General features: G+C 34.9%; 1 protein-coding gene across 4 annotated transcripts; it reads left to right on the forward strand.

Moving 5' to 3' along the window:
• The first annotated feature begins 18,619 nt into the window (after positions 1-18,619).
• On the forward strand, positions 18,620-33,527 carry LOC107877795. 4 transcript variants are annotated; one of them, XR_007046737.1, is made up of 16 exons: positions 18,620-19,036; positions 19,769-19,866; positions 20,985-21,067; positions 21,182-21,308; positions 25,824-25,887; positions 27,469-27,566; positions 27,656-27,740; positions 27,996-28,119; positions 28,540-28,593; positions 28,752-28,853; positions 29,076-29,140; positions 29,360-29,441; positions 30,188-30,267; positions 30,343-30,427; positions 31,113-31,196; positions 33,193-33,453. XR_007046737.1 is itself a non-coding variant. In XM_016724520.2 (15 exons), exons 1-14 carry the CDS (start codon positions 18,816-18,818, stop codon positions 30,398-30,400), a joined length of 1,341 nt encoding a protein of 446 aa, XP_016580006.1. In that variant the 5' UTR covers positions 18,620-18,815; the 3' UTR covers positions 30,401-30,427; positions 31,113-31,409. The 4 variants fall into 4 exon arrangements, 2 of the variants coding, with proteins under 2 accessions (XP_016580006.1, XP_016580007.1); XR_007046738.1 differs by lacking the exon at positions 28,540-28,593 and having other exon boundaries at positions 33,193-33,527; XM_016724520.2 differs by lacking the exon at positions 33,193-33,453 and having other exon boundaries at positions 31,113-31,409.
• Positions 33,528-72,089: the final 38,562 nt, after the last annotated feature.

The following is a 72,089-nucleotide window of genomic DNA, read 5'->3' on the forward strand; positions in this document are numbered from 1 at the left end:
TTTATGTAGTATTAGCTAGGAAGAAACCATGATGCTTTTGTAGTGATGAGCTTGGATATCACGTTGACACCTATGTGGCTAAATACATTATGGAAATTATGACTTCTTGATTAGATTTTGAGTATGTTGTTTTCATGATGAGAAAAAAAAGTATCCTTGGGATAACTTTAGATGTAAGAGAGACCTTGTTGAGTTTTGAACTACCTAAGAGCAGGTTAAAAATAAAGATGAAGATTTCTAAAGGGAAATTGAATATGGGATCCTGAAATTTAGACGGACGTGAGCATTTTAGGTGTTGTACCTTGTACCTCTGAGTAGGCTTGGATAGGGTAAGAATATGTTAGAATCTGACTTTAGTACTTTGTGTGTGCCCGTGTGAGAATTGTAGTTTGTAAAAAATAAAGTGTAATATTCAGGGGAAAAAGATAGGTTCAAAAGATGTTGCTAAGATCTAATGCTACCAGTATTGGAGGTGAAAATACCTGTATTCCTATGTCTAATGCACCATTATTTCATGTTATGTAACTTCAGACCAAATGGGACTTAAGTCCTAATCTTCGTCATGTCATTCATGCTCTATAAGCCCTATTTAGATAACTAAGATATCCCTATATCTCATACTTAAATTCATATCTTGTGTTGTTATGTTCATTTCCCATGAAACATATGTTCTATGACATATCTATGTTAAGTCTAATGCATTCCATGACTCGTGCCTCTATGTTTCTTCCATGGCTTGTTACGAAGGTCCACATGTTAGGAAAGTTCATGTCATTAAGAAATAGTTCAAGAAATACTAAGACTATTCTAGTATTCCCATGTAAGGTACCCCTTCTAACCCTAACCATCATTCGAGGACTAAATATGAATTACCTTTCCAGTTGCCTTCACTTATATTTGAATTTTATTGTTACTTCTAATCTCTTGTTGTACTACCCTCCTGAAATTATTTTGCATACCAATACATTTCACATATTGATCATCTTTGGCGCTACATCATTTCATGATGTAGGTTTTGGATCTCAAGTCCGCGGTCAAGCGCATCATTAGGATTATCATATTCTGCTGTTGGTGAGCCTTTTTTCTACCTGGAAAAAATTTAGCTATGATAATTTCTCTATGTTTCTTTCAGTGTCAGGATATGTCGGGGCCTTTTTCCGATAGTTATAGTTGTCATTAGATGCTTCACAGACTAATTTAGTTGTCGACAGATCTTGTAATTTTTAGTCATATTTGTCATGACTATTGTATCTTCAGATGTTAAGTGATATTAATGAACATTGCTGAAAGACTTTATCCTTTAAGAAATCTTACTCTATTCAGGTTTCTCTCTATTCGTTATGTTAGTTGTATACTCATATGACGTGCCAAAATGATCACTCGTACTAGAAATAGTATCGGGTGCATGTCACGTCTAGGGCCTCGGCTCGGGGCGTGACAGATACTCAAAAGAATTATAGTACAATTAAAAAGGAAATTTTGTCTATAGTACTATGTGTTACTAAATTCCAAGATGATTTAATACACAAAGAATTTTTACTAAGAGTAGACTGCAAAGCAGCCAAAGATGTTTTACAAAAGGATGTTAAAAATTTAATTTCTAAATAGATATTTGCCAAATGGCAAGCTTTATTATCAAGTTTTATTTTCAAATAGAATTTATAACGGGAGAAAACAATTTTCTCCCAGATTTTTTGACTAGAAAATTTCTTCAGGAAAAAAAATGAGGAGACCCTAAAAACCAGGATTTAAATGAAGAGATAATTCTAGGTCTACCTTTTATGGTATCAGAGCCAAGTTGCCCGGGAGAGAGTGAATAATAAAAGAAGAAAACTAGTAATTACTACAAAGAAATAATTATTATTATTAAAGGAGTAATTTCTAAAAGTAGATTTTTGGTCCTAGGATAGTGTTTTCTCTCTCATCTGCAAAAATCCTGATGAATACTCCAACCAAAAAAAATAAGCTTTGAACATAGTTCAATATAACTTCACAATATTTGGGTGTGAGGACAAAAGGAATCCATCACTGAATTCTTGCATACCTAAAGGAGGCAACTAAACTTGAAGAAGAACTCGAAAAAGCTTGTTGGAACTAAAATCTTGGATGCTTGATTTATCTTAGAGCTTGCTCTTGACTTGGTTTTTAGGGAATAAAAGAAGAATTGACTTAAGAATCTGATATTTATACTTTTGAAAAGTCAAAACCTCATGGGATAGGGTAAAAGAAAAAGTCAAAAATACACTTTTTAGAAAGTTGTTAAAAACTATCGGAAATATGTTCTACTAGTCTTTAAAAGTCGTGAACTAGTTTCACGAATCATGGCTTGGTCCATCAACTTAGGTAGAAATTTCATGTCCACTGGATTGTTTTCACAGATGTGCCGACGCTTCTGTGGTTCTATTCGTCATTAGCCAGAAATATTTGAAGACCTCGGGATTAGGTTTACATTTTGTTCATGGATTGTGGTCAATTTCATAAATCATATCCATGTTTGTAGAATCCTGCTAAATTTTGAAGGGTTTCCATGAGAAGTTACATAAATCGTGGACCTCATTCTCGACTCGTGAACCCATCCATGGAAACCTGGGAACTCAAGTTCCAAACTTGATTTTTTGTTAAGTGCTGAATTTTCGTAGGCTCAAAATATAGGATGTTACGGTAAAGTTCAAGCCAATTTTTTTTTACTAATTTGACCTAGAAAAGAAAATTTAAAAATATAATGAATTTTAAAAATCAAAAAGAAAATACTTTTTATTTTTGAAAATTTTTATGTGATAGCCGAATCAATTTTATCACACTTTCTTAGTAGGTATTTGGACTTGCGGTTTCATCTTATTATTTTAGATTATGATTTCAAATCAATATTAGGACATGTGATTTGAAATCATAACTCCATAGCCCAAATTTATAGAAATCCATGGTTTAGATTTCTAATTCACGATTTTAACTTTTTAAAACATAATTTGACTCCTAAGTTCATATTTTTGTAAGAAAAAATTCATCATTTTAAATTTTACTAAAAAGTCCTACGCTCAGCGTGAAGAGGTGTCCATATCTTGTGAAGAATTGTATTAAAGAAAAGCTAATTATTATTATTGTTGATTAGTGGATCTTTATAAAATTATGTGTACTTAAAAGTTTGTAATGCAAACATCTATACACACACACATATATATATACATATATATATACACACACACATACACACCCACATATATAGCAAAACAAAAAGCACCCGAAGAAGTCAAGTGACAACATAATAATAAGTCACTTGGAAGTTTTTAGAACAAGAATAATAAATATTATAATAATAGTTTTGGGTTGAAAAATTAAAAGTATTTGAGTTTAAAATTACATTATCCTTTAAAAAAGTAATTAGCTTAAAAATAAAAACCTACTACATAAGTGTTCTCTTACTATTTCATAAACTTACCTCTTCCATACCATAAAATATATTTAAAATCAATTGATTTAAATATTAATGAAAGATGAAAATATAATAATAATAAATTTAAAAAATAGAATAGTTGTTGCAGCAACAATAATAGTATGTAGTAGTATTGGTAGTAATTGATGTCAAACATTTCTCTCAATTCAAATTTATATATTATAAGATAAATATGAATTGTGTTAAAAAAAATACATTAAGTATACACTATTAACATATCTAATAGGGTAAATTTTAAATTGTTAGATGAGATTTGTGGGTAGTTATTAGTTTAAAAATTTTTTAAATAAAATGCATCATATTTTAGTTATTGATGTGGACAATTGATTTAAATATTCAATAAAAAATAAATTACTACTACTAATAATAATATAATAATAAAAATAGTAGGAGGAGGATATTTTCAAAAGCTCAAAGAACGTGTATGTTAATGTCTCATCATGATTTTAATAAGTCATTAACATAATAATTTGTAGAATTTTAAAATTTGAATTGATTCCATATCTAACATAACCAATTTAAAGATAAAGTTATTTGAATCTATCTCTACAATCGGTTTATAGCTATCTATATTAATTAATTTGTAGATTTTTTAAAACCTTTTTAAGCTTATCAATAAACAAAAATTTTATTAAAATATTTTTCTCAATTCAAATATGAATAATAAGATAAATAGGATACGAAAGAATAACCACCTAATCCTTTTATTACAAAATGATATGATTTTGAATTTAAAAAGAAATTTGAGTTGTAATGAAGTTTTAACTTCTTAACCTCTCTTATATCTACTCCCACAATAACATATAATGTTAAGCTTTCTTACACTAGTTTTATTTCCTATATCTTTTTATGTTTTTTTTTTTTTAACTTTTTGTGTTTTAACATTTTTGTTTTTTTGTATGCAGATAAGTGATGTTCTTTTTCTGGAAAGCTTTTCAAAACTGAGAGGTAAATTGCGTACCCCTATCTAAGATGATGGACAAGGGAACTCTATGTAATCTAACCAACTCTCTGATATAGAGCTTAGCATAATCTCAGCTATGTAGCACGTGTGAACTGGCAAGAAATGGGGTATTACATGGCACTTTGCAGGAGTTTTGTATTCCCAGTCACAAAGTCCATATTCACCTTTTACCACTTCTAAGTAGGAATACCAAACTCCTGATAAGTGCCATGTAATACCCTATACTTCTACTAGCTTAAATTTATCCTAAAAGTGTTAAAGGTTTATTTCAAAGATAATTTCACTTTTATAAATGTGGTATTTTTAATATTTTCACTTTATATCATATGGATAATCAAATAAGCTTTCCATCGATACCAAATTCACCCAAATTCGACACCTGGGTGAAGAGTTATAGCCTTTTTAGTAAGACAGTGTATCACCTAAGCCTTCAGCGCATCACGGAGACAACTCAAATGGCAATTGTCAATTTCTAGTATTTCTCCGCGATAGTGGCACATCACGCTAAACTTCCATGTCACAAAAAAGGTGGCAACGCAATAGCTCCGCATCACGCCACCGTGCAATTTCCCATTTGTCACTTTTCAGTAACTTGGCGCGATAGTGGCGCGTCGCCTCAAGGATAAAAATCAGAAAATTTTCTCAAAAATTAAAAATGCATCCAAGGGTTAAAAAGGTCAATTTCCTACCCCTATTTAAACCCAATAACACATGATTTAGCCATTCTTTACCCAATTACAAGTTGTAATCCTTGCATTCTAGAACTATGTAGCCAGCATAGGTTGAGACATCAATACGGTCGATAAGATGGGTAAGCACTGTCAGATAAGGGCCTCACCATTCTCATAAAGGGGACACTATCAGATGAGGGTCAACCACAACTTGTCCTTACCAGTGGCGCAATATTGATACCCTTCCAATTGGGGTTACAGATTAGACCCCAACTCAGCCATAATAGCATATTAAGGGCATGTCGGTTAGATAACTACTTCCCACAGTTTCATGTTACAGAATTAGGACTGTCAGATACAGTCAATCAGTTTTAGTAATAGAACTCAGATGGTTCTTCAAATTTTAGGACTGTCAGATACAGTCAACTCAGATACAAAATGGAACTCAGATAGTTTAATTAGATTTAGAACTATCAGATATAGTCATTCATGCTATCAGTTATCAGAACTTATGTCATTAGTATTCAGCTTTAGGACTATCAGATACAATTAACCAGACCAGTTCTTCATAATCAGAACTGTCAGACACAGTTATTCATGTATCAGTTACATAGTATCAGTCCCTCAGATATTAGTAATTCTATGTTTTTAGTAAACTCAGTAGTCAGAACTCAGTATTCAGTCCTAGCACAATCTCAGTTACAGTTACATATGCATGCATGTATTTTCACGTTCATGTTAGTCAGTCAATTAGCATTGTTCATGCATATGAGCCTATTACATTCAGCCTTCCTCACTTGCATACCATTACATTAAAAGTACTGACGTATTTACACTATGGTGTCTTATACCATAGGTTTAGAAGCACGAGCTCCAGAGAACCAGTAGCATCCCATTTCAGCGATCAGAGTTAGCAGTGAGTCCTCATCCTTTGAGGACATGATGATTTCATTACTATTTAAATTTTAATTTATTTTAATAGTCGGAGTTAGTTGGGGACATGTCCCATCAACTTCTTATTCAGATAGTGTAGAGGCTTTCAGGCTATAGCATGCCAGATAGTTACTTCAGATTTATTTTAGAATTTATTGTACCATTTTCAGACATTTTTTATCAGATGTTTATTCAATTTTGAACTTTATAGCCTTTCAGTACATGTTTTCCATATTTTTACAGTACATCATGCAGTGTTCTAGTACAGATATCAGTCATAGGTTAGTTTGTGGTCCTTCGGGGTTATGAGCACCGTGTAGCATTTTGGGTACTAGATTCGGAGTGTTATAGACTTGGTATCAGAGCCTAAGGTTCAATAGTGTCCTAGAAAGTTTGAAAGTCGTATTTAGTAGAGTCTTGTACATGCGTGTGTTGTGCACCACACTTGTGTGCAGGAGGCTGTGAGATGTTTTAGAAATAGTTTCCCTTCTTTCATGTCTCTGATCATGCTATAGAAAAGTTCTTTAAGAAAATTATGTAGATTCTCATCATGCTTCACGCATGTCAACTTTACCTTACTTTCAAGGTAACATAAGTAGTGAAGCTCAAGTCCTAGAGATAGGGCTTTCTCAGACAGACCCTACAGTCAGTTATGGAATTGCACACAAGCTCAAAAGTATCCCATTAGTTCAGTTATGTTCCAGAGTTGTACAACTCTTATTCATGATCATGAGAACTTATGTTATCAGATCCCTTATCAGAATTCTATGATAGCATATGACCTAGAGTTAGAAGCATGAACTTAAGAGTTTAGCAGTAGTATAATTGGAATAACATGATCCAGGTTGAACAAATTATGTATTCATGGGGATATTTGTACCAAAGTGAATCTGTATGCTTGAACAGTGTGAGTAAGAATTTAAGTTTATTGACTTGACATTAGGCTTAAAGGTGTAGATACGATATTAGTAGTATATGAAGAAAAAAAACAGATAATGTGTTTAGTAAGGCAAACATATGTCGAACAGAGTGTAAGTATGTGATGATGATTACGGTTTAGTTTAGAGTTTAGTAAAGTATTTACAGACTTATGATAATAGCTTCAAGCTAAAGGGGAGATAATAGATCAAGTAACCCATTTCAGGCTCCCAGATTCCAGTAGTAGTGCCAGTATGTATAGAAAGCAGTAAAGGAAGATGATTCCCGACCCATCCTTATCTCAGTGCAGAGTTTTGTACTTCAGCTATCACAAAATCCACTCAGGCCTTGCGTGTCAACTCTATGGTCATGATTCATGCTTATGCATTTTTTCATAAATCATGTACGGTTTTAGTTTCCAGTATAAGGGGTCCCAGTTTACCCTGCAGTACGAATTAGTTCTATGAACACAACTTATTTTTACGCACTTTCCACCTATTGTGTGTGCTTTCAGTTTCTAGCATAAGGAGTTCAGTTCCAGCTCCCTCGGTGTTATGAATCATGTCTCACAAATTTAGAAATTTCAGACTCAGGTCATGCAGCTCGTGACCCACATACTCATGCCATGCTTTACAGTATGCTCAGTCCATATGACTCATGCTCTAATTCTAGTGAGCAGCCAAACTTAGATATGTCATATATATCTTTAGTTCAAACCATTTTGGTGAATTCATGTAATTGATATTCTATTCCCCAGGCTTCAGTTCAAGTGTCAAGTTCAGTCTGTATCCATTCATGCTTCAGGTCCTCCTGATTTAACCTTTCAGTGAGCTCTCTATGTGAAAATAGTGTAGTAATTAGCAGTTTCTTAGAATATAGAGAGTAAATGATTCATGTTAATAAGAGATTATTGCATGCTTGCTTTACACGAAGGTGCAGTTATGATGATAGGCTTGAATGTTGTAGTAGCGTGCAAGTAAATGGCTAGCAAGAGGTTGTATTTATAAGTTAGGGAAATTATAGAGTGTGAGTATACGTTCAGATCCTTGATCTATACCATTCCTCATTATGCATCTATCCAAATTTAGTTACCATCTCAATTACAGTTTCAGTAATCAGCATTCAGTCCCAGAATCAAATACTTCAGCACCAGTCTAAAAGTCAATTATCAAAAATTCAGCCCAGTTTCAGGATAGCTTAACAATGTTATAGTTATTGATTCCTCAGTCAGTAGTACCTCAATACCTCGGTTTACAGAATGTTCCCAATCACATTAGACGCTTAGCCTAGCATTCTTGAGGTAATACAATTTTTATAAATCCATGCCCAGTTACCTCATGTGACTCAGTCAGTCCTTATCTCCTATGCATAACGCTCTGCAGTTGCAGTCCAATTATTCAAGACTAAGTAGAGTTTCATCCAGCAGACTCAGTATTCAGCTATCAGTCCTTCAATTAATTAGATAAGTCAATAGGGTTATGCATTTATGCTTAACACCCACGTGAATCTTTTTAGTAGTCTTAGTTGTAGTACACGAGGCATAGTCATTTCATCTTAAATGGTATTCGTAGGCCTCAACTCATCTTACCGAATCTCAATCAAGTTATGATCTTCTTAATCAGCTATCTTATATAGACAAATTCATACAGTTTGTTTCCATGTCCCCAGCTATGCGCTCTAGCCAAAATCTCATGAAAGGATGTAATCATTCTAAGATGAACCAATAAGATAGGTGCAAGCTCAGCTCAGTTCATGTATCATGCCTCAGTCTTAGATTTCAGATAATTAGATACGACTCAGTTCCTAGGTGCCTTATGCATCACCTCAATTTTCCTCAGTAGCTCAGTCGAGCTAGTATTCCTTAAGGAACCTAGTATCCCAAGGGGGAGATATGCTATAAACCCCCAAACTTTCATGAAAAAAATATCTCATTCGTTCTTCTAAAAAAGAATCTAGTTTAGAGTAGAGGGTACTCATAAGTTGACCCTCAAAGTCCCAACCGCATCTTTGGGCCAAGTATTCAGAGGCTCAGTTCTATTCATGATGTTCAGTTCATATGTCACATATCAGACCAGACTCAGTTATGTTCTTATGTTCCCGTTCATGCATATTTCTAGCATAATCATAGGTTCATCAGTACTTCTCAGTTTACATAACAGTTTTTCTTGAACTTACTCAGTTCTATGTTCAAACTACCATTACAAACTTGGTATTCAGTTCATGCTCAGATCCCCATTATAAATTTGGTACTAAGTACTCTTGCATATTCAGTCATGCATTCATATACCAGTTCAGTTATGTAATCATACATCAGACATGCATTCTCACTGTGAGAAATTCAGTTTATCAGAACATCAGTTATGTATTCATGAGTAAATTATCCAAGCATCAAATATTAATTAATTCAACTTATCAGTCATGTATCAGATATGGATGTTCAGTATGTTATATTCAGCTCTTCAGTCATGACGGTCATGAAATCATGCTTCAGTTGTTAATGCCCAGTATTGATGTCAATTGTATTTTCTCCCATCTCAGTCAGTCTCATTCAAGGATAAATGTTTCCAAGGGGGAGATATTGTAATACCCCGTACTTCTACCTAGCTTAAATTTGTCCCAAAAATATTAAAATCTTGTTTCAAAGATGAATCCACTTTTATAAATGTGGTATTTTAAAGGTTTTTACTTTAAATCATGTGGGGAATCAAATAAGATTTCCATCGATACCAAATTCGCCCAAATCTGACACCTGGGTGAAGAGTTAAAGCCTTTTTAGTGAGACAGTGTATCACCTGAGCCTTCAGCGCGTTGCGGAGACAACTCAAATGGTAATTGTCAATTTCCAGTGTTGCTCCGCGATAGTGGAACATCGCGCCAAACGTCCAGGTCGCAAACAATGTGGCAGCGTGATAGCTCCACGTTGCCCTACCGTATAATTTCCCATTTGTCACTTTTCAGTAACTTGGAGAGATAGTGGTGCGTCGCACTGAGGATGAAAATTGGGAAATTTTCTCAAAAATTAAAGACGCGTCCAAGGGTTAAAAGGTTCAATTTTATACCCTTATTTAAACCCAATAGCACGTGATTTAGCCATTCTTCACCCAAAATATACAAGTTTCTCTCAAGAACAAGCTAGGGTTTCTATTGGGGATTCAAATTCAAGAAGGTTTCACCGCTAATCTTTATGAAATCATGAACTAAGGTATGCGTAGTGTTCATTCATGGACTTCTTTTGTCCATGAAGCCTGAGAATCTCTTTTCGAAGTTTAAGTTTAAGAATTTCTTTATGAATTTCATGTTGGATTTGTTTTGTTTATGTTGAGAATGATCAATTGAATTCGAATCCATGTTGGGTGATCAATTTTCTATAGAATTGATTTGTATAGATGTATATTCATGTGAACCTATAAATAAACCCTAGGATGATAAAATTAGAGTTGAATCATGATGATTAATTGTTCTATGCCTACCATGTGTATGATTAAATGCCTAGATGAAGGAACAATGCCCAACTAGTATGATATCATGAAATCCCCATGTATGTACAAGTTTATGCATATCACATATTTGATGAAGTGCTTCAATATATAAATTATGAATTTTGTTATTGGTCATGTGTTCACGTAAGTCATGCTATGTCAGTTTTTTTCCATCGAGTCCTGGGGGTACTTGTACCCGACAATTTAGCTGTGTGCCTAGAGCCATGTCATGTTTTTACGATACTCTCAGTCAAGCTATGATCTATAAAACTCAGTCAGTCATGTGACTCAAGAAAACCTAGAAATCTCAGTAATCTCAACAGTTCAGTAATCTTCGTGATCTCAATACTCAGTAATCTTAATAACCTCAGTATTTCCAGTCAATCTCAGTAACTTCAGTATTATCAGTCAGTCCTCAAAACTCAGTACATTTCGTCAGTCAACGGAATTCAGTAATTCAACTCATGTTTAGTTCAGTAAATCATATTCAGTGTCCATTCAGATGGGAGTAGAAATTAGCATCGAGTGAACCAAATGATAGGGACACACACTATTAAATGAGGGTGTGATCCTGAGTAGTTATCCTTGTATTCCAGAACTATATAGCCAGCATAGGTTGAGACATCAATACTGTCGATAAAAGTTGATGAGGGGGGTAAGCACTATCAGATAAGGGCCCCATAATTCTCGTAAAGGGGATATTATCAGATGAGGGTCACCCATAGCTTGTCCTTACCAGTGGAGCGGTATTGGAACCCTTCCAATTGGGGTTACAGATTGGACCCCAACTCAGCCATAATGGCATATCAGGGGCATGTCGGTTAGATAACTACTTCCCATAGTTTCATGTTACAAAATCAGGACTATCAGATACAGTCAATCAGTCCTAGTAATAAAACTCAAATAGTTCTCAGATTTCAGGACTGTCAAATATAGTCAACTTAGATACAGAGCGGAACTTAGATAGTTCCATTAGATTTAGGACTGTCAGATACAGTCATTCATGCTATCAATTATATCAGCTATCAGAACTCATGTCATCAGTATTCAGCTACAGCACTATCAGATATAGTCAACCAGACCAGTTCTTCATAATCAGAACTGTCAGACATAGTTATTCATGTATTAGTAACATAGTATCAGTCCCTCAAATATCAGTAGTTCCATGTTATTAGTAAATTCAATAGTCAAAACTCAGTATTCAGTCCTAACGATCTTAGTTACATTTATGTATGCATGCATGTATTATCACGTTCATGTTTGTCCGTCAGTTAGTATTGTTTATGCATATGAACCTATTATATTCAGCCTACCTCACTTGTATACCAGTGTATTCAAAGTATCGACGCATTTGTGCTATGGTGTCTTATACCATAGGTTTAGAAGTACGAGCTCCAGAACACCAGTAACATCACATTTCAGCGATCAGAGTTAACAGTGAGTCATCATCCTTCAAAGATATGATGATTTCATTAATAATTCATATTTTATTTTATTTTAGTAGTCGGAGTTAGGTGGGGACATGTCCCATCAACTCCTTATTCAGACAGTGTAGAGGCTTTCAGACTATAGCATGCCAAACAGTTACTTCAGATTTGTTTTAGTATTTGTTATACCATTTTTAGACATTATTTTATCAGATGTTTATTCAGTTTTGAATTTTATGGCCTTTTAGTATATATTTTCCACATATTTACAGTATATCATGCAGTGTTCAGGTATAGATATCAGTCATGAGTTTGCTTGTCTCCTTCAAGGTCATGAGCACTGTATATTGTTCCATGTACCAAATTCGGGGCGTTACATGCCACCAGGTCTTTGGTGCTCTACCTTAACCTGTTGATAAGTTGCATACTTGGCTAAAAATTTTGCCATATCTCTCTTCATACCACTCCACCAATAGACTTCCCATAAGTTGCGGTACATCTTGGTGTTTCCCAGATGAAAGGAATAACGCGCACCATGTGATTTTACCATATCTGCTACCTTAAATCATCAATATATGACACACTCTATCTACTCTGGTATCTCAACACTCCATCTCCCTCTTGGGAGAAAACCTCTACCTTTTGGTCTTTAACTGAACCATTTAGTTTGACCAAATTTGAATTCCTATCCTGTTTTTCCTTTACTTTAGAAACTAGAGAAGATTCTGAACTACTCTGAACCCAAATATTTCCTTCAACTAAGTCAACCAACCTTACACCCAATCTATATAACTGGTGAACTTGCCGAACTAACTCTCTCTTTTCATTCTTCACATGAGCAAAAATGCCTATAGACAATCTACTAAGGGTGTCTGTCATTACATTGGCCTTTCCCGGATGATACAACACACTGATATTAAAATCCTTCAACAATTCTAACCACCTTTTCTGATGAAGATTTAACTCCCTCCGAGTAAACACATATTGAAAGCTTTTGTGATCCATAAACACATCAACATGTACCCCATAAAGATAGTTCCTCCAGATTTTCAAAGTAAACACAACAACAGTTAACTCAACATCATGGGTAGGGTAGTTCTTTTCATGAGGCTTAAGCTGTCTAGAGGCATAGGATATAACCTTACCTCTCTGCATAAAAACCAAACCCAGATTGATTCTAGAAGCATCACAATCTACAAGGAACACATCTGTACCATCAGGTAGCGCTAAAACTAGGGCTGAAGTGAGTAGAGTCTTCAACTCCTAAAAACTCTTCTCAAAGGAATCTGACCACTGAAACTTAACTTTCTTCTGAGTTAATCTATACATAAGTGATGTAATAGAAAAAACCCACAACAAAACATCTATAATAGCCAGCTAAACCTAAGAAACTTTGGATGTCTGATGGAGAGATAGGTCTAGGCCAGTTTCTTACTGCGTCGGTTTTTTGGGGATCAACTCTAATGCTATCGCTGGAAATAATATGACCGAGGAAAGTGACTGATCTTAGCCAAAATTTACATTTGCTAAATTTGGCGAACAATTGGTGATCCCTAAGAGTTTGCAATACAGTTCTAAGATGGTCTGCATGATCATCCTCACTACGAGAATAGACAAGAATATCATCGATAAAGACTATGACAAACATGTCTAAATACTGCTTGAACACTTAGTTCATCAAATCTATAAAGGCTGCTGGGGCATTTGTCAACCTGAAGGACATGACTAGAAACTCAAAATAACCATAACGGGTTCTAAAAGTTGTCTTTGGAATATTACCTTTCCTTACTCTAAGCTGATGATAGCCGGATCTAAGGTCTAACTTTAAGAAGTAACTTGCACCTTAGAGTTGGTCGAATAAGTCATAAATCCTAGGAAGAGGATATTTGTTTTTGACTGTGACTTTATTCAGTTGACGATAGTCATTGCACATTAGCAAAGAACCATCTTTCTTTCGCACGAAGAGGATGGGAGCGCCCCATGGAGAGATACTAGGCCTTATAAAACCTTTATCTAAGAGGTATTTAAGCTGCTCTTTTAAATTTTTAAGTTCGACTGGAGCCATTCGATATGGAGGAATAGAGATGGGCTGAGTATCTGGAAGAAGGTTAATACCAAATTCTATTTCCCTATTGGGAGGTACCCCTGGCAAATCTTTAAGAAAAATATCAGGAAACTCATTGACTACACGAACTGACTGAACTATTGGAGTCTCAGACTTAGTGTCTTTGACTCGGACTAGATGATAGATGCACCCTTTTGAGATCAACTTTCTAGCTTTAAGATAGGATATGAATGACTATTCAGAGACACTAAATTACTTTCCCACTCAAAGGCTGGATCATCTGGAAACTAAAACTTCACCACTCGGGTGCGATACTATATAGATGCATAATAGGAATGGAGCCAATCCATACCAAGAATAAGGTCAAATTCGACCATATCTAACTCTATTAAATCTGCTAACATAATTTTATAAAGAACTGTGATAGGAAACTTTCTATAGATCTGTTTGGCAACAACTGACTCACCCACTGGGGTAGATCCAAAAAGAGCTTATGGATCTTTTAGGACCTATTTCAAAATTTATTGCAACTAGTGGGGTCACATAAGAGAAATTCTACCCAGGGTCTAACAATACATAAACATCAAGATGAAAGACACGAAGTATACCAGTGACAACATTTGGTGAACTCTCCTACTCCTGATAGGATGGTAAAGCGTAAAACTGATTATGGCGTTGACCTTCATCGGTACTTGATGGTGTGCCTTGAGGAGGGATTAGGCGACCTAGAGGAACTGGTGCGCTAGTAGCCTAAGTTTGGGGACGAGCATCTCTGTTTTCCTGCTTAGCATGAGGACACTCTTTGATTCCATGTCCCAACATACCACAACCATAACAACCTTTCTGCCCCAACAAGGACTCACCAAGATGATTCTTACCACACTTAGCACATGGAGGATAACTGGGTTTTCCACTTACACTATTCTGAGATCTAGACATAGAAGTCTCTGGACAGAGAAGTCTTACCCTACTGATCTTGCCTATATTGGGGGGCGGGAGCACTAGCTGAAGATGGATCTGGCATAGATGAACGATTCTGAAACTATAAATGATTCCCCCCTCCAAACCTAGTCTAGCCATACTCAAACTGACCAATTCTAGCCTTCTTATTTCCCTTCTCTCTTTCCTTTAACTTTTCAGCCTTAATATATTGAGCATGAATCATCAACCTAGCAAAATCTATGTCCCCAATAAGCATGGAAGTCCTACACTTCTTGACTACCAAACTAGATACTCCAGTAACAAACTTACTCATACTCGCCTTAGGGTCAGCCATCGTATCAGGGGCATACTTAGACAACTGGTTGAACTTAAGGCAGTACTCTTTCACTGTCATCAAGCCCTACCTCAGGTTCACAAACTCTTTCACCTTAGCTTCTCATTTCACATGGAAAGAAACTGTCTAGAAATACATCCTGAAATACTTGCCAACACATAGGAGTTGTATTCTCACCTCTACCATTCTTCCACATAACCACCTAATCATACGCCACATCCTTCAGCTTATAAGATACCAACTCTACACTCTCTTTCTCAATAACATGCATAATCTGAGTGATCTTTCTTATCTCCTCTAAGTAAAGCTATAGGTCCTCACCTACTTTGACCCAAAAAAATCTGGCGAATTCATTCTCATGAAGTCTTGAATTTTGGCTGCTGCTAAATCCTTATTCTGCTGAAGTGGGAATGCCGCCTGATGGTTGCCCTGAATATTAGCAGTCAGAACCTAGGCCAACGCCTGAAAGGCAGTTCAAAATTCAGCATGGGATACATTCAGGCGTTAGCTTGATGAGGAGGCATATTCAATGATCACGTAAAAGCACGAGTTAAAAGCAGATAAAGATACTGTAAGTACGATAGATCATGAAAAAAAGAGATGATTTCCTAAAAACCTTAGCGTACGATCTGGGCTGTTTCCCTCTCGAACGTCTAGTAGCCTATGGCTCATAAATATGGTGTGTTTTACACCGATGATTAAGACTCTACATAATGCGGCTTGTCTATATCCCTAGGACTCTTATAACCCGAAGCTCTGATGCCAAGTTTATAATGCTCTAAAAATAGTTCTAAGACGTCACACGGTGCTCAAGACTACGAGTAGCCTCAAGCTAACCCTGTAAGCCATCTACTAAATCTGAAGCTCATAATAAAGAAATATAGATATATAATCAAAGCTAAAATGCAAAATTCGATACTAGCTAATCTGAAAATGTCTTAATATCAACAACAACAACAACAAACCCAGTGTATTCCCACTTAGTGGGGTCTGGGGGGGGTAAGATGTACGCAGTCCATACCTCTACCTGAAAATGTCTTAATATAATATCTAAAAATACTAAACTCAAGAGTATGATCAATCAATACTAGAAATCTGAATCATATTTAGCAGTCTGACAAACCTCTACTACTAATAACTAGAGAGCCACTGGGACAAGCCCCCAGCTGACTCGAACTGGCTGAAAATAGAGTTATCTATACTAATAAGCTGGAAAACTGAATAACTGGTCCCTGAACTATGAGGACTCACAACTATCGAGAAGTAGATGAAGATGCTCAAAATCACTCACGCTGCTGAAACTGAGCAACTAAACCTACATTATGAGACAATGTAGCACATAGACGTATATGTGGATCATTACTTCTGGATTGTACTGAGTATATGAGGGTGAATGCATAAGTAAATCAATAACTCAATAGTACTATAAATTTGTAAAAGAATGCATGCTAAATGTAGATGGCTCACATAAGTTGGAATATCTAAAAACTGAAAATCATGATTCATGAATAGCAAAACGTACTGCATAAATCTAGTGAGTCATAATATTTAGTTTCTAAAAACTGTACTAGTAATCCGTCTTTAAATTATACTGTCTAAGTGTAGAAGGGCTCACTTCTTATCTGTAATCTGAAATCTGAAATCTCATAGCTAATAACTTTTGCAATACAATATCTGAATAAAGTTGTGAGCCTTTACACTTTGTTTCTAAGAGTTTTTCTATTAGGATTATTCTATCTTGATATCTTTAGTTTGTAGTCTATAGGAAGGTTCTTCTAACCGACATACACTATGTGAGCTATCATAGTGTCCAACATCTAGTTTCCTTATGGGAAAACCTCATGTTGGGAAGAGGTGTCATACTCTTGTCAAGGAGTATAACCTAATCTAAGTGATCACATCTGTATCTGTCATCCATATAGAAATAGGAATACTGATAATTTGAACCTACATTGGCTCGTAGTTCTGGGGCATGAGAACATACCCAACTTTGTCCTAAATACTACTCCCTTTAATCTGTATTCTCATTCTATTGGAATTTCACTCTAAAAACTAGTATAATGGCTTATAATGAAAACCAACTGTATATCTGTTATTTTAAACTGTAACTAAAATTGTAAAGTGGATTCCATGTCTAAGCTGAGATCAAAATATTAAATCTTTAGTAAAATCTGAAAATAACTAGTCATAGGATGTTGTCCAATTGAAAATTTTGACGCAATACAAGCAAATCACGTTGAGCTACTGGAATTAGACAAATGGGAACTAGAACTTCTCTGCGATGCAGGCTAATCGCGTGCTCCACTGAAAATTGGACAATTGCGAATTTGTCCTTCTCCGTGACGTAATGCTTATCACCGTGCTCTAATGCTTTCACTAAAATCGCCATAACTTCTCAATCGAGTATCGGATTAAGGCAAAATTGGTATTGTTGGAAACCTGATTTAATTATCTATACATTAGTGGGTCTAGAGCTGGAAAATTCTATACACATCAAGAGTTATATTCTTTTGAAGTTAACCCTTGACACACTAGAAACTAAACTGAGCTAGGAAAAAGTATGGGGTATTACAACAAAAGTTGACACTATCATATTGTGTCTTGATTTATGTGATGCTCAATTAGTCTTGCCTACCCAATGACAAGTGTTGACACTACCACATTGTTTTTAATTTATGAGATGTTCTATAGCTCTTGTCTTATAAGCATGATAAGCATGACTTAACTCAAGGATTTTCAAACAACAAGTTATCCTCCACTAGCAAGACTTGACACTACCATATTGTGCCTTGATTTATGAGTTCTATAATTTTTGTCTTAGAGGCAAAACTTATCCCGAAGAACTTTCTAATAACAATTCATGCTCTTAAATTTGCTTTGATGTCAAAAAAAGAAAATCCCTTTGCAGATTATCTAATTTTTTATTTATTAGCAAAATATAATAGAAGTTGAGAAAAAAACGATCAAACAAAATAGAGAAATAAAAATAAAGATTGCGAAAAAAAGGCAAGAAAAAAAAATAAAGATTAAGAAAAAATGAGAAAAATAAAAAAGAGAGGAAAAAATAAAAATAAAGTTTGAGAAAAATGAGGGGGGAAAAAGAGAAATGATAAAAAATAAAAAAATAAAAAAATAAACATTGAGATAAATGAATTAAAAAAAGAAAATAAATGAAGAAATAGATAATTTTGAGAAAAAAGAAAAAAGAAAAAAAAAGGTTGAGACAAATGAATTAAAACATGAAAATAAAATTAAAGAAAAAATAAAAAAAGTGAAAATAATAAAAATAAAAATTGAATTTGAGAGATAAATGAGTATGAAAAGTTTAAAAATATTTGAGATGTAAAAGATAAAATTGTACTTTGTATTATGCTAAAAAGGGTAGGAAAGCAAATTTTAAAGGTTTTTGTTATTGAGGTAAAAAATTTAATAGTTTTGGTGTGCGCAATTAATAATTTACAAAGTTCAGGGATTTTTAGGTATTATTTTCTGTTTTGGTTGCAAAACTCTCATTTTTGTTGATGGGCCCACCCAAAGCAACTGCATTTCTGGCAGTTGTTTCCCTACGCATATGTAATCAAGAAGATGATAAACTGTTATAGCTGTAAGACGGGGAAAAAGAGTAAAAAGGATGGCTAGTCTGGGCATGTACTGGAATACAGGAATCAAGAAAAGGGCAGTAATCGTTGCTAATGTTGTAAAGGAGAATGAAAAGAGAGTAGAAGTAGCAGAGAAGGTGAGAAAATCCAAAGTAGTTATACTTGGTGGAACTGGAAGAGTTGGTGGTTCTACTGCTATTGCTCTTTCTAAGCTCTGCCCTGACCTTCACATTGTCATTGCTGGCCGAAATAGGTAATAAAGCCTTGTTTTATTTTTTTTTGTTTGGATTAATTGTTGGAAACTCAAAATTTCATTTTTTGGACTTTGTTCACTGTGAAATTTCGGTCTTGTGGATTGATTTCTTATTCTTGGTGTTAGCAAAGTCTCCTATTTGTATTGATAGCTGAAAAGAAAATTAAGTTACTAAATGGTGTTGGATACTTTTAATGGTGTGAGGCTAAAACAGTGTGGGCTTGACTCAAAGCAGAAAATATCAAATCATGTTATGAGTATTTTTGGGTTGTTTTAAGCGAACACTTTTTATTTGAATATGCTTTTGGTCCACATTTCTATATTTATATGTCCTTCAATTTGAGTGCCGTCTTCAGTATCATGCAAGTCATTTTCTGAAAAATGCTTTTGGTTCAGTTTTTTTTTTTTTTTTCTTTTTTTGTCTGGGAAATTGTTGGAAACCCAGAAATCTCATTCTTGGGACTTTGTGACTTGTAGATTAATTATGATTGTCTTGAGTGCTATGGCATTCCCACTCAAGTCAAGAACTTTCCTACAATGCATTGCACAACCTCAAGGCATTAAGCCAATTTTGTGTGTTTCATCCAATCTCACAGTTAAATTGAGGTCCTGGTTTATCTCATTTTCGATATGAGTTTCTGGGTTTCAACGTTTCATTCTAAACTTATTTGTTGTAACTTTGGACCTCTTGAATAAAGAAAAACTATTGCGTATCATATTTATGTATGATAGGGAGAAAGGGACTGCCATGGTGTCAAAGCTAGGAAAGAACTCAGAATTCGCGGAAGTAAATATAGGCGACGGAGAAGCATTAGAAGCCAATTTGCAAGGTCTGCGATATCCTTCCTTTTTTCATACTTTGAACTTGAAAAGCACCTAGTTAATGTATTGATGAGTATGGATCCTCAATTACCAATTATGCTGTAATGTATATGTTATTTTTTAGATCAATTTTCAGTGGGAATAAGCTATAGTTTACTCATTGATCCTTTCTCTGCACTTAATCCCATTCCTGCTGTCACTAAGCAGTTTCAGTAAACTGATATCCTTTGCATAAACTGTTTATTTGAACTTTTAATTGAGGAATCTGTGTTGTATGACTCTAGAAAAAGTGGCGAAAATGCACTGCAGTTATTGTAGCTTTTAGTTGGAAGCCAAATTTCCTGTTTGACGAATATGTTAGAAAATATGATTGTTATATATGACTATTGCACTTACTTTTGGATACTTATAGTTAAATTAAGAAGTTGATATAATACAACTTCCCTGGTGATCAGCATAGACATGGAAAGCAGTTTAATGCATTGCATAATTGACACTGGGCTAACGAAGAAGGTTTCTCATTTCCTTTTCATGCTGTTACCACATAACACAAAATTGCAGCCTGACAGTAACATCCATCGCTATCACTTTACCTAGATCTGATTCTCACAGATTCCCTTTAACTGAGGTAAAATAAAAATTAGCACAAAGCCAAGTGACAATAAAACAAAACTATAGTGATTTTCCATTGTTTGTTTAATGGTTAATATTTTTAGCATTATAATTTGACCCGACACCCCTTCGCGGTGATGTTGTAGGAATATTGTTTACACCTGTTTTTCACACTTTGTGAAGGTAGAACAGGAAATTCTCATGCACAAGTAATTCTATTGGTCATCATAGCCAATAGAAGAAAATGGGGGTTTTATCCCAAACATAAAAGGAAATAAAGGATTCAGAACTGATCCTTTTTTTTCATGTTAATGATGCATCCCACTTCTCTTCCTACTTATGTAATGTCATATTATGTTCTTCATAGTCCAAATATTGGCAGAAATCTGGGAATATAATCCATTATTTATTAAAAAGAAGAAAAGAAACTTCAGTCATACCAGATGTATAGAAGTTACTCATCTTTCTGCTGACGGTCCAGCATAATTTATTGTACTGTCTAACGATTTTGCAGATGCGGACATTGTGGTTTATACTGCCGGGCCATTCCAACAGTCAGAAAACTGCAAAGTACTAGAAGCTGCCATTCGGACCAAGGTGAGAGAAAAGTAATCAGCATAACTTCCAAGTTGTAACTTTCTTAGAAGAATGACTACAGAATTATGAAACTCATTGAAGAGATCATTGATTTTAAGTCGTGTCATTCAACAGACAGCCTATCTTGATATTTGTGATGACACACACTATGCAACACGGGCGAAGTCCTATATGAATAAAGCACTGGAAGCCAATATTCCTGCCATAACTACTGGTGGAATTTACCCAGGAGTGAGCAACGGTACTATAAGGCTATGTTATAATTGTTTGTTCAGTTGACAAAAGAAATGTCTGCTTAAGTTCAGCCTTTTCTGTTCTTTGATATTTTTCATCAAAGCTCTACTGTTATGTCCTTCTTTTCAGACGAATACTGCAATTAGAGTGAGGGTGACACTCAAAAGATTTTTAGCTCTCACCTTTTCATTTCTCATTGAAGAAATTCTAGCTTTAGTTATACTTATCCGAAGAGCTAGCTTTTGTTTCTTTCTGATTTACTTTACTAATGATAAGTAAAAATATTGTAGTTAGGAACAATCAGATAAAACTAACTTTTACTGGATTCTGGAATATGACGTTTAGTATTATGATGTCCTATACTTTTAATATGTAATACTTATATTATTCATAACCACCCCAACAATTATGTGGATTTCTTAATATAATGCTCAAATATGGATGCTGAATGCTTTGAGTTTGAACCAAATGAAGTTATCACGAAAAAGAAGAATATTTCATAAAACACTTATTGATATGGAACAACTTAGGATGGAAGTTCCTTCCAGCCGGGCTTTATACTTTTATGGAAATATTTCTTTAGACCTTATGTTCTGTAAATAAAATGGATGGCAAGTATGTCTGCAATCAAGTCAAACCAACATATAGTTCTAGTGCTATGTCGATTAAATTGAATTTGAACTCGAATGATATTGAGCTCTAGAATAGAGTTCAAGTATCTAGGTATTAGTTAGTTACTTTACGACTGTAGTATCTAGTTTTTGTTTCCTGTATTTTTCTTTTCAGTCATTTTAGGAGGTAGTTACCATGGTGTTAGTACCATGACTTAAAAGTAGGCCATGATCTATATCAGTTGTTCTTTTTAGGATTCTTATGTAACTTCTTCTTCTACAGAATTTTAAACACTTCAGTAGTTTGTCTCTCTGCCATCTTCTTCATTTTAGCTTCATATATTCTGTTGCTTCTTTTTCTGTACAACAAAATAGACAGTGTCTTCATCGCGTTGTCTGTGATTTGTCCATTCAAAACTAACATTTGGTATCAATGCTTTCATCTTAAGGGATCTGTGGTAGAGTTTGAGAAGTCATGGATTCTGAAACGAATTTCTCACCAATTGCTCCACCGGTTTTTGATGGAGAAAACTATCAGGTATGGGCAGTACGAATGGAGACGTACTTGGATGCTTTAGATCTATGGGAAGTTGTGGAAGAGGATTACGATATTCCAGCCCTACCAAATAATCTCTCCATGGCTCGGATTAAAGCACACAAGGAAAAGAAGATAAGGAAATCGAAGGCCAAGGAATGTCTATTTTTTGTTGTATCGTCAACAGTTTTCACACAAATAATGTGTCTGAAAACTGCTAAAGAAGTATGGGATTATCTTAAGGAAAAGTATTCTGGAGATGAGAGGATAAAAGGTATGCAAGTTCTGAACTTAATTAGGGAATTTGAATTGCAAAAAATGAAGGATTCTGATACAGTGAAGGAGTATTCTGATAGACTTCTTAATATTGCAAATAAGGTGAGGTTACTTGGCTCTACACTTGCTGACTCAAGAATTGTTGAGAAGATTCTGGTAACAGTTCCTGAAAGGTATGAAGCAACAATTGCGACCTTAGAAATTACTAAGGATATATCAAAAATTAGTTTGACGGAGATGCTCAATTCCTTGAACTCAAGAGCAAAGAAGATTCATGTGACAGGATGTTACAACAGAAGGGGCTCTCGTCAGTAAGCACCAGGTTAACTAATTTTCGAAGAAAAAAGAGAATCAAGCATTGAGTGAAGGAGATGATTGTTAGTCGAGATGTTACAAAGTCTATGATCCACAAAAACGGAAGATGATTGTTAGTCGAGATGTTCACTTTAGTGAGGAAGAAAAATGGGATTGGAAGAACAACCAAGTTTCAGTCAAAGCTTTAGAGGAGCAGACATCCATTCTATGGCAAAATGAGTTAGGAGATGATCCTTCGGTTAGAGGTACAAGATTACTTTTTGACATCTACCAACAAAGTAATGTGGCAGTTTGTGAGCCTGTAAGGCACGATAAAGCTCTTCAAGATGCAAAATGGAGAAATGCTATGGAGCAGGAGATGCTAATGATCAAGAAAAACAACACTTGGGAGGTAGTTGACAGACCGAAAGACAGACAGGTCATTGGAGTAAAATGGGTGTTTAGAATCAAGCTTAATTCTGATGGTTTTATCAACAAATACAAGGCTAGGCTTGTTGTCAAGGGATATCCCCAAATATTCGGTGTTGATTACTCGGATACCTTTGCTCCAGTAGCCCATTTGGATATCATCAGAATGTTGCTAGCAATAGCAGCACAAAAGGGTTGGAAAGTGTTTTAATTAGATGTCAAATCTTCTTTTTAAATGGTGTATTGCAGAAGAAATCTATGTAGAGCAGCCCGAGGGTTTCATTGAGCAAGGAAAAGAAGAAAAAGTGTGTCGGCTTAGAAAGGCTCTTTATGGCTTAAAACAAGCCCTAAGAGCTTAGTATAGCAGGATTGATGATCACTTGTTGAGTTTGGGATTTGTTCGAAGTCTGTCTGAAGTTACTCTTTATGTCAAACACAAGGGAACTGATCTTCTCATTGTTTCCCTTTATGTGGATGATCTCTTGGCGACAGGAAACAATGTGTGGCTGGTTGAAGAGTTTAAGAAAGAAATAATGCAAGTCTTTGAGATTACAGACCTAGGACTAATGACATACTTTTTGGGAATGGAAATCAAGCAAGGCTGTAATGAAATGTTTATATGCCAAAAGAAGTATGCAAGGGAGATACTTAAGAAATTCCATATGGAAAATTGCAAGGCAATAAGCACACCGATGAATCCAAAGGAGAAGTTGAGCAAAGAGGATGGAACCGATAAAGTTGATGAAGGAAATTTCAGAAGCTTAATTGGATGCTTGATGTATCTCACTGCTACACGACCGGATATTCTATTTGTTGTAAGTCTATTATCTAGGTTTATGCATTGTGCTACTGAAATGCATTTGCAAGCAGCAAAAAGAATTATTAGATACATCAAAGGTACAATCGAATATGGTTTCAAATTCAAGGAGTGTGAGAATTTCAAGTTGTATGGATTCTCAGATAGTGAGATAGTGATTTGGCTGGATCCACAGATGACATGAAAAGTACATCAGGATATTGCTTCAGTCTAGGATCAGGGATTTTCTCTTGGTGTTCCAAGAAGCAAGAAATTGTGGCACAGTCCATAGCAGAGGCTGAATTCACTGCAACAACAGCAAGAGTAAATCAAACCTTATGGCTGAAAAAAATATTTTTTGATTTGCATATGGAACAAAAAGTTAATACGGAGATTCTTGTTGATAATCAAGCTGCAATAGCTATTTCTCATAATTCGGTGTTCCATGGGAAGATTAAGCACTTTAACATCAAACTTTTTTTCTCGAGGGATGTGCAGAAAAAAGGAGAAGTGAGTCTTGTTTATTGCAGATCTGAAGATCAGCTAGCAGATGTATTTACAAAATCCCTTCCAGTCAGCAAGTTCGAGTTCCTAAGGCAACAACTTGGAATCTGCAGCTCCTAATGCAAGGAGGAGTATTAGTTAGTTGCTTTAGGACTGCAGTATCCAGTTTTAGTTTCCTGTATTTTTCTTTTCAGTCATTTTAGGAGGTAGTTACCATGGTGTTAGTACCATGACTTAAAAGTAGGCATGATCTATATCAGTTGTTCTTTTTAGGACTTACGTAACTTCTTTTACAGAATTTTAAACACTTCAGAAGTTTATCTCTCTGCCATCTTCTTCATTTTAGCTTCATATATTCTGCTGCTTCTTTTTCTGTACAACAAAATAGACAGTGTCTTCATCACGTTGTCTGCGATTTGTCCATTTAAAACTAACACTAGGCGTGGCTTTTAAACTAGAATATAAAGAAGTTGTTCGGCTTCAAAGCTCCAGAACTTTGCTCCATTTTTAGATGCATATGTGATGCATACACATATCTAGATTGTGTTGACTACTAGGTGGTTTTATGTTGATATTAAGAACTTGGAACATTACATATGTCAAATTTTAAATTTTTCTAATGTTTGAGTCAAGCTCAATCATTTGACTCTAGGTCTAGGGCTCAAGCATAAATTAGAGTTCGAACAGCTCAAACTTGAGTTCTAATACTTGGTAACCCGAGTTGAGTCGATCCAACAGCCTCGGGTTCTATCTCTGTTAGATCCATTGCATCCATAGAGGAGGTAATTTCCTCTTGGAGATTGCGAAACATGGAAGGTTTATCATCTATTTGTTAAAACTTTGTTTATTACAGTGAGTTCTTTATTACTGCATGGACTTGAGCAAGAAATGCTTCTGTCTCATTGTCATTATTTTTAAATTAATTAATCAAATACTCTACCTGATTACTTTTCTTTGTCAAGCTGGCACTATTGTAGCTTCAATCAATTGCTGCATGGCATTTACAATCTTGTTAGGGTTGTAAATGTTACTACTCTATCAAGTGACTTAAACATTGTTTGTTTACTAATATGACAGTGATGGCAGCAGAGCTCGTTCGCACTGCAAAAGTTGAAAGCAAGGGTGAATTGGAGAGGCTTAGGTGATAACCTCCTGCTTTATTTTCTTTTCTTGTTAATTCATTTTCTCACATTGTCAAGTTTTGTCAGATACCTAAATGAACATTAAATCATTCAAAAGACTACTTTATATTTTCCTAAAAATTCTTTTGAGAGTTTATGTTCTGTGCATTGACTGTGTAAAGAACTTTTACACTAATAGGTTAAGTTGTGCCTCCAAGAAGTATCTCTTGATATCAAGACCTTACATGGTAACTAGTAAAATAATAAGCTGCTTAACTAATTAATTTGCACTTTGTATATAATTAAGAGCTCTTTTTCCCGATAAAGAGCTTCATTAGATGGCACTCTGTAATGACAATGATCAATCAGAATCTTGCCGTTTTTATCCACCCTGTTATATCTAAAAATATCCATCTTGGCAACAATATATTGTTTAATGCTTGCTTCATCAGCGTGCATTATATAAAAGTGTATCTTGGTTTGTTCTCTTTAATCTTCCCCCGCTTCCTAGTCTTTGCTCTCTTGCATTATCCCTCTTCCTAAGAACCAACATGGAAATACTGAGTTTTCCAGCTAAATATGTCAGAGTCTCATCTGCGCTGATAATACCAAATTTAGCAAGTCCTTGTTTAATATATGTTTTTTTTTTAAATCAAAAAGTCCTTGTTGATAGTAACTTATTGTTGTGCCCTTAATTTGTCACTAAGTGATTGTATGTATGACTCAAAATGATGCACCTGCAAAACAATTAATCAGGATATCTTTCATTACGGGAATGCTTCTTTATTTGCTGACTGATTCCTTCTAGGGTTATAGAACTAACTCAACCTATATATGCTAGCTCAAGTGGTTAGGATTAGGTAAGATCATATAAGGAGACTAACTTCGATACACTTAATCGTGTAGAATTCTAATAGGTCATCGAAACATGGAATATCTAATGAGTGACTACTTAATACTCACTGTGTAAACAATATTGGTTGACCTGAGATAGCTTTTGAATATTAGGGCAGGAGCATGATCTAGTTTCATGTTGCTGTCCTCCATAAACTGCAAGCTAACAAAACACTAAATGTGTTTGCTCCTGAGACTTATGGTTTATGTAATGACACCTATTGTCTTGAAAGATGATCAAGTAGTCTGGACTTTGTTTCGCGCTGTAGGGAGTGTTTGGTATTCCAATTTTCCCATGTTCGATTGATCAAAAGTTTGGGAAACATTTTATCTAGGAAAAAAAGTTCCTTAAAAAATGAGAAAAATGATTTCCCTAGTAGTAGTAGGGAAAACAAGTTTCACAAGTGATATTCCGCATTGATTGTGTCCTCCCCACCTTTTAACACACCTCATCTTCACCCCAACCCCATAGTTCCCATTCTCACTACCTCACACCCCCACCTATAGTATTTATCTAGATTATATACAAATGCTTTTAGGATAATTTTTTTTAGTTACCTACTGAACACAAGAAAATAGTGAGAAACCACTTAATTTCCCGTAAACTTTTCCTAGAACCGAACACACCGGTAATGTCAATACAATGTCTTATCTTCTTTTCCTGATAAATCCTTTACAAATCTAACACGTTTAGATATTTGTTTCAGATTCTACTACTACACTGCAGGCACTGGTGGCGCTGGACCTACTATTTTAGCTACTAGTTTTTTGCTTCTTGGAGAGGATGTAGTTGCATATAATAAAGGTCTGATTTTTATATGGACTGGATTTTCCACCCATTTTGACTGTTTGTACTTATTGGGATCTCATTACTGAATTGAAATCATATGCCAGGAGAGAAAATCAAATTGACGCCTTATAGTGGGATGCTTAATATTGACTTTGGATTAGGGATCGGCAAGAAGGATGTTTACCTCCTGTGAGTACTTGCAGCAGTAAATTTGTTATGAACGATCTAGCCTTGAGACCTATTTTCCTTGTGTAATATTCTTTGCATAAGAGAAACCATGAAATCACGAAGCTCCTGCACAAATATAGACTGATATACGATATCACCGTCTTATAATAAGGACGATATACAGATCAGTTTTGCCTTCCCGTACCATCTTCTTCTTAAATGTGTGATCCTTTCATCCCTCAAGTTCTAATCTTTTGAAGGTCTCATAATGTTCAGAAATCTTCCAGAGGTGAAAAGTGTGCATGAGGTCCTTGGAGTACCAACTGTTAGTGCTCGGTTTGGAACAGATCCATTCTTCTGGAACTGGGGAATGATTGCTATGAGAACTCTACTTCCTCAAGTAGGTCTCTCAATTTGATACTTCAGTATCTCCTTTTCTGTTGCTTAAATCCTATATGGTGTGGAATCCTCGTTGTATTTTTTAAAATTTTAAAATAAAAACTCCACATATGTGACATCTACAAACTATAGCTGGCCCCATCCGAATAAAGTCAGTCTACTAACGGATAGTGTAAAAAAGTCTCAACATGATAATTAGTCCTCTTAATACTGGACTTGTATGAGCAGAATGGATACGAAAGTTCTATACAAAAAAAGTCTCAACATGATAATTAGTCCATTGTACATATTAGTTGATTTTTTGTGTGTGTGGTGTGCAAAGATATTGAGAGAGAGAGAATAAAATAGGCTTAGAAAATTCTGATTTATTTGTAGATAAAACATTCATTTTCATTTTCATTTTGCATTTTGATCTTGAAAGGGCAGCCCGATGCACCGCGGGATCCAGGGAAGGGCCAGGCCACAAGAGTCTTTTGTACGCAGCCTTACCTTGCTTTCTGAGGCTTGCACTTTCATCTTTATGTGTCAATAATCAGATATATTTTGTTGAAGTATTGGGGATTCCATGTTCCAACATCCAAAAGAATATGTCACGCTCATAAGATTCATAATCATATAGTACAAATTCTGCAGGAATTTCTGAGGGATAGAAGCAAAGTGCAACAACTAGTTCAACTATTCGATCCAGTTGTTCGAGCTGTTGACGGAACAGCTGGAGAAGCAGTGTCAATGCGAGTGAGATGACTTCTAATTATTTTTAATTTATTTGGTTTTATTTGTTGAATTGTGTGACTACCTCATCTAAAGGCTTAAGTTGTAAGAGAATGTGCACTTCTATTTAATTTCACTATATCTTCAATACGCTTAGACATTATCTCCGCTGAGAAAGCCTAAAATTCTGGAACTTTACTTGTAAACAGTAAGCTCACAAAGTCGTTTTGATCTTCTGTGAAACAGGTAGATTTAGAATGCTCAGATGGACACAACAGAATAGGCATATTTAGTCATAAAGGGCTTTCTAGGTAAGTTGGTTAGCTTTATTGCTTCAGTCAATGTAAAATCTCTTAATTTCTTTTCATTTTTTGATTCTAAATTTTTGCTCAAGTTGAACATTTATGGAATGTTAGTTCCCTCATGACTTTCTTGGGCAAATATAAGCAAACATGTAACGAAAGTCTATAAGCAAACATGTAACGAAAGTCTCTTCACATAAGGTTGTAAGCTATTTATTTCTTTTTTAGATCAGTGGGAATTTCAACAGCTGCATTTGTCCTTGCTATTCTTGAGGGAAGCACAAAACCTGGTGTCTGGTTTCCTGAAGAGGTATGTACAAACCAACTGCCAACATACCTGTGGATTATTATTCATGCCAACTTCACAATATATTAAGGAAAATGGCATTCAGCTTAACTGCTTGATCATATAGAAGAGATCAGCCTGTACCCTCAAACAATGTGAGACACTTAACATACCTGCACACCCAGCACTGATCATACGGAGCGTGAACAGTATAACATGAGGACCCAACATTAGTTAAACCAAGATGGGGATGTTTCAGGGTCTAATAGCATATTAAAAAAATGGACTTGGTGTAACTTAACCAAAAATCTGTTTACGAGGCGAGGATTGCTCAAGATCAGGGACGGATCTACAACGCTAGGTGTGCTGCCGAATTCTGTAGCTTTGGCCTATACCCCATATATGTATTTAGAAAATCACTTAATATATACAAATATTAAATTTTCAATTCAGTTATTAGTCCTTGAGGTTAGTTGTTTACTTGAACTTTTACCTGGTTGGCGAGGGTTCAATTTCTCACTTTGTAATCTCCTTCCTCATTTCCCATTTCCTACCCCCAATTTTCTTATTTTTTAAATTACAAAAAGTGTTTGAAGTCAATGTCCTCGAATCTCAAATCCATAATGTAAATATTGATCTGCCTCTGCCCAAGACAATGTAAGGAGACAACAACACATACGTTCAACCTATGTTATACACCTAACCCAAAAGACCTCGTCTTTTGTTCTTACATTTTTTTCCTTAAAAACATTTTTGGGATTTCCTTGCAGCCCGAAGGAATTGCAGTTGAAGCAAGGGAAGTTCTTCTCCAAAGAGCTTCCCAGGGAACTATAAACTTCATAATTAACAAGTATGTATCTGCTATCATTTTCTCCTTCAATGTGATGACTTATAAATTAAAAATAATACTGCTTTCTTCTTCTAGGGCGCCATGGATGGTAGAAACAAATCCTAAAGAGCTCGGTTTTGGGATATATTCGTAAACTCAGTACAGATATTTGACTGATCAAGTAAGTGTGCCTAGGTTTTGTGCTGGTTTATAATGTGCACCTTTTGCATCTTGTAAGAAACAAAGGTATGAAGAATTTCTTGTACTCCCTCCGTTTAAAAAAGAATGACCTATTTTTTTATTTTAGTCCGTTTAGAAAAGAATGACCCTTTCCTTTTTTGGCAATACTTTAGTTTCAACTTTCCACATGACATGTTTAAGACCACAAAGGACATTTTAGTACATTTGATATAACTTTAGTTTAAGAGAACTCGGAACCAAAATAAGCCACAAAATATAAAAAGTGACCAAAATAGGCCACTTATTTAAAAAATTATCAAAATAGACTAAATGTAATAAATTATTACATTTTTCACTTTTACTTTAATGATCAACTAACGGTCAACGTGGTTTGTAAAATGTAATAAATTATTATGTTTTTCAAAAAAAAAATTAAAATAGTGTGTAGTCACATCTTCTTTATGTCAAATCATGAAAAACGTAATAATTTATTACGTTTTATAAACAGTGTTTGTAAAACATAATAATTTATTACAAACTACAAACAGTGTTTGTCCTACCCACATCACATTTACTTTTTCTATTTTTAAATTTAATCCACCCTACCCCACCCACATAAATTTAACCCCCCAACCCCATAGGTATCATGCTATAGGTATCATGCCTGATCGGATTTATTTTTTCAGGTTCGAGCACGAACTGAAGCTGCCATCCTGAATTTTCTTAAAGCACTAAATTCAAATTCTCCCTCAATTTCCGATCTATCACTGGTTCGAAATTTTACTACTACACTTTTTTGTTAGTCGAATCAATGTGTTGGTATAACTTGAAAATTTAGCCTAATGTGTGCTTGTTATGAAATCAAAAACGGTTGATTAATCCACTGTGTATGAACTTTTAGTAGTTCACAGTGCATTTTTATTTCGGATTAAGAGAAGATCGAAGAAAGATACTGTAATACCAAAGAAAATTTTTCGTTGAAATTTTGTGCGTAAACGTGTTGGGTTTTATCTTCTAGAATGAATTATAAATTTTTCGTGCAGAATGTCTTAGATTATAACCCACAATTGCGTAGAGTATCGAATAAGCTTTCCAACGATATGTGGATCATCCAAAACGGACACCCGAGTGACGAGTTATGAACATTCCGATCGAATCGTGAATAGTAGGGAACAGTAAAACGTGCAGGAAAAAGTACTGAGGCCTGTCATATTTTTGCTCCATTTTTAAACGATCATAACTCCTTGTACATAATGATCTGGGTGATCTACTATATATCAACGGAAAGCTCTGCGAGTCCTCTTTCCAATGAAATTGGTTTCATCCAATTTGTCTATCGGAGCAAAAACGTTATGGTTGATCTACTTCAAACTATCAAAACAGTCCATCAAAGGACAAATTCGAGAATTATTTGATTTTTAGGGGCGTTTTGGTCATTTCCCCTATCCCAAAATCCGTCCAAACTCTATATTAAAGCCTATTAGAAGTATTATATGTTATATTTCATCAAATTCCCTCAAAAAGAAAACCCTAAGCTCCTACATCCAACTTCAAGAACTTCTAAAGTTCACCATTAATTCTGCAAATTTATTCAAGATTCCAAGTTCCTAGTTCAAGAACTCCAAGAACCATTATTCAAAGGCACGATTAACATCTCAAAAATGAGTATCGATCTAAAGTTCATCATTCAAGGTATGTGGGGTTTTTCAACAAGAACTCTCTTTCGTTCTTATGCCTGAAAGTAATTTTCTTTACAAAGACATGATTTTGATTTGATTTTTACGAATTTGAAGCATGAACCCATATCTTATGATGATTATTATGAAATCTTGATGTTTATGATTTTGAAAGATGAATTTACATGTGTGGAGATATAAAGCATGAATCTTGAACGATATTTATCATAATTTTTATATTTGGGTCGTGAATTCGCATTGGAAATTGTGTTTTTTTGAGAAAGTGTGTTATAAGCACGTTGATGTTGAATATTTGAGATATTTTGAATGATTTGACCTTTTGGTCTTAATGTAGTTGTTTTGAACTCGAGTGTGAAAGAAATCCACAATGTGGTTGATTTTGATAGATGAGAAGCATGATGGCTCCCGATGTATATTTATATATTACTGAAATTATTTTGTTGTGGATTGTCTTTGAAATGATCTGAGCTAAGTCCGGGAGAAATCTTTAGCATCGAGTGGGAGGTATAAAGCGACCTTACTTCCCTAGAACTACGTGCCCCCATAGGAGTGAGCCTGAGGCTGATTTATATAGTGATCACTAGTTTGTGTGGATTTGATATCGATAGTCCTACTCCGATGGCAAGGATAGGACGGCTCTCCCCAACTTGGGTTGTACGTTGGACTCCATGTAGCTCACATGATTTATGTCGGTTATAGGATCTCCCTGTGTGTGTGTGTTTTCTTGTGTCTATAGTGAATGGTGAAGTGATTTGAAAGTGGAATTGTGAAAGTTATTCTTTCGAAAGATTTAAATGATATTTACATTATGTGAATTGATATTCTTGATGAATTGAAAGTGATTGACAAATTATATGATGACTCACATGTGTTATTGTACGTATTTCATCCTCTCATGATTATGATGATTTTCTTCGGGCTATGTGAGTCTTTCATACATCCTGCATATTTATTATAAATATTTATGATGATGATGTTTATACAACTGCATACACCCACATATACTCGGTCCCTTTCCATGGTACTGACTCATATCTTCGGATGTGGATTGCATTTTCTCGGAATGTAGGTTCAGGTGCTTAGTTCCAGGTTCGACAGTGATTCTTCGGGCACGCTGTTCTACATCCTCTGTTGTGGTGAGTCCTCATGTTCTGAGGACGTGATGTCTGATGTTGGTTTCACGGAATTGTTTACATTTTATAACTGAGTATGAGTCAGTTGGGGCATGTCTCAATGTCTCGCTGGTTTTATTGATTTTCTTAGAGGCTTGTCAGACTAGTATAGATGTTGGGAGTTGACTAATAAGTCGTATTTTGTTATCTTTCTGAAATTCTTTTATTCTTGGATGATGATTACTCTGTTGATATTTGAGGGTTATTTATGAAAACCCCGTTGATTTGTGTTGAACTGAATGAAAATGGCTCAAAGGGTTAGCTTGGGGATACTCGTAGCCTCAAGCACCGTATGACGCTCCGGGACCCGTTTTTCGGGGTGTTACAGATACCAAACTTGGGAACAAAAGTTTGCAATTTTGAGGAATTTATACAATGAATGTCTATGTTGCCTTAAATTACAAACTAGTTATCAGTATTGAGACGAAATAAGCCTGGACATACACGGATATAGATATTTATTATAGTCGTAGTTGATAATTTATAGTATGTGTGACACAGATCAGTAGAAACTCGAGCAATAGACGGTGATGCGAGGTTGGGGGGTTAAATTTACTTAGGTGGATGGTGTGGATTAAATTTAAAAATAGAAAAAGTAAATATGATGTGATGTGGGTAGGACAAACACTGTTTATAGTTTGTAATAATTTATTACGTTTTACAAACAGTTTGTAAAATGTAATAAATTATTACGTTTTTCATGATTTGACATAAAGAAGATTTGACGACACACTGTTTTTTATTTTTTATTTTTTATGGAAAACGTAATAATTTATTACGTTTTACAAACACTGTTTGTAAAACGTAATAAATTATTGCGTTTTACAAAACACGTTGACTTTTAGTTGACCGTTAAGGTAAAAGTGGAAAACGGAATGATTTATTACATTTAGCCTATTTTGGTAACTTTTTAAATAGGTGGGCCTATTTTGGTCACTTTTTATATTTTGTGGCTTATTTTGGTTCCGAGTTTAGTTCAAGACCACAAGATTCAAAAGTCTTCTTTATTTTCTTAAATTTCGTACCAAATCAAAATAGGTCATTCTTTTTTAAATGGAGAGAGTAATATTTCTCAAAGGATAAAGGGCAGCTTAGTGCACTAAAGCTCCCGCTATGCGCAAGGTCCGAGGAAGGCCCCACCACAAGGGTGTATTGTATGCAGTCTTACCTTGCATTTCTATCAGAGACTATTTCCAAGGCTTGAACCTGTGACCTGGCCACATAGAAACAACTTTACCAATTACTCCAAGACTTTCTTTCAAAGAAATACTTGATATAAATATATAAAGAAACGAAGCTAATTATAGTAACTGGATAGTAAAATCACTATAAATCAGCTATGCTATCCTATAAAATCATATACATATATGTTGTGATTCTATAACACTCCCCCTCAAGTTGGAGCATAGATATTGATCATGGACAACATGCTACATAGATAATCGACTCGAGTTCTAGGTAACGCTTTTGTGAACAAATCAGCTAGTTGCTCTCCTCTTTTCACATAGCCAGTGGAAAAGATATTCCTGAATCTTTTCACGAACAAAATGATAGTCAACCTCAATGTGTTTAGTTATTTCATGATACACTAGATTTGAGGCAATATGAAGAGTAACGTGATTATACACTAGAGTTTTCTGGTGTATGATGCTTTGGCCAATTTCCATTAAAAGGTGATGTATCCACATAATCTCACACGGAGACTATGACATAGCTCTGCATTCGAATCCTATGCTAGATCGAGATACAACACTTTGCTTCTTACTCCTCCATAAGACTAGGTTCCCTCCTACAAGACATAATAACCTGTAGTCAATCCATAGTCAGTATATGCAAAGCACTCAACATGAGTATGACCATGATTGCTATACAATATGCCAAGTCCAGGAGCTCCTTTCAAGTAATATAGAATGTGTTCTAAAGCATCCCAATGTTTGACTGTAAGTGCAGACATGAACTGGCTAACAACACTTATCGCAAAAGCAATATCTGGGGAGCGATATTAAGGTATTTTAGTTTTCCAACTAACCTTCTATATCTATCTTAGATCATCAAAAGGACACCATGTCTTTCACAAGATGCATATTAGGAATCATTAGAGTACTGCAAGGTTTTGCTGCCAACTTTCTAGTGTCTGCAAGTAGGTCAAGAATATACTTTCTTTGAGACAAAAAAAATCGCTTCTTGCTTCTATTTACTTCCACTCCTAAGAAGTATTTCAACTGACCCAAGTCCTTTGTATGAAACCTTGTATGCAGGAAAGAGTTGAGGAAAAAGATTCCTCGAAAATCATTTCTCGTGATGACGATGTCATCAACATATACAACAAGGAGGATAATATCAGTTACTGATTGCCGATGGAAGACGAAGTGATCACATTTATTCATTTTCAGCCCCAAATCCCAAACCATTTCGCTGAACTTGCCAAACCAAGCCCCTGGACTCCATTTCAACCATAAAAGGACTTCTTCAAGTGACACATCTTCCTATATATTTCTCCTGAGCAACAAAACCAGGTTATTGCTCCATATATACTTCCGCCTAAAGATCACCATGAAGAAACACATTTTTGATATCCAACTGATTTAAAGGCTAATTCTCGAAAGTAGCTAGAGAAATGAACAAATGTATAGACGTGAGTTTGGCAAGTCTAAGCATGTCCTTTAGCCACAAGTCTAGCCTTAAGTCTTGCTACAAAACCATCTAGATTAAATTTAACTTTGAAAATACACTTACATCCTACTACTTTCTTTCCCTTCGATAAATCCACCGTATTAGTTTGCTCTAAGGCATATTTCCATCAAGCATTACATTGGACTATCCAGGATTATTTAAAGCTCCTTTAATGTTTTTGGTATAGAGATGGAGTTTAGACAAGAAATCAAAGATCTAGACGTGGAGGATAAGCGATCATAGGAAACAAAATTAGCAATGAAATATATGGACTTGCAATTATGTATACCTTTACGTAGAGAAATAAGAAGGGCAAGATTTTTTGAAGGGTCAGATAGAGGAGGATTTGATGACAATGAAACTAGTGAAAGACATATATTGTTGACATCTTTCTTTCTTGAGTAAACTTGAACAATTGGGTGTCCTACTAACACAGATGAATGAGGAAAGATGAAGGAGGAAGAGGAGACAAAAGAACAACATTATCTAATTTTTCTGTCCAAGCATGAAAAACATGGTAGACTAACCACTCATCTTCCCCCTCTTGACTTGTAGAAATAGGAGGTGAATAAGAGAATGGTGAAGTCTGAAAATACCACATCAGTTGACACCAAATACTTTCCAAGTTCAATAAAATAACATCGATATCCCTTCTGAAGGAGAGAATAACTCAAGAAAACACACTTCAATGCGTTGGGATCCAACTTGGCAACACACGGTCGGACGTCTCGAACATAGCGTATTCTTCCAAATACCTTAGTGTGAGACCCCAATAAATTTCAATTATTTTATTTTTGACCTTCCTGCATGCATAATATCGATTTTTTTTACTTGAATCATGTTTAGGGATGTCAAAAGGGTGTTTGGAGAAAGTTTCAAAATTTTCGAAAGGGGTTTGGGGTCATTTTGGGATCCTGAGGCAGTGAGGGTCCGCGATAAGGCCGTGTCATGGAGGTTAACCTTCGCGATATCATCATAGCACGGAGGATAACCTCTGTGATAACGTCGTGCCACACCAGTGTTTTAGTTTCATTCAGTTTTATTTTTTTCAATTAGGATGAGGGCCTTTTGGTCCCTTTATCTCTTGTATGACCTTTAAACACAAAATAAACCTCTTTTATTCAGTTTTCAATGATCAAAATCATTCATTCTCTCTTAAAACTCAAAACCCAAGAAAGTTCAAGGGTTTCACAGTGCATTTCTCGTCCGAGCTTCAAACTTCAAATTGACTTCAATTTCTTATGTATTTCAGGCATGTTTCTCTTTCCTAAACGTTAATTTTACATTATGACATGAATTGAATGGATTTTCATGCGATTTAATTTTGGGTTTTGAAATTGGGCTAAGAGATTTTGGTTGTTACTGATTGAATTTCTTGTCCCATGTTGTGAATTTATTATTCATGCTTTAAATTGATGCTTTTGGAACTGAATTGGTACATTATTTAAATATTTGAAATAGAGGACATGGGTTTCCCGAAATTGGATGAATTTTGGCTTTGAATTTGCATGAATCTCAATCCAATTTGTAAATTTGATTTTTACTATAGAAAATTGCATGGTTTAACTTTCTTTTGAACCCAATGCATTGCATTAATGGATAAATGGATATAAAAACAGATTTAAATGGCCTTGGTTTGGATTTTCTTTAAAAATCGGTTAGCCAAATATGGAAAAGATTTATATTTTTTTCTTTCAGGAAAAGTAAAAGTAATTATGGTAACTTTTATTTTTTCCTTCTAAGAAAAAATAAAACTTAAATATAGTAAGAAAATCAGGACAAAAATCCTAACAAATCTCCCCTTTTTGGCTTGATTTTCTTCACTTGATTCATTTTCTCTTTATATCACGTGCATGAACTTCGTTCTTGATATATTCTTTATAACTGCTGCTTGCCTTGGTTAAAAATAAAGTTTAAAATATCATGGTTAAATATTGATTTAAAAGTAATATTTTATTTTCATTTTTAAAGATGTAGCAGCAGGCATGTTGAAAATATGGTTGGAAGTTGTCCACATTTAGTTCGACAACAATCTTCATTATCGCCCAAATTGTTGCAGCTTGATTTTGAAATCGTTTTGCACCTGTTTAATCTCGTCTCACCATACCATTGGACCATTGAATCGTAAGCTCTGATACCACTTGTTGGGTTGAAGATCGAGAGGGCGTTATGCGGAAGCTATTAGTTGCAAACTATGAGACGATAAATAAGATGACAACGAAAAACAATACTAAAAATATAATTTTATTACATGATTTGGCCAATTGACCTACATATAAAACCTAATATTAAAAACATAAAACTAATAAGAGAGAAAATCTCTCCCTAAACGAAAATCTTAAAAGACTACATTGTGGATGCTATTGTGTTATGGTATGAGAAGGGAGTCTTCTATTTATAGATGTCCAAAACCTTTCCTCTAATAAAGAGATTAGCCAAATATGAAAAAGAATTATATTTCTTTCTTTCAGGAAAAGTAAAAGTAATTATGGTAACTTTTATTTTTTCCTTCTAAAAAAAAAATAAAACTTAAATATAGTAAGAAAATCAGGGCATAAACCCTAACAACAATACCATCTAACACAGAAGATGACATCCAATTAATTAGAAAACAAGTTGTAGAGACCGCATCACCCAAAATTATTTAGAAACCTTCCTTTGGAATAAAAGGGCCCTACCTGTCTCAAGTAGATATCTATTCTTCCTCTTCGCAATTCTATTTTGAGAGGATGTATCAACACATGAAGACTGATGAAGAATACCCCGTTGTCATGTACTTCCCAAAATAATTCTGACATATATTCTTTAGAATTATCACTTCTCAGAGTATGTACTGAAGCACTGAATTAATTTCTGGCCTCAACAGAGAAAGCAGAAAAGTGAGTAAACACTTTAGATAGAATCTTCATAAAATAAATCCAAGTCATTTAAATGAAATTAGCCTTAAAAGTGACAAAGTACTTATTCGCACAATAGGACATGGTCCCAATCATTGGAATAAACTAATTCAAAAAATGATTCAGCCCCCTTATTAGCCCTTGGACCTACCGAGTTGCGGTGGTTTTTTGCAAATCGACACGACTCACATTCCAAGGAAAAAATATTCTGAAACTAAGGACAAAGCTTTTTCAATAACGGTGATAAAGGATGTCCTAATCGACAATGTGCCCTAAATGAAGACACGACGCCGGAGCAAGCAACAGACTTAGACTCCCACTCATCAAGAATATAAAGATCACCCGACATATGTCCTTTACCAATAACCTGATTTGTCACAAGATAACGAAAATAGACAATAATCAGGAAAGAACGAGATATAGCAATTAAGCTCTCTAATAATTTTACTAACAAAAGTCAGATTAAAGGCCAATTTTTGGCGTACTTAATACATGTGACAGAGTAATAGACTAGGTTGGTTGAACAGTATCATGTCCCACACTATTATAGGTTGATCCATCAACTACAGTAATCGGAGAAGCTATTTTTTTATTGTAGTTTTAATATGAATTACATACGTTGAGACCCCGTTAAAAAATATCATTTAATAAATGAGATGAATATAAACTGATTTCAATATAATTTATTAATCCCTTCGTCCCATTTTATGTGTCGTCATTTGACCGGGCACGGAGTTTAAGAAATAAGGAAAGATTTGGTAATGTTTACCAAATTGTCCTTTATAAAAAAATGTGCTAGTGTTTTTTTTTTTTAATTAAGTAGGACCAATAAGGGTAAAAGTGAAATTGTATCTTTAAATAGTTACTAAATAAAGAAAGATGACATTCTTTTTGGGACGAACTGAAAAGGAAATGATGACACATAAAATGGGACGGAGAGAATATATTATTCCTCATTAGTAGATTTTATATCATTTTCATATACTAAATTTTCTAAAATTTTATATTATTTTCATAATCAGTAGAAAATAAATCATTTATACATAAAATCTTCTCTTTCAATTTCATACATTTAACAATGAGAGGTGTGTATTAATGAAGAAAGAAAATATTTAGGAACAAAAAAAAAAAAGAAAGAAGATGTGTGAATGAATAAAAAGGTAAAGAAAGAAGAGGTGTGAATTAATTGGGAAGATAAATAAATTGCATTTTTTTAAAAAGAAGGAAAACGTTTAGAAATGGTTATGATTTGTTTTTTTGTTTTTTTTTTTTGCAGATTTTACTCCTCTACTGTTATCCACACGGTTAATTTGGTGAAGATAAACACTAATATTTATGAGATATTTTAATTGATATATATCTAATACAAGACTTTAGAAAAATATGTTTAAATAATTTTTTTGAAAACAGCTACAACTTATAATTAAAAATACAATTCAATAATTAAAAAAAAAAGTAGAGTTGCAACTTGCAATAAACAATATGAAAAGTACAGATAATTTTCACTATAATATTTGTAATAATATTTTCTTGATGGTTTTTTTTTGGGCATAACCCATCTTGACTCATGAAAAATAGTAGCCCAAACTCAGCTTATTCATATTTAAAAAAGGAAAAGTTACATAGCATAAATAAAAAGGGTCTTAATTATCTATCATAGTTAATATTAAAAACAATTATTCGACATAGTCAAACGTAAGTTAAATAAATATTATTTAAGTGGGCCCTCAAATACAAACATAATAACTTGTATATCATGCGGTTAATCTCTCTCATCTAATTAGCTTAAATTTTGATTGACATAATTGATTACTTCATTTTATTTTTTTTGATTTAATTTTCAAAATTGGTAATTTTATTTGACTTTTCTCTCTCTTATTAATTTTTCATTTATTTGATTTTTTTTGCTTTTCTTAAATTGTCACAACGCAAAAACTAGGTCGTGATGACACTTATCGCGGTTGATCCTTGATAAGTAAGCCATATATATTTAATAAACGAAAGTCTGAAGAAATAACATAAACCACCCAAAATTTAGTATCATAATGTAAGAGTAATTAAGTACAGATCTGAAACAGGAAAGTACAAAATCTGTGTCTGATCCAAATGAAGACATAAGTAAGATAGAGCTAGATCAGAAAATCCTCTCTAGACACTAGAACAGTCCAATACCTCAAATATCACCAACCAATAGTACGATCTCAAACTTCACGTGTCGCACTCGCGCTAGGATCGGCACCGAAAGGGTAGAGTATGGTCCACTTATACTCAATACGTATAATAGACCGACTAAGCGAAGTAGAAAATAAGATAAGTAAAATATACTATGAACACATCACCAGCAAGCAGAAGAGTCTTATGTACACGAGCGCGCGCACACACATATAAGTATACAAAAATAGTAACAACACAACTATAAAAGAGAAATACACGACAACCAAACACAAGTCAAGAAAACTAAGAAAACAAGCAAGATACGAATGCAAATTAAATGCAATGCAATGTGAATGGAATCATTTCATGATAGCCATTGCATGACTTTCTGTATACAGCTACCCCGAGCTCTGAGCTATTAGGCAGTACTCATGGGATGTTTGCAATCCATGTACTGTATCTCATATCTCAATCTTAAGCTAATTGTGTTAGCAAATGCCTCTGCCAAAGATTTTAAAAATATCATAACCAACCTTGCCGGCAAATGACCTCGGCCATGGGTTTTCAATATATCATAACCAACGTTGCTGGCAAATGACCTCGGCCAAGAAATTTTCAAAAGTGAGTCATTTTCTTTCAAAAACAGTGTTTCTAAGTGGTATTAATATCTCATGAATATATATGTATGAAATGGAATAAGATGTAATGCTCACAATCAACTCAAATGATGATATTAAATCCATCCAACACGGAATATATACAAGTGAGCCCAAAATCAACTCAATATGTACAGAATAAATATGCATGCAAGATAACATTAATATCATATCAACTCCTAACTAGGGTACTTTATCATGGTAAAAACAACTAATGCTCAAATAAGGCCTAAATTGGCAAAATAAATCCCTGCACGAGCATCATTTCTGGAATAAAGGAATTTAGATGCACAAATAAGGCCCATGATGTCAATTAAAGCCCCCACATGGTCAATACACAATATAAGATATCACAAATTAATCATAATAGAATATAAGCCCCCATATGAGTAGATAACAGTAAAACTAATCTCAAAATATAAATCTCATAGTTATTTCCCCAACCAATAGCATGTTTTACTTATTCATTAACTGTTGAGTTCAATATGAAAGAAGTTAAATTATAACCTAACTTAAAATGATGAACTCCCGATCTAAAGTGCTTCAACACGGAGTCTTTCCCTCACTAATGACCTCAAAACTAACTACAATATTCAAATATAGTATCTACAAGTTAAAAGAAAGATAATGATACTCATATTACCTATATTTGGGCCAGATTCAAAATGGATTCAAAATTGAAAGAGATAAAATAAGAATTTTTGTTCTAAAACACATCCCCCAAGGTTATAGGAGTCTATAAAAGAAAATTTACATAAAAAAGGGTTAAAATCGAGGTTCAAAATAAAAAAAATCTTTTTTAAACTATACTGATTAAAATTCTAATTTTTTACTTTGAAATCATGAGTTAAAGGTATTTTTGAAGATAAAATCAATGAGAACAAGGTTTTGGAACTCATTAAAGCTCAAATGATGAAGAAATCCTCAAGAGTCTTCCAAATCCGAAGCCCAAAGGTAAAAAAATAGAGAAACAATGTGAAAATAGACCTTATATAATATTCAATGAACAGTACCTCGTAATCACAGATTCTACCTCACGATCGCAAGGGTCAAAGTTTGATCGGCCAAAGCATTAGCCTTCGCGTTTGCGGTCAAGGCTCTGTGTTTGCAAAGGTTTACAAATTTGGACCTTCGCATTCACAACAACCTTGTCACATTCTCCAAGCAGACTCAACTTGACCTGAACCCCTTAACCCTTCGCGATCACGGTGCCCTCCTCACGATCGTGATGAGGTAAAAGTTCTTTTTTTTGCATTCGTAACTAGAGTATCTGGTTTGCACCACGTATCAATATTTTGCTGATTTTTCAAAGTATTCGAATACTCCAAAATAGACCCTTAGGATTTGTTCGGGACCCGGCGAAAATAAACTATATGTACACTAGGCTAATTTTGATGTTACAAAATCAATGGCAACGTTGGATTTTCAATAAAAGGTTGTTATTAATAAATTAATGACATGACCCAAAATTGAGCCTTGTCGTATGGGCATCTCGAGCCCAACAAGGACCAGAGATCGCCCCGCCAACCTAGCCAAATCATCACATCAATCCAAAAGTATTGGATGAACTCCAAACATATCATAAAGGTAGTAGAAACAAGGCTAATATACATTACTCAGGAGGATCTAATCATTCCATTAATGTAAACATACTGAACCAACATACCTAAGTCCACATTCATTCACAAAGCTCTACAAATATGATGTGTATAATATATCGGGACATGCCCTCGATAATATCCAAAATGAAATATAAAACAAGTCTGTGATATAAGATAGAAAGACCATGAAATGTATGCCATCCGAAGTATGGAAGCTCACCACTTCAAAGTCAACACACAAACTACTTGAACACCTGGTCACTGTACAGGAAGAGAAGATAAAGCTCTGGCTCATGTATCACGTAGGGACACAGTGTCCGGAGATGGTTAGCGGTTGGAGCGCTAGCATAAAACTCAAGGGTAAGGATAAAATAGTTTCATTATTCAAAATCAACTCAAACCATCATAAGCAACCACATTTATATACATAGGCATATATGTAGATATATAAGATACATCGGGTGTCGAGAAAGAAAACATGGCATTAGCATGCATTTCGAAGTATCCAATCACTATACATGGAGTGGAGGACTCTAACCTTCTACTTACGTAGTTTGGGAAGTTTGAACTTTCCGGTTATATCAAGTAAGAGGACTTTAACCTTAAGCCATTTTATGAAGCATGTGGACTTTCCACAAGCCATTTTATTAGGAAAGTAGACTCTAACCACACACCGTCTTATGAATAAGTGGACTCTAACCACAAATCTCTTATAATGCTAGGGGACTCTAACCACTAATCATCTATTGGGCAAGTGGACTCTAACCACAAGCCATCTTTTAGAGAAAGTGGACTCTAACCATAAGCCATCATGTCCATTACTAGTCGATATTGGGACTCTAACCCTTTGTCCATGCATTCACATCCACTTAGTTTAACATTCAAGGACTAAAACCCACTTAGCCAATTCAAGCCTTTAAGGCTACAGTTCAACACCATTCATAACCACAAGGTCTTTATGAACCATTTATCAATCAATCACTTTAATAGGCCAATGCCTTAGTTACAACTACCATTCAAGTCAAATTTTTGTCATCAAGACCATACACACACCGTTCATTCTTAATTAGCATTCATATACCAAACTTTACTTCAAACACCATTCAATATCAAGTTTGAGGACTCAAATCCCATTTAACAAATCAAATTACCAATGTTATCAATTAGCTGATTACATGGCCAACAAGGCCTTTACCAAGTTATTTACCAATCATTCTAACTCATTAAGCCAAACCATTGCCTTAGTTCAAAGTACTATTAACATATGACTAGTTATTTCTCTTAGATATTTTCACAAATACCTTAAGGGCATACCTTTACCTTGACCAAACCCAAGTGAAAACCATCAATATTTACAATACTCATGACCCATTTGATAAACCATAATCAACAAGCACCCACATGTGCATCCCATCACCAAAAATATGTAAAAACACAAGTTTGAACAAGAGTTAATGTAACGCCTTGGGATTACACTCTAGACGCCACACAGTACTTACAATCCCAAGAGACCACAACTAACCCACAAGTTGGGACCTTCTGTGAGCACTGAATAATATACTGATAACGAACATGTACGGAAACACCCAAATCTACCATAAGGTTTCAATACTGAAAACAATATAACTAAAATCCACAAGTCTGAAACATAGGCGAAAATGCTAAAAATTGACTGATAAAACTAACAACTAACTGATTGTCTGAAATTTCTGAAAGCCTCTAAAACTGATTGAATAAGAGTTGATGGGACAGGTCCCAACTAACTTCAACTGACTACTGAACTAAAATACTGAAATAACATAATGAGTCCTCAAAATATGAGGACTCACCACTACTACTGCTGCTGATGCGCTGGGAGATCTAGGTGTGGTCAGGAATCTGAGTGTTTGAACCTATGATATGATACATCATAGCACAATAAACGAGTATGCGGTCAGCACTTTGAATGTACTGGTATGCTAGATGGGGTTAGGCTGATATGCATGGGCTCATGTACATGAATAATAACTGACTGAATGAATAACATGAGATAACTGATACATGGTAGGCATAAAAGTTGTAAAATCTGAGGATGCATGACTAAGCATATAACATGATACTAATATGGCCTGTAAACTGAAGTACTGATACTGAATAACTGATAACTGTATGCTATGGTCAAATAAATCTAAAATTAAACTCTGTACTGAATGTGGGAGCTAGCTATAACCGATATGCCCTAATATACTATCAAGGTCCAACCTATAACCCCAGTTAGAAGGGTGTCAGTACCGTACCATGAGTACTAACAATGGTGGTGTGGATCCACTAATTTGATATCTCGAAGGATGAGGGTGTCATGCCTAGCTGACGGGGTATCCCTCCAAGTCTGTGATGACATCATAGGTCTGGAACGTAGGGACTGCTACTAACATCTCATGCCTACTAACGGCGAGACAAAGGCCTCATACCTACTGACCGAGGAGACGCCATCCCTATATTCACTTAGTGCTAAGTCTTTACTCACAACTGAAGGACACTGATTGCTGGACTGAACTAAGTTTGACTAATATGATAACTGACTGGACTGATAATACTCTAATATATGCGAAATCATTCTGAAAATACTGAGACTAAGTAAAAAACTAAGTTTTCAGATATTCATAACTCTCAGGACTCGATAACATTACCAGTAGAACCATGCTAAAGCTTTAAAAGTATGATATGTAGTCATTGTTCAAAATTCACCTCTTAGGCATTTCATCAGACACAAGGGGGTCATAAAGCTAAAGCATGGGAATAGTTAAATCATAGTATAATAACATAATTTCAATACAAAAATCATGGGTTAAGGATTTAACATGCAAATATCATCCTTCAAATGGGTCAAAGGCTAATTCTAACAAAAACACATGTGAATATGATATAAAAATCAAAATTCATGAAAGTTCATGGATAAAAATCATGAAAACATGTAAAGGTCATGTTTTTAAACTTTAAAGCGAATTTTTGGGACTCTATGGGTGAAAAAGACCCATGAATGAACATCTAACATACCTTAACTGATGAATTTTCGTGAGTCCTTGGTGATTCTTGAGGCTTGAACTTGGATTTAAAGAAGCTAGGATTTTGTTCTTGAGAGAGTTTGTGAAAAGATGAGTGATTTTTCCCTTTTGGGACCTTAGTCTCGTGTTATGGGTGAGGCAAAGTAAGGAGAAAATGACTCAAATACCCCCACATACCCAAAATTAATAAAACTGAACGTGGCTAGTGACGCGGTAAGTGATGCGTCACTCAGTTGACGTGTTAGGCACCACACCGCGCCGCGTTGCATCTCACCAACATAATAAGCAATGCGCCACAGCCATATCGCGTTGACTCGCTGGTTTGAACATCCAAACCATCCTCAAACCTTGTCTGAAAAATCCAAAACTTACCCGAGACATGCTATCGACCACTCTGATCATGAATCAACTTAAAAAAATCGACGTTCTAAGGCTGGGAAGGTCAGAATTAAAATCATCGAAGTTTTAGAGTGTTTGGAAATGACTAAGTCTTAACACTTAGTGAAATTTTATAAGTCTTGGACCCCTTTAGCATGCAATAGTGAGCTGAAATGAGCTAAGATCTTACGGGGTCTTACAGTTAACAATACCCATCACTATGCATCAAAACCCTTAACATTTGATTTCAAAACCCACTATTCAAGAATCAAATCAATGTTTTAAACACATAACATTTGAGAAATAAAAAAAAAGGAAGTGTCACTTGCTTTATACAACGTGGTTCACGGAAGAACTTGCCCCCTTCTAGCCTCTAGATGAACACTTGTAGAACCCTAGCCTCTAATCTTCAAGAGTGAGTTAGAGAGTGTTTTTAGTGAGTTTTGATCTTCCAATAAGTGTTAAGAGAGGCTACAACGTAGTATATAATGTGGGGACTTAAGGGTTCTAGGGTGGGAAATGTCTAGAATGCCCTCAACTTAAAAACTGAAATTTGAACCCATAAGGGTATGATCACCCTACATGAACCATACCCTAGGGTATGAGTGGTACCCTAACTCATACCTTAGACCTCACCTAAGACCCCTATACTGACCAAAATACAACCATGCAGTGACAAGTCGTACCCTTAGAGTCGTACCTTGATCAGAATCATCAAGATCATCCTCAAAACATCATACGACTACGCAATATACGATTGGTACCCTAACATATGACTAGGCAGAGGCCAAACCGTACCTTGGACAGAATGTTATCAACCTAAACTGATCATCATATGAGAGGGTGGGTACTAGTCGTACCCTAGCTACAAGTGGTATGCTTAAATCATACCTTGTCCAGAAACTCAATCTTCGGGAATTTTTCTAAGGGTTCAAAGCCAAGGTGTTCCAATTAACCCCCAAGACCTATGTTATTATTTTCAAAATGAAGGGTTGAAATGAGATATAAAATTCCTAAAATCGAACCAACCTCGTTACTAGTACAAATTTGACATTTCGGATCTGTTGGCGCAATTTAATTTTCTATCCGATACTTTGAGTAATAAATACTATCTAGAGTCAACTATATGGCTTCTCAAGTCTCTAAAAATCACAAACTCACACAACTCATTCTTGATTGTATCAAAAATTATGCCAATGATTTTTGAACCTCAATATCAACATGTAGCAACTGTAGGAAAAGGCAAAATGGTCAAAAATATAGAAATGGAAAATTTTCAAATCCAAGTAATTACAACATCCATCATTAAGAATCTAGTTTATCTTTGACTATAGGCAAGAAAGTTCCTCAATCAGTATAGAGTCGAGGGTAACTACTATGCATGTCAGACTCAACCTCCCATGCAGCCTCCTTAATAAGACGGTGTCTCCATTAAACTATAATCATAGGAATGTCTCTAGAATGCAACTGCCTCACATCCCTGTTAAAATTGATACTGGCTTCTCAACAAAGGTCAACCTCTTATCCAACTGAACCGAGTCCCAACAATGTACATGAGATTGATCCGAAATATAGCATCGAAGCATATATATATACACACACACATATATATATATGTATATATATCTAAACTATCTGAAGAATCTCAAAAGGTCAAATATACATGGGGCTAAGCTTACCCCTCTTCCCAAACCTCATTATGCCTTTCGTGGGTGACACAAAAAGGAAGACTTTATCACCAATCCCAAATTTCAAGGAATGAAGCCTATGATTCGTATAACTCCTTTGCCTACTCTGGGCTGTCCGAAGCCTATCCTGAATCACCCGAACTCTATCTAAAGACTCGGGAAGCAAGTCAGTACCATGGTGTCTATCCTCTAAAGTCTCAAACCAACCAATAGGAGATCGAAACTCCTACTATACAATTCCTCAAAAGAGGACATCTCGATAATTAAATGGTAACTACTATTATAAGAGAACTCTTTCAAGGCTAAATATTGCTCCCACTTACCCCCAAAATCCATAGCACATACACAGAGCATATCATCTAAAATCTAAATAGTGTTCTCCAACTGACCATCATTCTAGGGTTGGAAAGCTATGCTAAGGTCAATCCGAGTACGTAACTCCTCCTGAAAAGTCTGCCAAAAGTTAGAGTGAACAATAAACCTTAGAGTGAACAATAAACCTCTATCTAATAATAGACACAGGTACCCCATAAAGATGAACTATCTTACGAATATAGATATAGGCCAACCTCTCAGCATTGAAGAAAATCTGAAGAGGGATTAACTTGGATAATTTTGTCAACCAATCCATAACAACCAAATACTGCCAGAACCGCGAGAAGTACAAGGCAACCCATTCACAAAGTCCATAATGATCCGCTCCCACGTCCACCTAAGAATGGGTGACCGCTGAAGAAAACTACCCAGTCTCGATGCTCAACCCTTACCTACTGTCAACACAAGTAACTAGAAACAAAATTCACCACGTTCTTCTTCGTACCACCTACCTAATAAAGCTTCTCCAAATCATGATACATATTAGTCACACCTAGATGGATAAAATATCTAGAGAAATGAGCCTCCTCTAAAATTAGTCTTACCCAATCTCCAACTCTCAGCACACAAACTCAGCCACCAATCCTTAATACATTATCAGAATTGAGAGTGTATTCCTTAGCATTGCCACTCAACACTTTATCTCGAATCACCCTTAAAATATCATTATTAAATTAGTGAGCTCAAATCTATCCATCAAGGAAGATCTAGCATCAACAGAAGCTAAAACATACCCGGGTGACAAAATATCTAGCCTAATCCTCTGGTTAGCTAAAGACTAAGGCTCCATAGCTAGTTGCCACTCATGGGTCATGAGATAAGCTTCCCATACTAGTTGAATTCAAAGTCAAGGCATCTGCAACCACATTAGCCTTGCCTGAATGGTACAAAATAGTAATGTCATAATCCTTAAGCAACTCAAGCCAACATCGCGGCCTCATATTAAGATTTTGCTATCTGAAGAAGTATTGAAGGCTAAGATGGTCCAAAAAGTATCACAAGTCACTCCATATAAGTAAATATGCTACAATTTCAACACAAACACCACAACTGCCAACTCTAAATCATGGGTAGGATAATTTCTCTTATGATGCTTCAACTGATGAGAGGAATCCTTACCCACCTACATCAACACAACACCCAAACCAATACCTGAAACATAAAAAAATATGGTAAAATCCACTCCCTCCTAGGACAAAGTCAAGATTGGAGCTGAAGTCAAAAATTTCTTTGAGCTTTTGAAAGCTCTTTGAGCATGCATCTAACCACTGGAAAACCACCTTATTCTGAGTCATCTTGGTCAAAAGAGATGTAATAAATAAGAAACCCTTTATAAAATACCAATAATAAGTTGCCAAACCAATAAAACTCTGAATCTTAGTAGGAGAAGTATGTTTAGTCCAATTACAAATCATTGCAATCTTGGTTGGATTAACTATAATACCATCCTTAGTCGCTATATGACATAAGAAAGAGATAGAATACAATTAAAACTCACACTTAGAAAACTTAGCATATAACTTCTCATCGTGCAACCTCTGAAGCACAATTCTCAAATGCTTCACATAGTCGATCTCACTTGTAGAATAAACCAAGATGCTATTTATAAATACAATCACAAAAGAGTTGGGATACGATCAAAATACCTGATTCATCAACTCTATAAATGTTGCATGGGAATGGGTCAATCCGAAAGACATGATCAAGAACTCATAATAATCATATCAAGTTTGATTAGTTGTCTTCAGAATATCCAAAACTTTAATCTTTAAGTTATGGTACCCGAACCTCTAATCAATCCTAGAAAACACCAAATCACCCTAAAGTTGCTCAAATAGATCAACAATGCAAGGAAGAGTATACTTGTTCTTAACCATCAATTTGTTCAACTACGTATAATCAATACATATAAGTATAGAACTATCCTTAATTTTTACAAAAAAGACAAGCGCACCCTAAGGAGATATACTAGGTCTAGTAAACCCCTTACCTAATAAATTATGCAACTGCTCCTTCAACTCTATAGGGCCATTCTATAGAGGTATAAAAATGAGCTTGGTGCTCAGCTCCACATCAATAGCAAAATCAATATCATGGTTCAGAGGTATATCAGGAAAATCCATAGGAAACACATCCATAAACTCATGAACAACTCAAATAGAATTCATAGTTAGCAGTGAAGTAGCACAGTATCATAGATATGAGCTAAATAAGGTAGAAACTCCTCTATCATGCGATGGGCATGGAGAAAAGACATAACACCCTTCATACCTAAATTAAGCATACCATTCCAAGCTAACCTCAGAACACTCGGCGTAGCTAAGCTCACAGTCTTGGCATAATATTCAAAAACATGACAAGGAGCTAACCGATCCATACCTAAGATAACATAAAAATCAATCATATCTAAGATAATCAAGTTTACCCAAGTCTCATAACTCACAAAGGTAACCACACAAGATTGGTACACCAGATCCACTATTAAAAAATCTCCTACTGGTAGAAACATGAAAAGGCATAGCAAAAGGCTCATACACAACATCAAAACTAGATGCAAAATATATATACACATAGGAGAATGTCGCCTAGGGTCAAATAATAAGGAAATAGATCTGAGGAAAACCAAGATGATACCTGTAATAACAATATTAGAAGCCTCTGGTTCGGGCCTAGCAGGTTTTGCATAGCACTAAGCATGTTCGCTCCTAGACTGCGTAACTCCTTAACCACTATCATGATCACCTCTACCTCTACCTAGAGCACCTCTAACACTACTCAAACCTCTATATGAACCCTCTTCTGACTGTAGATATAAGAGTAGAGCAATGCTAAATCTAAGAACTCTGTTAGGCAAGACCCAATTCATGTCGAGGCTAATCTCTCATATAATGACCTATCTTATTACACACTAAATACTCTTTGCTACTAGAATCACATTGAGAGGTCCTTGAAAAGCTAGAATGACCACCCTAGCCATATGTCTGATTACTCAAAGTCGCTAAACCTTAAGGCCTACCACCCGATCCCTACAAAGCGGCCTGAACTATGCAAAGTGTCCTGAAGTAGCCTATCTTGATACCTATGGGAACTGAGCTCCCTATGATAATACACCTTCTTGGTGCCTCTCTAAGTAGCCTGAATAATCAACTCATCATCATGGAATGCTCAATAATACTCTAAAAAGAATCGCTTGAGTATACTAATTAATAAGTACATGGAGATGCTAGCAACTGAATACTTGGATAAAGTATGAAAATGAGCCTATACTTGAATAGTCTTGGAGCTCTACTCCAAATAATTAAAATTGTAATATATTTGGTCTCTTAAACTCTATGGTTGAAAGTCTAAAAAAATTGAGTTCAAGTCATAGCAGGCAAACCCAAAGGTCTATAACTAGCTAACGACCTCCACCAACCCCTTGTCGCATTAGTCAATTGATAGGTAGTATAAGAAACTCCATGAGACTCAAGGGAATCAGCTAAAAGCACATAAACATCCTCACCAGTTGCACCACTAAAGTTGGGAGGACCCAAGTAAATAAACTTCTCAGACCTCTTCTGATCATTAGAAGACATAATTATATCCAAAGTAATAGAGAAATAGTAAGTCTAGCAGGCTGAGATCCAATATGTAGGGGTACTATAGATGAAAATTGTACCCCTGAACTAGGAACACGATGATTATATACTGGTGCAAAAGATAGAATACCACTTGAAGCCTGAGGAATATCACAAGAAAATGCTAGTACAGACAATGAAACCACAGTCGAGGTCAGAGAAATGCCATAAGCAGACCAGTACTAATGGCGGTATCATATTGAGAATCAAAGTAACACTAGGTGCACTCAGGGAAACATCATCCAAATGCATCAATAACTGAATCAATAGACCCTCTAGAATTAGGGTAACAACTGAACCCTATAGGGCTTAAGCTGGCCCTGCATCTCTTAGACGCTCAACTCAAGCTCTGGGGAGGTCTCCTAGAACTATCTCTAATAGGGTTAGCTTCTCGTGCTCGTCCTTTACCTCTAGGCCGTCCATGACCCCTACTTCACTCTCTAGTCTAATCTCTATCCCAGGGTGCTAGATCAACATCCCTAACCTCTCAAGATATAGTCCTTACCATCTATGCAGAATAAAGTGGAATACAACTTAGAACATATGGTATGAATAACCCGTACGATAAGGAATCAAAATATAGAAGTTCTTCCTAAAGACATGTTATAGTCTCTCAAAGATAGATACAAATATCTACATACTAATTTTTGAAGCTCCACTAGATATCCTACTCTTACAATTATGAGACCGATAAACCAGAATGCTTTGATACCAGTTTGTCATATTCCAAAAATTAGGTTATGATGACACTTATTGTGACTGAGCCTTGATTAGTAAGCCAATCACCAAACTAATAAAATAAAAATAGAAATCGATAATAAAATAAACCCTAAGCAGGAATTCTAGAACAAATTCAGACCATTCACGAAACATATATATATATATATATAGCGTCATAACATAAGAGCAATCTAAGTACAAGTTCAAAACTAAAAAGTACAAAATTTTTCTCTAATCCAAATAAAGACATAAGTAAGATATAGTAAGATTCAAAAATCTACCACGGACACTAGAATGGTCCAGTACCTTGAATATCACCAACCAACAACACTACCTCAATATTTACATGTCATACTCATTCTAGGAGCTACACTAAAAAGGGAATAGTAAGGGTGAGTACAGTCTGCTCGTACTCAGTAGGTGTCATAGACCGACTGAGTAAAGTATAAAATAAGATAAGCAACATATACTATAAGCACGTCACCTACAAACAGAAATGTCCCAAATGATATCTCATACGTCATCACTAAAAGTTCTAATATATACACACACACACATAAGTATACAAAAATAGTAACAATATAGGTATAAAAGAAAAATACAAGGTAACCAAGCACAAGTCAAGGAAACTAAGAAAAACAAGCAAGTTACAAATATAAATACAATGCATTGCAATATGGAAGAGATGAATGATGAAATTCATCGCATGACTTTTCATATACACATATCAAGCTCAACAGGAAGGACCCATGTGGGGTTCACAATCTATATAATGTATCTCATATCTCAATCTCAAGCCAACTGTGCCGTCAAATGACTTAGGCTAAGGTTTTTAAAAATACCATAACTAACTTTGCTGGAAAATGACCTCAGCCAATGATTTTTGAAATATCATAATCAACCTTGCCGGCAAATGAACTCGACCAAAGATTTTTCAAAAATGAGTCATTTTCTTTCAAAAATAGTATTTCTCAATTGTAACAGTATCTCATGAATGTATATACATGGAATAAGGATGTAATTCTCACAATTAACTCAAATAATGATAGCCAATTCATCCAACACAGAATATATACAAGTGTGGTTAGAAATCAACTCAATATCCATCATTCATGATTACAACTCCAATTAGGCACCATCAGAATAAATATGTATGCAAAATATTATTAATATTCTATCAACCCTTAACTCAGGTATTTTATCATAATAAAAGAAATCAATGCTCAAATAAGGCCTAAATTAGAAAAATAAGCCCCTGCACAGGCATCTTATCTAAAATAAAGAAATTTAGATGCACAGATAAGGCCAATAATATCAGATATCAAAATCAACCACAACTGAATATAAGCCCCTAAACATGCACAGAACTATAAAACTAATCTCAAAATATAAATCTCATAGTTATTTTTCCAAACCCATAGTATGCTTTACTTATTCATTAATTACCGAGCTTAATATGAAAGAAGAAAATCCATAACCTACCTCAAAATAATGAAATCCCAATTTAAAGTGCTTCAATATGGAGCCTTCCCCTAACAAACAACCTCAAAATCATCTACAACATTGAAATATATCTACACGTTAAAAGAAAGTTAACAATACTCATATTGTACACATTCGAATTGGATCCACAATGGGTTCGAAAACAAAAGGGGTAAAATCAAAACTTTCTTTCAAAAATACATTTCTAGGGTTATAGGTGTCTACAAGAGAAAATGCATGCGAAAATGGGTTAAAATTGAGTTCCAAAATGAAGAAAACCTCTTTTTAAACTTTACTGGTAAAACCCCCAATTATTCACTTTGAAATCATGATTTAAAAGTGTTTCTGGAGATAAAATCAATGAGAAATAATAAGAAAAAGGTTTTGAAACTTACCCAAGTTCAAATGGTGAAATAATCCTCAAGAATAGCTCAAACTCAAAGCTCAAAGGTCCAAAAATAGAGGGAAAACGTTAAAATAGACCTTATATACTGTTTAGTTAATAATACCTCACATTCGTGAATCCCACCTCATGATTGCGAAGGTCAAAGTTTGATCGACCAAATTATTGGCCTTTATATTCACGAATTCACATTCATGAAGATCTACGAATTCAGGCCTTCACGTTCGTGACAACCTTGTTGTGTTCGCAAAGCAGACTTGGCCCAACCGAACCCTTTAAGCCTCCGTAATCACGGTGCCCTCCTCATGATCGCGATGAGAAAAAGCTTCCTCCTTCATGTTTGCGGTCAGAGGACCACATTCACAAAGGAGTATCTATTTTGCACTAAATATCAAAATTTTACCAATTTTTCAAGTTTTTGAATACTCCGAACGGACTCTAAGGATTCGTTTAGGACCCGACAAAAATAAAATATATATTTTATTAGGCTAATTTCGATTTTATGGACTAAATGGCAACGTCGGTTTGTTAAAAAAAGTCGTTATTAATAAATTAACCCCCAAGACCCAATTTTATTATTTTCAAATGAAGGATTGAAATAAGATATAAAAGTTTCAAAACCAAACCAATCCCGCTACTAAACCAAATTCGACATTCCGAATCTGCTGGCGTAGTTTATTTTGCCATCCAACTCCCAGAATAACAAATACTGACCGAAATAAACTATACGATTTCTCAATGCTCTAAAAATCACAAACTCGTAACTCATTTTCAATTGCATAAGAAACTATGCTAATATTTTTGAACCTCAGAACTAGCATGTAACAACTATGGGGAAGGGCAACAACAACAACAACGCAGTATATTCCCACACAGTGAGGTCTGGGGAGGGTGAAATGTACGCAGTTCATACCGCTACCTCCGAAGAAGTAGAGAGGCTATTTTCGATAGACCCCCGGCTCAAGAACTATAGGGAAGGGAAAATGTTTAAAATACATAGAAATGAAAAAATTCGCAAATTCAAGTCATTACAAATTTTTCACCATCTTCTTCAATCTTCTTAACTAAAAAGTAGAAACTATTGGTATGTTTTGTTATATTGACTCTTAAATAATGTGATTTTATGATTTTCCGTAAGATTACATCAAAATTTATTTTTTCAATTTTCTTTCTTCTAATTCACGTGAAAAAAGGTTTTAATACGTATAATATATGTGTGTGTGTGTGTTCTTTTTCTGTTAGTTACATACAAGTATGTATCGTATCAATTTTTTTGTGTATATATATGTACACAAATAACCGTCATATATAATTAGACAATTGTTTATGTAGGCACATACATATATATACACATATAAAATATACATGTTAGTTGTATAATCTGCTTTTGGTTTGTATAGACTATGTTGGTTCTTCTATTAGACATTAGGTATATCTCAGTTTGTATAATCTGTTGTGATATTTTATATAAATATAAGGAAAAAGTAAAAAATTTCAAGAATTCTCATTCCAATGGGGGGAGCCACGACGTTGGAATGACGTCAAGATATTTTATATATACCCAAATTTATATTCGTATGAATGTATATACAATAGATATACATAGGTCTATATATCTTTTTTTCTATTAGTTACACACAAGCATGCATACATTGCCCTTTTAAATGTATATATGTATACAAATAATCGTCATATAATAGTAGACAGTTATCATATGTTGGTATATACATATATATACATATATAAGGTATACATAAAGTTGTATAATCAGTTTTTGATTTGTATAGAATATGTTGGTTCATATTTTATACATTACATATAGGTATACAACTATCATGTGTTTGTATATAACTCAAATGTATTTTGTATAAATTATATTTAATTATAAAGTGAATTTGTTTGCATATTTCTATCAATGCGTTTGTATTTTGTATTTATTTTGTTATATTTCTTTCACATGCATTTTGAATTTGTATATATTTATATTTGAATTTGTATATTTATACATATAATCTTAATTTATAACCATTTTATACTTTTTAATTTCTATCAATTCGTATTTATCTTGAAGATATGAGTTCTAAGTGTTTGTATTTGTATTTGGATGTTAAATTGAGAACTAATTTTTATTTGTATCAATACTAAATTTATATTTCTATTCATAACTAATTTTTGTGGATAATTACATTAAATGTATAAATACATTGAAATTATATTTTAAATTCTGAAGTCATACGAAGAAATCAGAGGAATTTTAATTTGAATTCTATTTTGGTATTTCAAAAATTAAATGTAAGCTATAATAGTTCACATGGAAAAGGAAGAAATGAAAGATTTGAGAAAGATATATTGAAGTGAATAAAGGAAGTGAATCACTCCCCTTTCCTTTCCCCTTTCCTTTTTGATCTCTAAACATAAATGAAATAGTAATAAAATCTGTTAATTAATATTTGTATATTATAATCTTAAATACTTTCAATCACTAACTAAAATCTATAAAATGTAATTACTAAAACTTAGATTAAAAAAATAGTTAAGAGAGGTATGTGTTGACTATATGTAAAATTTTGCCTTTAAAAAAAAGCTTGCTTTTGATATTTAATACAAATATGTGTAGAGTTTCTTACTATAGTTTACTGTTGTAACTTCTTTTATACAGCTAGTGATAGATTACATCCTGTCAGGAGTATAATTTAATATTTACGTTCAACAAACGGTATCACAAAAAATAATTTTATGCACAGTACAAAGATAATACACCTGCTTTTTCGGAATTTGAATATGAACTTAAATTTGTAGTAAATTTTTCATGTAATGAGACTTCATTAAAAAAAATTATAAAACACTCTGTATAGGTAAAAATAATAATTTTCTTAAAAGCCTCAAAATTATAAAACACTATCTGTATAGGCAAACAAAATTATCTTTTTAAAAGCCTCTTATATTAAACTTGTAGTAGTACCACAGTTTTCAGATGAATAAAATACTTTACTTCTTTTGCCTTAAATTGAAAGAGTGTACATGCTCCCGCGATGTACAGTGATTATTAATGAATATTTAATTATTAAATACATCACATCATTTTGATAGACCTTTCAATACAGATCGACTCAGTCCATCCGGGCTTTGAGTTTGACGGGTCAGGCCGGGTTAGCCCATCGAAATGATAGGCCAAAAAATATCAAGCCCACATCATTACTCTGTGGGCTACGGGCCTCACGGGCCAACCCACTTTTAAAAAAATAATATTTTATAATTTAATTTTAGAATGTAATAAACATAAATATTACCAGACAATATTACATAGTGTTAATACTTGTTAATGAAATCTCCAACACCCCAAAAAATACTCCTAATAGAGAAATTAAATAACTTTTGACATGGTATCCTTCGAACCAAATAAAAATACTAATAAGCAAACTAAATAGTTGAATCTATTTGACTTACGGACCGGCCCACGGGCTAGCCCAACCCACATTTCTCAAGCCCCACGGGCCACGGACTTTTCTGGGCCGGGCTAAAAAGCTCTTTCTTAAATGGGCTATAAAAACCGAAATCCAACTCCATCAAATTACACGTCGGTCGGTTCGGCCCAACGGATCTGACCCATATTGACGGCTATACATTTTGATTTTATAAAAGTATAATTATCATCTGGTGTTTGGTGAAATGTACTTAATACATAAACTTTATAAAATCAAAGGAAAAAAATCATATAAATACATGCACAATCTCAAATGCATTTTGATAAAAACACGTACTATAATTATATATTTTTTAATAGAGTAAAAAGCACACCTAAAATATCCTTTTTTTGAGTTGTAGCACACCTAAAATATCCTTTTTTTTGAGTTGTACACCCAAACTATTGAGATTATGAGAAATACACCTAAATCATCACTCACTAATTTGAGAAATATCTTGGAAAACATATGCACTCTATGCAATAGTGTTACAATTAATAATTGTTGATGGAGAAACAACCTAAACACGCATTAGTGAGTAACTCTCTGCGATAATCTTTTGGCCTCCGTTGCCTCTCCAAAGAGATTTTGATTCTTAGAAATCTTGTTAATAGATCTCGTTTTGAAGCCAACGTTTCTATCAACCTTTGCATTATTATTGGAGGCCTCAGAAAAGTGGCCTTCAGCTTTTTGTGAGTTGCGTGAATTCACCCCGCTACAAAATTTAGTATTGTGTGATAAACATGTCCAATAAATATAATGCCCATTCTAGTAACCTTTGAAAACTAACTTAGAAAAACAAAAATACCTTTGTATACAGAAGCAGCTTTCTCAGAGATATTGTTGCAAATAATACTTGGTGATGGAGGAACAACTAAAGGGACATTAGTGAGCAACTCTCCACAACAATCTTTTGGCTCAGTTTTTTTTTTTTTTGAAATTGAAGTTGTAGTGTCACCTTTAGGGTTCTGCGTTTCCTCTTACAAGAGATGCATTTTTCTTGAATTCATTGTTCTCTTTTGCGAGCAAATGTCTCCATTAGGGAAAGGCTGTGGCGAAGAACCCGACTTTATTTTTATCATTTTTTCTTCTGGTAATATGTTTATCTCTCCACTATCGTAGGTACCTTAGGAAAATCATAAATATGTTTGCTTAATGCTACTGGAGATTTATCATTTGTCTTGTCATCCACTTTGTTTCTTGTAATTTAGCAAAATAAAAGTAGCATTAAGAAGAAATTAACTCTTTATATTGAGGAAATTAATCTCTAAATAGACGGAAAACTTAGCTCTTAGAAATGAGGAATAAAATTTAACTCAGTGAGAGAAGGGGAAAAAACCAACTCATATAACTGATAACACTTGAAAAATTGAAAAGTTACACTTACCTGTAAAATCTTTGGTTAAATACACCTCCTTATAGAAGACGAAGTTGTAAAATAAAATCTAATTAAGTCACTATAATAAATCTTATAATAAATCTTTTCAACTTTCCCATGTACCATCTGTTGAACTTTAGACATTTGCACAGGAATATTTTCTCATTCATGTGGTTGAAAATCAAAGGCAGACCTATCCTTTTCCACATTCATCACCATCAACCCACAACTTTCTTTAATCCAACACTCATAACAACTACCCATCAAATCTTTCTTACTCCAAAGATGTGTCCTTTTTAAGAAAAACACCAGATCCAACCCTTGAATTTAAAAACGATGATGGTGCTCTATGCCTTTTCACTTGGGAGAATGCCTTATGAATATCTGGATTTTCTTGTCATTGTTTCCTATATAGTAAAGTGAGATATAAAAAATAGCACAAACTGTATATAAAGATATAGTAACATTGTCAAAATGTCTATCCTTTGATAGAAGTATCTTTTTTAAAAGTTAAAATGCCTTGAAGTAAAGTAGCTGAAAAATATTTAACCTTGTCACCTTTGACATCTTTAAATTTTCAACACCATAAATAGTGTGACCAAAAGTTCTTGATGTAATGACCCTCCAAGTCATTTTTAATATTTTTGATCAATTTTTCCATTTAGAACTTTTCCATAACTGCCCTAAGTCATTTATGACTTGCCGGAGCTGACAATTTAGTTACCGGGTAGTTCGTTTGGTTTATAGAACTAATTTTTTATTTTGAAGTCTTCGCTGGTTAGAATTGACTAGCATCAAAAACTTTAGTCAAACGACGTTGTATGCCAATTTTGATAGTTCCAACACTCCTGGAACGTCGATTTTAGGCTAGGTGGACCTTTGATTCGGGTCTCAAGGATTCTGGGCTATTGGTTGAAACTTAAGAAAAAAGACACTTGGGTATGGAGCTCACTTTTTATTTAAACAACCTTGGATAAAAAGTTTTACTATGCCATTGAGTCTGAAATATTGAATTTGATAGGGTAGCTGATCTTAGGTGGATTTATGTGCCTAAGTGTTATTTATGCTTATTTAGCTTAGTTTTGAGGACTTTTATTATGCTTATTGAGTTAATCTTAGGATAAATGAGAATTTAAGTATTGATTTATGTTTTTATAATGTTTAAGGTGTTTTCACAATGAGTTTTGAGTCAAAACACTTAGTTAAAGTTCAAAAGCGAAACTAGTACTCTTAGCTTGAGCTATGTCCTTTCTAGTTCATCATGTTGGATTCTATGTTGTTTTGAGCTATAATGTGTGGTGTTTGATATTGTAGGATGGATGGGGAGTTGATCAATATGATATATGGTTGATATACAAGCTGTAAATCAATAGAAAAAATCACCACAAAGCTTGGACTTGAAGGACAAATGCATTGGACTAAGCTTGATGAAATCTGAAATTTTGGTACTCATTGGTGTGCCACACTGCCTAGATTGTGCGATGTTGGTGTGGTACGCCCTTGGATACATCCTAATAAGTTTATTCCAATATCCCTCCCTGATATTAACATGCCTCATCCCTTAAGCCACGCGATAAGGGCGTGGCACGGAGGCTCTGCAAAATGGAGCATCTTTGTTCCTATTATAAATAGGACACTTAAACTTTATTGGAAATACCTTGGACGACCTGAGGGCATTGACATACGATTAAGGAGGCTAACATTAAGGTTTTTATTCTTTTACTTTAGTTTATTCTTGGATTATAACATGGATTTATCTATTGTCATTATGTGTATGTCCATGAGTGGCTAAACACCCTTTTTCGGGGTTAAGTCCAAGAACATGATTACTCTTGTTGTGAATTAAATTGGTTTTGGTTATTTATCATTGTTAGTTGTTTATTTATCCTTGTGATAACTATTTTAATGATTCATAATTCATGACCCTTAGAATACATACTTAATTCTATCTTGATCCTGAAAGGAGGAACGATTGGATAGAACATGGAATAGATGGAATAGCATCATAATCTCTCAATTGAATGATGGTATGATTTGCATTTTGAATAGGAGTATACCTAAGTACCCTATTTGGTTTATTTATGGGATGAAATATAAATGATAATTTCCTTATTTGGTTTAATTGCAGGATAAAATATAAATGAATTTAACTTAGTCCTTGCATCCCCGCTCAACGATATAGTGTGAGGCTAAGTTAGATAGTTTATTAGAGGTTCGAAAGGCTATAGTCATAATATCAACCCCATGGACCAACAACCAAGATAATTAACCTAACCAACGAAGTTATATAGCTTAGTATGATTATTTGCAGTGCCTTAACCCTGATTTTTTCTCCATTGTTGTTCAAGAACCATTAATTTACCATATTTTTTATCTTACTCTCAGTTTATAACTCTTAATTCTTTTTGTTACCTTAGCACTTTCTAAATATTGATAGTTTACTAGAATTGGATCACTGTTTAACACAATTTCCTATGAGATCGATACTTGACTTTTTTAGGGATATTTTGCTAGTTTGTGGACCACGTACACTGTGTGCACTTAGGCACAACAAGTTTTTGGCCCTATTGGTAGGAACTTGTGAATTGGCATCCGTCTTAGTTTTAGTTTTGCTTTTTGATTTCTTAAGTTCTAATTACTTGATCTTAGCTTCTGAATTTGCATGCATTGGTTTAAAAGGCTAGTAAGCTAATAATTAGAGAGTTAATTGAGCCATATCCTGAGTTCGAGAAGTACTTACTCAAATTGAGGAGAAAAACCGTCCTTTCTTACTGAATCTCGCAAATTCACCAAGAAGAAGAAGTTCATCCTGAACCCATGGTTTAAGATCCACCAGCCCGCAGGATAGTTCGTGAAGTGGCAATTCCACTTGCGACTAATGTTACCTCTACTATTCGAAGACCCATTGCAGAAGGTAGATTAAAGGTAAAATAAAATATGGTGAACCGTATTGCATAAGAAAATCTGAACTGACATGGTGACATATTGTAATACCATTTGCTTTCAAGGTCACTGTGGAACCTAAGACTGATTTCGTAAGATATGAAGACTCAGTATGAGTCATATGATATAGTCAGAACCATGATAATATGAAATGATTGAAGTGTTGCCTTGGGTATAACTTGAGCATAAGAGTTGTAAGGAGACTATATGAATTGTATATTCCAGTTGTGACCATCTTAAAAGAAAGGCCTAAAGTTTCTAGTCACTTGACGACTCAACCCTAGGAGTCATTAAAAGAGGTGATAAGTCATGTAAAGAGAGTCGTATGATCGATAGGGTAGGTACTAAGTTTCTTTTCAAGTTACAAGAGGTTTCTATAAGTTGTAGTAACATGTTAAGAGTTGTAGGGTACGACTCATCTCCCGACCATTGCATACTTTCTTTGTTTATGCCAAGGTTATAAGTCACTAGGTCAACTTGAAAACAAATGTTATGAGTCATGAGATGACTCATGACAACCAATAGTCAAGTTTCTATAAGTTTAGTTAAGGGGCCTTTTGGTCTTTTCCCTTCTTAAAACTTCCAACCAATGACTTATAACTTAAAAAAGAGGCTTTATTTGCCTCTACTTTCTATTGATTAACAACACTCCTTCTTCTTCCATCCTCAAGAACAACAAGGCTAGGGTTTCTCCCTCAAATACATCTCTCCAGTCTCTAAGTTCAGGTTCACTTCACAAGTTAAGTAAATCCAGGTATGTGGGGTTTTAAACAAGGATACTCTTCTATCCTTGTGCCCGAAAAACTACTACTCTTCCTAATAGTAGTAGAGGCTTGTCAGACTATGTATTTTCAGTTTAAGGAGTTTATTTGAGATTTCAAATTTTCAAGTTGAGAATAAGATTTTAATTTTTTTCCTCCTATATTTATATGTATGTGTTAGTCCACCTTCCATAAGAGTTTCACACTATTCAGATGTCAAAGGTTAGCTTGGGGCTATTCGTAGTTCTAGGCATTGTGTGATTTCCAGGGGGTACTCTTGGAGCGTTACAAACTTGGTATCAGAGTCTAAGGTTTTAAGGAGTCCTAGGGAGTCAGATAAGCCACGTTACGTAGTGTCTTGATCATGAGTGTGAAGCGTTCTACATTTATGAGCAAGACACTATAAAATGAGTTAGGAATCATCTTTTCTTTCATGATCTATCGTGCTTGAAGTTGCTTCTATCTTTCTTAATTCGTAATTTTACGTGACAGAATATGCCTCCTCACCGAGCTGACGCTTGCAGAATTGGTGATCAAACACTACCACTACACGTAGATCCTCTAAATAAAAATGTCTCACACGCATAATTTTATGCCAAGATGTGAATTCTAATGTTCAAGGAAACCAACAAGCAGTAGTACCACCTCAGTAAAATGGTTAGTTAGCTGTAGCCAGGATTTAGGATTTTATTAGGATGAATCCACCTGAGTTCCACTGGTCGAAGATGGATGGGATCCCCAACTATTGATTGATGAGGTAAGAAAGATTACTCAAATCATCTATGTTACTGAAGAGGAGAGTGTGGAACTAACATCTTATTGATTGAATGATGTTTCTTATAATTGGGTCATTATGTGAAAGGATGGTAGGGGTGAGAATGTAGCTCCTATGAGTTGGCAGGTTTTTTAGAGTGCTTTTTTGGACAAGTTCTTTCCTTACAAGATGAGGGAGACAAAGGTGTAGGAGTTTATGAACATGAGGCAGGGCTCTAGGACAGTAAAGTAATGCTTCCTTGAGTTCACTCAACTAGCTATGTATGTCCTAGAGTTGTTATCCGACTCTAGAGCTCGTATGAGTAAATTTCTTACTGAGAATCATATTTGATGGTCAAAGAGTGTCAGACTGTGATGCTGATCAGAGATATGGATATTGCTCGGTTAATGATGCATGCACAACAGATTGACGCAGAAAAGTTGAAGGAAAGAGGGAAGAGGAACTAAAGATCTAGGATTGGATAGTTTGAGTACAGTCAACAAAGGTTCAGAGGGGGAAGTCATTCGCAGTTTCAGGGTCACTTATCATTTCCTACACCATCCTCATCTAGTGCCCCTGCACCTATTACCAGGTAGGAGCAGTGGGGCAGGACTTCAAATTCTAAGTCTCAGGACGGTATGGTTGTGAGACCCAGTTATCCAACATGTACAAAGTATGGTAGGACCCATCCTAAAGCGTGTTTGGTGAACAAAAGGGGTTTTTATGGTTGTGGAAAGTTGGGGCACAAGATCAAGGAGTATTCGTATGCTATATAGAAAAGTAGGGATGTTTTTCCTCATACTCATGCTACAAATTCAGCAACTCAGCCAGGCTGCCCATTCCCTCCATAGGGTATATCATCTAGTGCAGGTGGCGGTCAGTGCCAAAATTGGTTCTTTGCTTTTCCATCCTATCAGGAACAAGAGAGTTCACCAGATGTTGTCACTAGTATGCTTCGTGCATTTCACCTTGATGTATATATGTTTTTAGTCCCGGGATCAAATCTCTCATATGTAATAACTCCACTAGTTGTTGTAAATTCTAGGGCAAGCCTTGAGAATCTTCCTAAGCCCTTCTCAGTCTCTACCCCAGTGTGTGAGTTAGTTATTACTAGATGAGTCTATAGGAAGTATTCTATTACCGTTCTCCATAAAGTCACATTAGAGGATTATATAGAGTTAGAGATGGTAGATTTTGACATTCTTCTGGGCATGGATTGGCTCCATTCATACTATGTATCAATAGATTTTCGCACTCGCACGGTGAAGTTTTAGTTTCCTGATGAGGTAGTTTTTGAGTGGGAGGGTAGTTCTATGTCCCCCAAAGGTTGTTTCATCTCCTATGTTAAGGCCAAGAAGTTAATATCAAAAGGGTGTATTTACCATTTAATTTGAGTCAAAGATATGATGTCTGAAGCCCCAATATTTCAATCAGTCTGTGTAGTTAATGAGTTTCTAAATATTTTGCCCAAAGATCTGCCAGGGGTGCCTCTAGACAAATAAATAGAGTTTGGTATTGTTCTTCTTCCTGATACTTATCCCATCTCTATTCCTTCATATCACATGGATCCAATTGGAGTTAAATGAGTAACTTAGAGATCTTATAGATAAGGGTTTCATCAGACCCAATGTTTCCCCGTGGGGTGCTCCAGTTCTATTTGTGCGTAAGAAGGATGACACTCTCAGAATGTGTATAGACTATAGATAGCTAAAAAAGCTCACCATTAAGAACAAGTACCCATTCCTAGAATTGATGATTTGTTTGATTAAATTTTGGGTGACCGATGTTTTACTAAGATTGACCTTAAGTCAGGGTACTACCATTTTAAAGTCAGGGAGCACGACATTCTGAAAATGGCTTTACGATTAAGGTATGGTCATTTAGAGTTTATGGTTATGTTATTTGGACTAACAAATGTTCCTAAAACCTTTATAGATTTCATAAACAGGGTTTTAAAGCAATACCTGGACATGTTTGTCATCGTCCTTATAGATGACATGCTAGTCTATTCTCGGAGTGAGGAGGAGCATTCGGATCACCTGAGAATAGTGTCGTAAACCCTTAAGGATGGTCAATTATATGTGAAGTTTAGTAAGTGTGAATTTTGGTTGAAGTCTGTTACCTTCTTAGGGCACGTCATTTCAGGGGCTGGTATTCATATGGATCCTCAAAAGACTAATGCAGTGAAGCACTAGCCTAGACCCATCACTCCTTATGACATCAAGAGCTTTTTAGGTTTGGCTGGGTACTATAGATGATTTGTTGAAGGGTTTTCCTCCATAGCTTCACCATTGACTAAGCTGACATAAAAGAAGGTGAGGTTTATATGATCAGATAAATATAAGAAGAGTTTCTAAGAATTGAAGGATAGATTGACTTCAGCACCAGTGTTAGCCCTTCCATAGGGGTTAAATGGATTAGTGGTGTATTGTGATGCTTCTAGACTTAAGTGTGTTGGTGCAAAATGGGAGAGTAATAGCTTATGTCTCCAAGTAACTTAAGGATCACAAAAAGAACTACCCAACTCACGATTTAGAGTTAGATACTATGGTGTTTTCTATGAATATATGTTATGCATGTTGATATTTTCACTGACCCTAAAAGTCTTCAGTATGTGTTTTCTCAAAGAGAGCTAAATATTATCAAAGAAGGTGGTTGGAGTTATTGAAAAATTATGACATGAATGTGCTTTATCATCTGTGTAAGGCTAATATGGTGGAAGACACATTGACTATGCTGTCTATGGGTAGTGTGTCTTATGTCAAAGAGGAAGAATGGGAATTGGCTAAAGAAGTGCATAGGTTGGCTCAGTTTGGAGTATGTTTGCTTAATACGGATGATGGGGGAGTAGTGGTTCAGAACGGTTTGGAATCATCTCTTGTAGTGGAAGTAAAAGAGAAGTAGCTTAATGATCCCTTACTTATCCAAACAAGAAAAACAGTCAGGCAGAAGAAATTCAAGGTTTTCTCCCAAGGGGAAATGGTGTACTTTGTTATTAAGGTATCTTTTTGTTCCTAATGTGGATGGATTGAGGGAAAGGATACTAGCCGAGGCTCATGGTTTAAAGTATTCTATTCATCATGGTGATACTAAGATGTACCATGATTTATGAGAGATTTATTGGTGGAATGGTATTAAGAGGGACATAGATAAGTTTGTAGCCAGGTGTCCCAATTGTCAGCAAGTCAAGGTCGAACATCAGAGACCAGGTGGTACACTTTAAGAGATCCGCATTCCTACTTGGAAATGGGAAGTAGTGAATATGGATTTCATCATAGGGTTTCCTCTTATAAGATGTCAGCATGATTTACTTTTGGTCATAGTTGACTGAATGACCAGATCAACTCACTTCCAACCTGTTAAGACTTCAGATACGGTGAAAGATTATGTCAAAATGTACATTCACGAGTTAGTAAGGATTCATGGGATACCCTTGTCCATTATTTCAGATAGAGGCACACAATTCACCCCTAGTTTTGTCAATCATTTAATAAAAGCCTTGGTACAAAGGTTAAACTTAGTACTGCTTTTCATCCGCAAACCAATGGTCAGGCTAAACGCATAATTCAGACATTAGAAGACATAATGAGAGCGTATGTTTTAGACTTAAAGGAAGTTGGTATGATCATATTCCTTTGATCGAGTTTTCTTATAATAATAGTTACTATACCAATACTCAGATGGCTCCATTTGAAGCATTGTATGGACGTAGGTATAGATCACCCATAGGATGGTTTGAGGTTAGTAAAGAAGCATTGATTGGGCCAGACTCCATTCTTGAAGCTATGGAAAAGGTTCAGTTGATTTGTGAAAGACTAAAAATTACTTAGAGCCGTCAGAAATCGTATGCAGATGTAAGAAAGAGAAAGCCTAAGTTTGAAGTGGGTGATTGGGCATTCTTGAAGGTGTCACCTATGAAAGGGATAATGAGATTTGGTAAGAAAGAAAAGCTGAATGTTTTCCAAGGGGGATGTATTGTAATACCCTATGCTTTCAAGTTCACCGTGGAACCTACTACTCATTCTTTAAGAAGTGAAGACTTATAACAAGTCATATAATATAATTATAACCAAGACAATATGAAATTGTTAAAGTGCTGCCTTAGGTATGACTCGACCATAAGAGTCGTAAGGAGACTATACAAATCATATAGTCCAGTCGTGACCAGGCCAGTAAAAAGGCCTAATGTTTTTGGTCACTCAACGACTCAATCCTAAGAGTCATTACAAAAGGTAGCGAGTTGTATAAAGAGAGTCGTAAGATCATTAGGGTTGGTTCTCTAAGTTTTTATTAAGGTTATGAACTGCTATAAGTCGTACTGACATATTACGAGTTGTAGGGTATGACTCTTATCCCGACTAGTGCATACTTTTTTTGTTTCTACCAAGTTTATTAGTCACTATGTCAACTTTTAATTAGATGTTACGAGTTGTGGGATGACTCATATCGATCGACGGTCATGTTTCTGTAAGTTTAATTGAGGGGCCTTTTGGTCTTTTCCCCTCTTAAAACTTCCAACCCATGACTTATAACTTAAGAAGAGGCATTATTTTTCTCTACTTTCAATTGATTAACAACATTACTTATCCTCCTATCCTCAAGAACAACAAGGCTACGGTTTCTCTCATAAAGACATCTCTCCAGTCTCTAAGTTTAGGTTCTCTTCACAAGTAAAGTAAATCCAAGTATGTGGGGTATTGAGCAAGGATACTCTTCCATCTCTGTGGTCAAAAAACTTGATCTTTAAAGTTGAATTTACATGTTTTAGATAGGGTTCATACCCAACTTCTCATATTTTTGAAGCATAACATTATCATGTGATTAAAGGATTTAAGTTCATAAAAGTTTTAATTTATTCATGTTTTGACTTGCAGGATTATCATTATGACTTGAATTTTATTTTCTGACTTGCATTTTGATGAAAGATTTGCAATGTAAGTAGTGTGCATAGTTCTATCATAAGCTCTATGAAATAAGTATGAATTTCCAAGGCTTAAGTATAAGCATTGAATTCACAAGAAACCTAAGTTTTAAGCTTCAGTTATATGTATTTCGGCAAGATTAAAGTTCAGCTTAATCTTTTGATACAAGATAAGACATGAAATCCACAAGTATTCCTTCTGATTATGATTTGAGTGAAGAGAAGCATAACTGGTTTTTCAGTCTGTAAACCCTTATGCTATTTTAAGGTGTATTTCTTAATTATGAGCCTATACATATATTTTTGGGAGTATTTTTTATCACCAAGAAGGGAATGTGATGAGCGTATCGTAAATTCCTGGAAATTATGACCCACCGTAGGTTTAAGAGACCTCGTCATGGAGTGTCTATTTTTCCAAATATGGATAAGTATAGTGATTACTTAAGTTAAGGTTCTATTCCTACGGCAAGGGTATAACAACTCTCCCTAATGTGGGTAAGACATTGGACTCCATAATAACTCATATGGTTTATGTCGGTTGGAAGAATCTCCCATAAAAAAGACTGAAATCAAATATTATAGAAACTAAGTGTAATGGCTCACTAAGCTTATTCATTATGCTTTATTGTTCATGTTTTATCATTATACAATTTTTAGTTTTATTCATGTTTAAGGTGAGTTATTCACACTTATCATGCATGATTTGAAAATGTATTCAATTCTTGTTTTACTTATGCATTCACCCCCATATACTTAGTATATTCTAAAGTATTGACCAATACATATATGCCTATGTTCTACATTGTCTTATAATATTGGTTCTTGTGCTCGTTTCTAGCTACACGCTTGATCACGGGCATCACTTCGTGCATCCCGATATTTGGTGAGTCCTCATAGTCTGAGGACATAGCTTATCATACTCTTAATCATTTATGAATGTTACTTTAGTTATTTGATTTTAGTTTATATTTAGGTCAGCTGGGGTCTGTCCCAGTGTCTCTCTAATAAGTAGTAGAGGCTTGTCAGACTACACATCTTCAGTTTAAGAAGTTTATTTGGGATTTCAAAGTTTTGAGTTGAGAATAAGACTTTAAGTTATTTCTTCCTATATTTATATGTATGTGTTAGTCCACCTTCCATAAGAGTTTCACACTATACAGATGTCAAGTGTTAGCTTAGAGCTATTCGTAGTCCTAGGCATTGTGTGATATCCAGGAGGTACTCCCAGGGCGTTACACATATCCAGGAGTGCAGTGAAAAAGTCTGTGGGCATGATCAAAGTTGATAGTGTTGTAGCCTTATCCGCCTAATTGGCTGCTCTTCAGAATCAGATAATGACACAATTTAACAGATTGGGTGTGAATCAATCTCTGATATAGGTGAATACAATACAGCAGACCCCATCTTGGTCTGAGATTTATAGGAATAGTGGCCACTCAGTAGACTAGTGTGAAGAAAATCCAGAGTCTATGAATTTTGTAGGCAATGCACAAAAGCCAAACTATAGTAATTCCTACAATCAAAAGTGGTAGACTTATCCCAATTACACATGGGGTACTAATCAGAATTAATAGTTTTAGTAGCAACATAACACACAAGCCAATAATATAAAGAATACTTTGAAAAAGATCCTGGCCAAGAAAGAAGAAATGGTTTCTGAATTTAAAAATCAACAAATTGCACAAAATAAGTTAGATATATAGTTGGGGCAGCTAGCTTAGGCATAGAATACCTGACCCCAAGGTAGATTGCCAGGTGATAATGTAAATAAAAAACAAGTTATGGCAATCACCTTGAGGAGTGTTAGAGATCTTATTGACATGCCTTGTAAGAAAAATAAGGAGGTTGATGTAGAGTTAGTCCAACAACAGGTAAAGAAAAAGCAAGCTGAAGTTGATGATGCTGAAAATTCAGGAAAGTTTTAGTACCCAAAAGTAAGAGCTGCAGAGCAGGTTGCTAAAAGACCACCACCATTATTCCCTCAATGGTTCAAAAATTCTAATAAGGTTGTATGCTTCAAGAAATTCTTTTACACCTTTATAGAACTTCACATTAATCTTTCTTTTTTAGTTGTTTAACTGGGAATGCCTAAGTACGCCAAGTACTTGAAAGACGTGGTGACTAATAAGATTAATTGTAGGATAATGAGACAGTGGCACTTACTAAGGAGTGTTGTTCAGTGTTGATATGGAAGATTCCTAATAAATTAAAGGACCTGGAGAGTTTCACCCTTTCTATTAAAATTAATGACAGTGATGTGGTCCATGCCTTAAGTGATTTAGGGGAAAGTATCAACTTGATGCCCCTTTTAGTGTTCAACACTTTTGGTTTTAGAAAGTCAAGACCATGCTTTGTGGTGCTCCAAATGGTAGACAGAACCAGAGTATAGCCTGAAGGAATTATTGAGGACATGCTAATTAAGGTTGGTAAGTTTATTATCCCTGCTGACTTTATTGTTCTTGATTATAATATTGGTAATAGGGTACTGATCATATTAGGACATCTATTTTTTGGCAACGGTTAAAGCATTATTGATGTGAGATATGACACTCTCAAGATGAGATTAGATAATGAAGAGGTGGTCATCAAAGTTTACAAATCGCTCAATCTACCTTCCCATTGTACAGACTTGTTCATGATAATTTCCATAAAAGTAGATAAGTGTAGGGTAGTGGAGAGTGCACCACAAAAGACCTCTTAAAACTCTCTTATAGAGTTACCTAATCCCCCAGTTATTCCCAAAAAGGTGAAGTTAAAAAAGGAGCCTGAAAAGGATATTAATGTAAAAAATACAGACCTTGTGAGTTTTCACTCAAGAGGTCAGAAAAGAGTGAGAAGATGGCCTCCGAGTAGGAGAAAGAAGATGAAGAAAAATGGTTGGTTGT

The sequence above is a fragment of the Capsicum annuum genome, chromosome 11 (assembly GCF_002878395.1).
Source record: "Capsicum annuum cultivar UCD-10X-F1 chromosome 11, UCD10Xv1.1, whole genome shotgun sequence".
NCBI classification, from domain to species: Eukaryota; Viridiplantae; Streptophyta; class Magnoliopsida; order Solanales; family Solanaceae; genus Capsicum; species Capsicum annuum.

Bases quoted from the DNA above. Each gene is read 5' to 3' on its own strand.
- LOC107877795 (XM_016724520.2), top strand. From the start codon at position 18,816: ATGGCTAGTCTGGGCATGTACTGGAATACAGGAATCAAGAAAAGGGCA. The intron at 27,741-27,995 runs GTGAGTACTTGC...CATAATGTTCAG, and splicing joins AAGAAGGATGTTTACCTCCT to AAATCTTCCAGAGGTGAAAA. The intron at 28,854-29,075 runs GTGAGATGACTT...TCTGTGAAACAG, and splicing joins GAGAAGCAGTGTCAATGCGA to GTAGATTTAGAATGCTCAGA.